Source organism: Mesocricetus auratus, unplaced genomic scaffold (genome assembly GCF_017639785.1).
Source record: "Mesocricetus auratus isolate SY011 unplaced genomic scaffold, BCM_Maur_2.0 Super-Scaffold_4256, whole genome shotgun sequence".
Taxonomy (NCBI): domain Eukaryota; kingdom Metazoa; phylum Chordata; class Mammalia; order Rodentia; family Cricetidae; genus Mesocricetus; species Mesocricetus auratus.
This window is the reverse complement of record NW_024429182.1, coordinates 51306537-51359993: the sequence shown is the minus strand read 5'-3', so window position 1 is coordinate 51359993 and position 53457 is coordinate 51306537. Positions and strand designations below refer to the sequence as shown.

The window sequence follows — 53457 nt, the reverse complement described above, 5'->3', positions numbered from 1 at the left end:
TGTTCCTAGAATACAGGCCCTCATGGTCACAGGTAGGGTGTCTACAGGAAAAAGGATTCAAATATGCACCAGCCACTCATACTTCCCAGCAGCCCTCCCCAAGGGGTCAGCTGGGAAGTCCTAGAGGAGCTGGGTGGACAGGAAAGGAAAACTGGGAGTTTTTGAGAAAATGCCCTGAGTTCTGTTCCTGCAGTACAAATAACAACTAAAGGAAGACAGAAAAGACACTATAGGTACAAGAAAGAAGTGGGCTAGGAAATAGCTGGGTAAGCAGAAACCACAGGCCAACACCAGCTGATGTCTTTGTTCCCTTTAAATGGTCTAATCACCCTTTCTTCCCACAGCCATGGTGGTGTCAGACTTTAAAGACCCAGGACCTTCCACCAGACCCATCCTGGATGCCCTGGGTGAGGGTCTGACCCCCGGCCCGCCACGTGGCCTTGCCTATGATCTCAGCACCCAGGAAGTTGGAGCAGGACATGGAAAGTCTGAGGCCAACCCGAACTGTGCATAGAAAGATCTTGCCCTCACCACAGCCCAAAAAAAAACAGAGAGAGAGGAAGAAAAGAAGGAGGAAGGGAAGAGGAAGGAGAAAGGGGAAGGGGATGCAGGATGAAAAGAGGCATAATTGTAGCAAACACCTGTAACCCTGCACTTGGAAAGGAGAGCCAGGCCAGTCTGTTCTGCATGAGGCTCTATTTCAGAAAGAAACAAAGAAAGAAGACAGAGTAGAAAGAGAGAGAATAGCAAAAGGATGTTTGTGTCTTTAACTCTACTTACATATTCAATCATGGAATACACTAGGAGCTGCAGCACCTCAGGGACACACACACACACACACACACACACACACCTGTGTCAAACCCATCTTTGTTGTTGACTGGAGATAGGGGGAAATGTGTCAGCTGCTCCCAAAACAGTGAGTGCCCCCTAAAAACTGCCCCTGCCTACAAACTAGACAGCCAAAAGTAACGGTGGCAGGCTAGAGGTCAACTTCTTTTCTGTTACATAAGAAGTCCAGGGGATGCAGATTTGGCTCAGTTCCTAAGAGCACCCGCTGCTCTTGGCAAGGACCTGAGTTCTGTTCCCAGCACCCATCTTGGGAGGCCCACAACCATCTCAGCAGAGGAGACGCCCTCTTGTGGCCTCCACAGGAATATGCACAATGAACACACTTATTTTTTAATTTTTAAAAAAGGTCTCAAAGTCCTGGTGTGGGGTTGAGGCCGAAACACAGTGATCAGCAGTGTATCTGGTCCTCTCTCTTCCATCATTATCAACACAGGGTTCCCATCAATCAGGTCACCTCCTGACTCCAAGCTCCAGATACCACATCCATACACCAGGCAGTGGAGGGCAAGAAAGAAAAAGACAACACCCACAACCCCACCCACCCACCCCGCTCCGGCAGCAAAGCCTACCAGCTGAGTCAGCAGAGTTCTCCAGCCCCACCCAAGCCCTTCTGCTTAAATCTCATTGACCTCTTCCCAGAGGGTACTGATCAGTTCAGCTCTCTGTTGTTAAAACCAAGGGTGTGGCTACTGGGTATGCCAAGAGCAACGCCCCCGCCCACCCCCAGCCCCCTTCCCCTTCCCATCCCCTCCCCCCTCCCCATGATCCTGATTGCTGAATGAAAGACTGGCAAGAAAGCTTCTGAAGCTTCTCGATGATCCTGTGGGGCCTCAGCAGAAGGATGCACCTGGAAACTGACTCGAAAACCTCCTTCCTGGGACTTGCTGCCACAGGCCCACTGCCATCCTGCACCACTGAGCAAGTGTAAATAAAAACAACAGAGTTGTGTTAGACCGATCCCCTGTGCTGGGGCCCAAGAGAGCAGGCTAACAACAATGTGCCTCACTTGTTCCTGTCTTTCTCAAGCAAAGTATGCTGGGAAATCAGGGCAGAGACAACAGTTTTTCTTCTCTTTTCTGGTTTGTTTTTTGTTTTTGTTTTTGTTTTTGAGACAGGGTTTCTCGGTGTAGCCCTGGCTGTCCTGAAACTCACTTTGTAGACCAGGCTGGCCTTGAACTCACAGAGATCCACGGGCCTCTGCCTCCCGAGTGCTGGGATTAAATAAGTGTGTCATCACCACCCGGCTTTTTCTTTTCTTTCTTTCTTTCTTTTTTCCCCCTAGGCTTTTTTGAGACAGAGCTCCTCTGTGTATCCCTGACTGTAAGCATTTCGACAGATCGAATGGGATGGACAGGGATGGATTATGGTACTAGGGAGTCACAGAATACTGAGTGTTACAGCTTGGATGGAAAGGTATTCTAGAAATCTGGAGTCAAGGAATACCACAGGTCACAGTAAGCAAAGCAACTTACAGCCCTGCTTCAGGGAAAGGCTTCCCCAGTGTATCAACTCTGTTCTGACAGGAAAGGGTTTCCTCCAGTGAAGTCGTTACAGTTTCGGGAGAGCAGAGTGTAACAACTTCAAATTTGCCAGGGGAAGGTTTCTCCAACCAAGTGTTACAGCTCTGTTACAGTCCTGCTCTGCTCTGCTTCACCCAGGGTCATCTCTTCTCTGGCAAAAGAAAGTCTCACCCAAACCTCATTGAAGAGATTTATTGGGAGGGAAGAATCCAAGACAGTGGCTGCCTCTGACAGGGTGGCAGAGGACAGCCAGGCAGCTCAAACAGCCAGAAGCTAGCTCAACAGGCACAGGGTTTATATAGGGCTTCTTAATGGCCAGAGTTTTCCAGGGCGTGGATTGGTCAGATTTCAATCGCCGAGCTCAGAATGGCTCAGGGATTGGTTAGTTTTCTGCACAGGCTCAGATTTGGCTCTGGTTTCATGGCCAAAGTGTGTTTCTTCCACTGGTCCTTTTTAGTTTTTGGCCCTAATTTTAGGGGAAGGGACAAAGTGTGTTTCTTTGGCACTGGTTTCAGGGTCAGGGTACATTTCTTTGGTTCTAGTTGCAGAGCCAAAGTGTTTTTTTGGCTGGCCCTTTTTCCTTACACTGGCTCTCCTGGACCTCACTCTGTAGACCAGGCTGGCCTTAAACTCCCAGAGATCTGCCTGCCACAGGAAGGCAGAGGTAGGCAGATCTCTGTGAGTGCTGAGATTGAAGGTGTTTTCCACCACTGCCTGGCAACACAGACTGCTTTCAACCAAGACAGTAAAGAAATCCTCTCTACCTTGGTTTACCAAAAATAGCACTGTAAAGCTGGGCTCTGTGACACCAACCTGTGTGGCCCTGGTTACCTGAGGCTGAGACAGAAGGACGGTCTGAGCCCAGAAGTTCAAGACTCACTTGGGCCATACAGTGAGACCCTAGATCAATCAAGTTTCTTTCAAAATGACTTCATATAACCAAAGTTGATGGATCTGTATTTCCATGCTTTGTCCCTGTGTGATACCATCTAGGCATGCAGGAATGGGTTTGTTTTCTCTGCCAATTAAAAAATTAAAAGGCAGGAAAAGTTTGAAAGTCAAACAAAACCAAAGTTTCTTCAAAGGGAACAATTTTAAAAGAAAAACCCTAGAGCAGGCATAATGTAAATCTCAGCTGCTTCCTGGAGAAGGGGAATGGAGAAGAGAAAGAGAGAGAAAAAATCTACGCTGGTAGAGTTAAGCTGGAATGGAGGTTGCTTTGGGGCAGACAAGAGACTGTGGGGCAGGAAGAGAATTTAAAGGAATAGGGAGGATCCCAAATACTGGAGAAAGCACAATTACATTCTGGTGGCATGCGAAAGAGACAGGAAAGGGAAGGATTGCACCTTTCTGAATCAGGACAGAGGCAGACCCAGCTGAACCTCAGAGCCCTCATAGGGAGTGTAAAAAAGGCAGGAATTCTAGAGGGAAAGTACACTATCTCACTAAAGGGATAATTATTCCACCCATCTCTTAGTGTGCTTAAAGCGGGCCTGCCTCCTTGGAGTAGGCACTGGGCCAAGTGATTGACTGGCTGAACTGGATTAACTGTTTTTTTAGGTATCTTGGGATGCTCAGTCTCCACCCAGGTCAGAAATGTCAGGAGCATTTGCTGTGTCTGCCCCTCTCTGAAGAGGCAACCTAAAATCTCAAGGAGGTAGGCTGAAACAGGGGACTAGCTCTAAGCCATTTTCACCATGAAAATCTTGGGATTTATTCCACAGCTGTTTGCCAAAAGAGATCATTGTTGTCTGGGCTGGAATTCTAGTCCGCACCCTGCAGCACAGCTCTAGGCAGGAGCGGCAAGGAACTGGAACTCCCTGCTAGCATTCCTGGCCTGAAAACTAAGGAGAGTTCTAGAAGATGCCTCTGCCCGAGCTGCCTATCCAGTTTCTACTCTTGGTTTGCATTGCCTGCTCCTGCCTTGGAAAGAAAGTTTTAAATTACATGTTCATTTGGTGTGTATGTGTGCCTACACTAGAGGTTAGAGTTTCCAACCCAGGCCATCAGGCCTGGTGGCCTTTTTAAACCCATCACTGTGGCCTCGGTTTCTTCTTCCCTCAGCCCTTTAGCTCACTGGGACTCTTACTCTGCTGTGGGATGAAGGGCCTGACATTCAAGCCAGGATGGTGAATGTCTGAGTTTAGGGCCAGTCTGGTCCACATAGCAAGATCCAGGACAGCCAGGGCTACATAATGAGATCTTGTCTCAAAAAGAAAAGAAGGAAAAGAAAAAAGAAAAGCTGATTAAGGACTTTAACGGATTTGTTACACTTTTGTCCTGTGACAGGCTTGCTCAGCAGGCAGTCCACTGGGGCCCTGGTCTTCCTCCGAGTTTTCACTCTTTGTCCATCTGTCTTTGTGGTGTTTGCTTTCCCTCTCTGAAGCAATTTATTCCACCACCCGGTTCATGGCTGCTCCAGGACGCAATCTTCACATTGTGATCTCGTGCTGTTGATCAGAATGGAAAGCTGAGCTAAGATGAGGGGCATGGCAATGTCACATGCTGACTGATGATGGCAATGTCACATGCTGACTGATGGGATGCACTTCAGCTAGACAGCAAGCCAAGCCAGCATGCCTGCACTGCTTCAGGCTGCACAGAGCCAGAGCGGTAACTAGACCCATGGTGCGAACAAGCTGAGGTAAAATAGCCACAGAATCTTCTGGAGAGAGGCAGGGTTGGGCTGCGGTGTGGAGAGGCCCATATCCTCAGTTGCTGCTGTGTGACTGTACACAGCGTGTGCGGCCTCTCTGACCTTGTTTCCCTCTTCCCTGCAGACAGCAACAGCTCCGTTTCTGAACTGGAGTCACCTTGGGTAGCCATTTGTAAGCAATGGTGACAGGAGCTCAAATCTTTGCAACACCCAGGCTGGCACACTGCCATTCAACAGTTGGGCCTGATGGCCCTGTTCTGCTGGTGTCACAGTAGGAAATTCCCTGAGAGCGTTTCTTCTTTCTCCCTACAACCTAGAAGCTTCCCCTGACTTGGCTTTACAGAGACAAGAATGTCCTGCCTCCACCCAGGGGAGAGGTGAGGAGCCTGAAGCTAGGCTCAGCATCTGCAACACCTGTCCAGGATGGCCTGTGGCCATTGCTGCCTCAGGGAAGCTGGGAGGGGAGGCGCCCCCTCACTCTGTAGATAGCTTGCTCTACTGTGACCGGGGCAGGAAGGCGGGTGTCTGAGATCCTGGCACAAGGCTGAATCCTGCCATGTGTAAAATTCTGGGAGCTGGGAGTTTTAGCTCATGCATCTAATTCTAGCACTCAAAGGACTGAAGCAAGAGAAATGCCTGAGTTCCAGGACAGCTTGGGCCACATAGTGAGTGCTAGGCAAGCCTGTGCTACAAAGTAAAACTCTGTCTCAAAAACTTTAAAAAAAAAAGGGGGGGGGCTGGAGAGATGGCTCAGAGGTTAAGAGCACTGACTGCTCTTCCAGGGGTCCTGAGTTCCGTTCCCAACAACCACATGGTGGCTCACAACCATCTATAATTCAATCTGGTTCTGTCTTCTGGCATGTAGGCAGAACTCCGAATATGTAATAAATAAATCTTTAAAAAATAAATAAAAACTTAAAAAAAAAAGTAGAAGCCACAACCCTGTATTTAAGTGCTGGCCTATGGAGAACTGGCCTATGGTGCTCTGGTCTATGGAGCACTATCCTATAGAGCACTGGCCCTATGAAGGGCTGGCCTATGAGCACTATCCTATGGAGCACCAGCCTATGGAGCAATGTGCTGTGGAACTCTGGCCTATGGCGCTCTAACCTTTGGAGCACTGGCCTATGGAGCACTGGCCTATGGAGCACTGGCCTAAGGAGCACTGGTCTATGGAGCACTGGCCTATGGAGCACTGGCCTATGGAGCACTGGCCTATGGAGGGCTGACCTATGGAGCACTGGCCTATGGAGCACTGGCCTATGGAGGGCTGACCTATGAGCACTATCCTATGGAGCACTGGCCTATGGAGCACTGGCCTATGGAGGGCTGACCTATGAGCACTATCCTATGGAGCACTGACCTATGGAGCACTGGCCTATGGAGCACTGGTCTATGGAGCACTGGCCTATGGAGCACTGGCATATGGAGCACTGGCCTATGGAGGGCTGACCTATGAGCACTATCCTATGGAGCACTGGTCTATGGAGCACTGGTCTATGGAGCACTGGCCTATGGAGCACTGGCCTATGGAGCACTGGCCTATGGAGGGCTGACCTATGAGCACTATCCTATGGAGCACTGGTCTATGGAGCACTGGTCTATGGAGCACTATCCTATGGAGCACTGGTCTATGGAGCACTGGTCTATGGAGCACTGGTCTATGGAGCACTGGTCTATGGAGCACTATCCTATGGAGCACTGGTCTATGGAGCACTGGTCTAGCATGCACAAAGCTCTGTGATCAATCCTCAACATTGCACAAACCAGGCATGGTAGTGCACGCCTATAGCCTCAGTGATGGAAAGTAGAGACAGGATCTGAAGCCCAAAGTCCTCAACTATACAGCCATTTCAGCACCAATCTGAGCTACGTGAGATCCTGAGGGAAAGAGGGAAGACAATAGTGGGGGAGGCAAAGAAAAGGAACTTCCGTCACAGACAGCATGGCTGAGGAGGCCGCCCTAGTGAGTCCCTTCCTCTGTGTACCTCGGTCCCCTTGGGGATGATGGGATCTTCTCTGCCCTGACAGATGCCAGGAATGTTAAGGGCAGAGTCACAGCCTATATTCCAGGGGTCCAGGAACCACAGGCCTCTACCAGAGAACTCAACTCTCTGATGACCTCTTGATTAGTGGTCAGTGGCCCTAGGCATCTAGGTCTCCCCACAGCCAGTGGGGCCCCAGGAGAAGTAAGAGGGCAAAGAGGGTCCACGGGTGAAAAGAAGGGCACCCACAGGTCCAGCCAACACCACAGCAAGCCAGTAAGCTGGTCCCTCCATTGTCTCTGCCTCAGTTCCTGCCCTGGCTTCCCTCAGAGATGGACCTAAGGTGTAAGGTGAAATTCTCTTTCCACCCCAAATTGCTTTTGGTCATGGTGTTTCTCACAGGGTCCCATGGGACACTGTCATACCAGGCTGTATGAGATCAGAGATCAGCCTGCTGGCCACTCTCCCTGCTGTCCTGTGTCCTGTAGCTGTTACCTCATCTCGCCTTCACAGAAGCTTCTGCTGTAACCAGCTCCATTGTTTGAATTTGTCAGTTAAGGTCCTGAGACACAGAGGGGTTCAGGAATTAGCCCCAGGTCAAACAGTTGAAAACCAGAGAGCTTGTTGATACCCAGGTGGAAGGCTCCCCCTTGGCTGCCCTGTGAAGACTAGATAAGGGTTTCCTTAGCCATCAGCAGAGGGACCCTGACATCCTGCCTCTGCTCAGGAAGACACACAAGCAGGCAAAACACTCATATATGCAAAATAACGTTTTAATTTGGGGGTGGGGGCTTGAGACCTGGTGTTGTAGTGACTGTCCGACTGCTATGAAGAGGCACCATGACCAAAGTCACCAGAAGTCTTCAGACAAGGAAGATGAACACCTCTGCTACCCTTCCTCACCCACAGCAGACTTGACTAATCAATGCCAGAACTCCGTTCAGCTTGCATTAAAACTCACATTTAATTGAGGCTTACAGTCTCAGAGGGTGGGTTAGTTCATCGCCATCATGGCAGGGAGTGCGACAGCGGGCAGGAGTTATGGAACTGGAGCAGGAGCTGAGAGCTTACAGAAGGAAGACAAGAGAGAGACTGGGCCTGGAGTGGGCGTTTTGAAAACTCAAAGTCCTTCCTAGGGACATACCTGCCCCAACAAGGCCAAACCTTCTAATCCTTCCCAAAGGTGACACCAACTGTCAACCAAATATGTGAGGCGTTGGGGCTGCTGTGCTTCAAAGCGCCCAGGGTTTCTCTGTACAGCCCTGGCTGTCCTGAATTTGCCATGTTCAACAGGCTGGCCTTGAACTCAGAGATCTTCCTGTCTCTGCTCCTGAGTACAGAGATTAAAGGTCTGTTCGACCATGCTTAACTATTTTTTTTAATTTACGCAAGCAAACAAAACAAAAGAAAAAAGCTGGGTGGATGGTTTTCTGTCAGCTTAGCGCCTACATATGAATCTACTAATACTTTTAACTACTGTCTTCAGTGCCAACAGAGACTCAGAAGTCAGATGTGGGGGTGAAAACCTGCCAGATCAGAGAGGCTGAGAAGCAGCCAGCTGACTTCCCTTTTGTCTGGCTCATACCAAGCCAGAAGAAGCATGAAATTCCAACTCCCTCCCTACTGCTTCCTGTGTCTCTGTCCGTATCCCTGATTCATCCAGACTGTGGCTGATTCCAGTCAAGTAGTTGCTGACTTCTACCCCTGAACCAAGGCTGATTAATTAACACAAATGCAAACTCAGGGTTCACAGTGTGATTGACTATCCTCCAACATTTCCCTATTTTTGTCTAAATAAAAAGGAATGATTTTAATGCTAACACAGGAAAACTATATACAATAAGAACAATTGTCAGGTAAAAATTACATTCACAATGTTCAATCTATATGTATTTGGCAAATTCAGAGAAAATACGCCATATCTATCCTGTCTCTGTGAGTTCAAGTTTTATACCTAAGCTGCTTTCTATCATAACTTGTGTTACCAGCCTAAAAAATCCTTTTAGACCTTAAGACATTTTCTTAGATAAATAACTTAGGCTTTTATGTCTCACAATCTTTATAAACTTTTATGTGGTTTTGTTTGTTTGTTTGTTTGATTTGGTAACAAAAAAAAAACAGTAAAACTATAACCATCTAGTTTTCTTTTTTTTTAAGATTTATTTATTATGCACACAGTGTTCTGCCTGCATGTACTCTTGCATGACAGAAGAGGGCACCAGATTACATTACAGATGGTTGTGAGCCACCATGTGATTGCTGGGAATTGAACTTAGGACCCTGGAAGAGGAGCCAGTGCTCTTAACCACTGAGCCATCTCTCCAGGCCCACTATCTAGTTTTCAATCCCCATCAGAGACCTGAGAAGGATATAACATCACCTGAGTAAACAGGAAGTGTAGTGCAAACAACTTCCAAAACTATAGAAATGACAGAGACAGCTGGCTGCCTATACAGTCACCCATGGTTCCTCTGCAACACTGGGGCATCCACCTTCAGCTTACAGGCTCAGAATATCTGACAGACATTTCTGTGAAGCAGAAAATTTGAAGGACTGTCCTACCTCATCTTGGCAAAGTTTGGCAGTTAAATGTCTTTGTGTCCTGCTTGTCCAATTTGGACAGCATACTGTCAGCAGTCAAGGCAAAGGCAGTTTCTTATCCAGTGGCTAACTTTGCCACAAAGAAAGCAAACACCATACGGAGGTTCTTTGATGCCCATCATCCTTTTTTGAAGTATATTGGTACTACCAGGAGCACATGTGTCTCACTGTCATGAAAAGCCTTATGTTATTAAAACATCTTTTTTTTAAAGAATTATTTATTTATTATGAATACAACATCCTGCCTCCATGTACGTCTGCATGCCAGAAGAGGGCACCAGATCTCATTATGGATGGTTGTGAGCCACCAGGTGGTTGCTGGGAATTGAACTCAGGACCTCTGGAAGAGCAGTTGGTGCTCTTAACCTCTGAGCCATCTCTCCAGCCCCTAAAACATCTTTTTTAAAAGACTTATTTTTATTATACATATGTGTGTTTTGTCTTCACATGTGCCTATGTACCATGGGTATAGTTGGTGTTCAATGAAGGCAGAACAGGCTATCAGATCCCCTGGAACAGGAGTCACAGACAGTTGTAAGCTACCATGTGGGTGCTGAGAATTGAACCCAGGTCCTCTGCAAGAACAACCAGTGCTCTTAATCACTGAGCCATCTCTCCAGCCCCTATTAAAACATCTTAAATGTGATGTTCTGTAGATCTTTTATGTGTTTGAAGACCACCGATCTAAAATACATGATTAACCTTGAAAATATATCTAACTACCAGTTTGATTATTACAGATGACTATTAACCTACATTTCTTTCTTTCTTTCTTTTTGTTTTTGGGGTTTTTGGTTTTTTGAGACAAGGTTTCTCAGTAGCTTTGGAACCTGTCCTGGAATCTTGCTCTATAGACCAGGCTGACTTCAAAATCACAGAGATCTGCCTGCCTCTGCCTCCCAAATGCTGGAAATAAAGGCTTGCTCCACCTCTATCTGGTTAAAAATCCTTTTTATTTTATAAGAAAACTCTAAAACTGATGTCCAAGATAGTGTGGGTTACATGACAATCTACAGTTTTAATATTCTAATATGGAATTAAGGCGTATTATTTAAGTAATCCCATTTTTCCTTTCATGCCAGTAAGGTAATTTATGCCTTTGGTAAATTATTTAAAAATATTATTATTATTATTATTATTTCATACCTGATCAAATAAAAGGCATTTGTTAGTCTTATAACTTAGTTTGGATTGAATGACCAAGCTATTTGATAAACTATCACCTCTCCTTAATCAAGAGGCCTCTCTTGTTCAAATCTAATCTTTATTAATTTATAGGAATCCATAGCATTTCGTTTCCTGTGGAAACAAGGCATAATCTCTTGCCCAGTGCAACACACTTCCTGACTTCCATTCTGAAGTCAAGACATCCTTAAAATCCATATGCTGGTTTAATTCGGCAGTTTTTTCCACAATCCAGTGCTTCTCAGAAGCTGTTGTTCTTTTGCTCACTAGCACTTAAAAAATAGATTAATAAAGCACTGTGTCATCTATCTCTGGGAGTCTTTAGTACCCTTTCTGTTTATTAAGCATCTCCTTTAAAGTGCAATTAGATCTTTCTGTAACTGCTTGTCCCGTAGGATTGTGTAGTACACCTGTAATATTCTCTAAGCTGTAATGTGCAAAAAACTGTTTCATTTTCCCTTGCTCATTTACATTCATTAGATCAACGTCAGCCTTTGCCACACCTTAAACTTACTCCAGAAGGCTGTGCCTTCTTTCTAAATTATCTCTAGGAAACACATTGCTTCTAGGAACACCTTGCCTACAATCCCTTTTGAAATGATCCGTTCACCACAGCCAAGACACTTGACAGTTTGGCTTTTCTCAAAGCCTTTATAGATTACTTTTCCTATTAAAAGTTGCATCCTAAATATGAGATCCAACATCAGTCATATTTCTTATCCATTAATCTATTGGTACTAATCTTGCCTTTAGAGGCCTGATTACCTTTTTTCATCCAGAATTAGCATTTTTAAAAGCCAAAGATTCAATTAACATTTGTCTGATTTCTGGACCTAATATTATCCTATATCCAGTTGAGGTCAATCTTTGCAAAAGAAAAAAATCAGTAAGGGTTTAGAGCACTGAGGCACCTGGAAAGAATGGGCTCCAGCGTGCTGGGCTGCCTGCAGGCTATGCGGTGAGCTCTGGACCCCCAGCTTTGCCAGCTGTCACCCAAGCTGGGATGGCCTTTGGTGATGCAGCTGTCTGAGTCATTTCTGCTCCGTTACTCCTCACCCATATTCCTATAAGTCACCCCAATAAAACCCCTTGGGTCACCAAGTTGGACTTTGCTGTTATCTGTACTTTAGTCTGCCATGGGTTCCCTATCTGGGTTGAATAGATGAGTGTTTTTGTCTACACGGGAAAAGTTTTGTCACACAACAATTGTACACACATTTAACCCCAGCACTTCAGAGGCAGAGGCAGGTGGATCTCTGTGAGTTCGAGGTCAGCCTGGTCTACAAAGAAAGTTCCAGGAACCCAGGGCTATTACACAGAAAAACCCTGTCTCAAAATAATAATAATAATATAGTAATAATAATAATAATGAAGATCTACAGCTTTGGGGACCTGGACCTGATCTTGTCCCTTGATTTCCTGAACTCAGGATTTTTTTTCTTCCTTCTTGGGAGGAAGTATCCACCAGAATCACCTTTTAGAACCCAGCCCTGCACCTGCAGTGGGTCTGTCTCCACTTCCATTGAGGCTTTCAGAACCAAGGGAGCAGTAAGGGCTGAGCTGGAGTTTAAGCATCTCTGCAGGACCAGGTGAGGCCCACCTATAGCACTCAGCCTGAACACCTGATGTTGCCCCGGGGCTCCCCCCAGCCCATCCAGCAGGGGAGGGAGTCACCTGTAGGGCCTCCTGCCTGCTTCATGGCCCCCACATACTCCACCTGCCACACTCTAGAAGCCTCTCCCAGGACTTGACAATTAACCCAAAATTTTCTTTTCAGGATCCCCTAAAGATGCTATTGCCCCCAGACAGCAGGAAGTAACTTTAAGAGCATGATGCTCATATTCCCAAGAGGTGGGGTGGGTGGCTTTTGGTCATTCAATGGGTTATGGATATTTGTCGTTGTTCAGGGGATTGGTTACAAGCTGATATTGGTTATGGTCAAGAAAAAAAATTGAACAAAGGAATTATACTTTGAGTTCTCATTTTGAAAAAAAAGGTGGATATAGTTATGACAAGAAATAAGGGTAGACTATTGAATCTACTTTTAAACAAAAAAAGCAACTACTAGTTTTAAATATTTTACAGTGACTTGGAATTTTGTATATTGATACAAAGTTGAGGTTATTTTTGTTAAAACATACTGTACATACATTTCTTTCTTTCTTTTTGTTTTTTCCAAGACAGAGTTTCTCTGTGTAACTTTGGAGCCTGTCCTGGAACTCACTCTGTAGACCAGGCTGGCCTCAAACTCACAAAGATCCTCCTGCCTCTGCCTCCTGAGTGATGGGATTAAAGGCGTGCACCATCACCACCTGACTGTACGTACATTTCTAATTTTTTCAAGGTATGGTACCTATGCAACTCATTTAACAATGTAATGCAGCCGGGCGTTGGTGGTGCACGCCTTTAATCCCAGCACTTGGGAGGCAGAGGCAGGCGGATGTCTGTGAGTTCGAGGCCAGCCTGGTCTACAAGAGCTAGTTCCAGGACAGCCTCCAAAGCCACAGAGAAGCCCTGTCTCGAAAAACCAAAAAAAAAATGTAATGCGAACTTTTATCTCTTGAAAGTTATTATTACCAACTATTTAGGATAATAAGAAAATGCAGGTTAGCAATTAGTCACCTATTACAACTGAACTGGTAGTCATATTAGGTGTGTTTTCAAGGTCAAATAGATATATATTTTAGATAGACAGGCTGTCTTCATACACCAGAGATCTGCAGAATATGGCACTTAGCATGTTTTAATAACATAGGTTCTTTTCTTTTTTATGACAATGAGACTTGTCTGCTCCTGGCAGCACCAATCTACTTCAGAGAAAATGATGGGCCTTGAAGAAACTCCACATGGAGTTTTCGTTCTTTTTGGCAAGTAAAGTGCTCATGCCTCAACTGTTGGACAGTATGCTGTCCAAACTGGACAAGCAAGACACAAAAGAAAGAGACCGCTGAACTTTGCCATGACAAGGTAGGACAGTCCTTCAGGATATCCTGTTTCACAGAAAAGTCTGAAAGATATGCTAGGCCTGTAAGCCAAAGATGGATGCCCCAACATTGCAGAGGTAACTGTATCATTTGTTGTCTGGTCTCCGCATAATGGGAAAGTGCAAGGCTTGTCTCAGGTCCTGGCTGCAGTAGTCTGTGAGGCTGGACCATCTCAGCTAGCCACCTGGAAATAGTTCTGAGCTATTAGGTGCTGTTTTTCAGTTTAGTGGTGTTATCATAGTCCTGGTAGGATTGTCATTATTGGGCCCCATCATTCTTTTGGAAACTTCATAGTTCACTGCAGAAAATGTAAACATTTAAAATGTCATATGGAGGAGATTTCAAAGAGGTTAAAGGATCAATATTTGTTTATGTACATCCAGAGTACAAAAACTTAATTCCTAGTTATCTGAGAGACTCAAACCCAAAATCATGTACAGGAAGCTAGATGAAGCCTAGAAGGGAAGAGACACATTTATCTTTTTGAGGATGCACTCCTGAGTACCCATTGCTCCCAGGAGATCACACGGTGAGAGATCTCCTCACTACAATTCCCAGAATCCTCCTAGACTCCTAGTCCCACCTATCTTGTTTCCCTATTGACCAACAGTGCTTTATTCAAACCAATCAGACACATAGTTACAGAATGACGTCTCCCAGCAAATAGCTCTTGGATCTGTTACCGTTTTCTAGATTTCTTTTTAATAACAAATACAAGACAATTCCAAGGACTGGTTGATTCTTCAATATGCTGAGTATTTAACTGTTTCTGTACTAGTTTTTCTAAGGCCTGCAGTTTCTCTGTTGTTAAAGGCCATTATGCAACCCACACAGGTTTGTCTGTCAACCATTTTAAAGGTAGGGTTGGTGGTGTCTTTGAAAGGTCAGGAGCTGTTGTGCCCTGTTCTTGTACAACCTGAATGGTTGGTGACTGTTCTGTATAATACCTTCTAATATTTTTCCCAGAAACACATGTTAATTTATGGTTTGTTTCTGAGATTGGAAAAATGGGTGTTTTTATTTATTTATTTTTATTTTATGTGCATTGGTGTTTTGCCTGCATCTGTGTGAGGGTGTCAGAAACCCTGGAGCTGGAGTTACAGACAGTCTTGAGCTACCATGTGGGTGTTGGGAATTGAAGCTAGGTTCTCTGGAAAAGCAGCAAGTACTCTTAACCACTGAGCCATCTCTTCAGCCTCCAAGATTGGAGGAATGTTATTCTTTTATTATTTATTTAAATTAGAAATAAGCTTGCTTCACATGTCAATCCCAGCTCCCTTTCCCTCCCTTCCTCCCCGGCCCCCCACCCGCCCCCAATCCCCCACCCAATCCCCACTCCACTCCCCAGAGAGGGTGAGGCCCTCCATGGGGGATCTCCAGAGTCTGTCATATCATCCAGGGCAGGGCCTAGGCCCTCCCCATGTGGGAAGAATGTTATTCTGAGCATTCCATTGCTGTAACAAATCACATTTCCATAAGTTCATTGCTGTGTTAGCCACATATGGCCTTAATTTTCCTCTCTGTCCTTCTGTCCTACACATTTCACCCATCTCACACTCCATTTTATTGAGATAAATTTCTAATTCCTAAAAGCTGAACGTTTGCCTCCTGAAGAGACCAAATTGGATACCAAGACTGTGGTGCAATCATTGTGACATCTGTACCTGTGTCTACAAGGCCTTCAATGACAACATCATTTATTTGTTTTTTGTTTTGTTTTGGTTTGATTTGATTTTTCGAGACAGGGTTTCTCTGTAGCTTTGGAGCCTGTCCTGGAACTCATTCTGTAGACCAGGTTGGCCTCAAACTCACAGAGATCTGCCCATCTTTGCTTCCCTAGTGCTGGGATTAAAGTTGTGCACCACCACCACCAGGCCATTTATTCATATTTTGAATTTTGGTCTTTGTTCATTTATGGATGATTGCCAAAATATTTGCTTTATAGTTTTACCTGAATTTTTTGTTCTCTCTTCAATAGCTGTTCTATCATCCAGAGCAGTATGGTTTCTTTTTTATGGTTTTTCAAGACAGGGTTTTTCTGTGTAGCTTTGGAACCTGTCCTGGACATTTCTCTATAGACCAGGCTGGCCTCAAACTCACAGAGATCTGCCTGACTCTCCCTCTCAAGTCCTGGGATTAAAGGTGTGTGCCACCACCACCTGGCAGCAGTATGGTTTCTTACAACAGAAATGACTGAACCAAATTAGGCATGGCGGCCTTTGAGAGGCCCCTCAAGGCATTGCCCCACGGCAAGGGATTGCCTTGACTGTCTCTTGTTGATCTACAGTCATTTGTCCAATGCCTGCCTTTGCCACACCTTCTCCATAATCTAGAAGGGAGGGGCATTCCTTTTGACTTATACTTAGAAAAAACATTGTTTCTAGGAATGCCCTGCCTACAATCATTTTTAAGTGACCTTGTTTGCCACTATTGGAACACCTCTGGAAATCACCTCTCCTATGCATGCATCATCATGATCATGAGATCCAATATTGGTTGTATCTCAAACCCATGCCTCTAAGGATACCTTTAACAGCCTAATTAGCCTTTTGCATTGTGCATTAGCACTTTCAAAAGCCAGAGATTCAATTATTATTTGTCTAGTTTCTGAATCTGTTATCATTCTAGTTACTGTTGAAGTCAGTCTTTGTAAGAAATATGTAAAGACTTCCTTTGGGCCCTGTATAACTTTAGTAAATGACTCAGTTTTCTTTCCTACTTCTCCAGTTCTGTCCCAAGAATTCAAAGCTACTGTGCAGCATAAATCCAAGGTGTAGTCATCATATAGAGATTTCCTTTGTACATCAGCATAGTCTCCCTCTCCAAGAAGCTAGTCTTGGGAGATTTTCATACTTCTAGCCCTACTTGTTGTTCAATGGTCTTAGCCTCATCTTTCTACCAGGTCTTCCATTGTAATCGAGGACCAAGCTCTAAAACTGCTTTAACCAAGTCTCTCTAGTCTCTAGGTATAATTCTATTACAAGTTGACCATGAGTTGAACATCTGCTTCACAAAAGGTGAATGTGTGCCATATGAGACTATCACTTCTTTGAATCTTCTTAAATCTAACATTTCTAAAAGAGTCCATTTAACTCTTGCACATTCTTGGGGATATCTGCCACTTGACAGTTGTTCCTGTAAAATAACTGATTAAATTAAAGATGGTTGTTTGAAAACCTTAGGCTGTTCCTCTCTAACCTTATAATGCAATGTTGAAATTGTTTCTCCATTAAATTACTCTGTCTGGATCTGACTATCTCTATGATCTGTTTTATTGTTTTTCTAAAACTTGTATCTTAATATTCATATTAACCAACTTTTTAATAATAATATAAAAATGATAAAACTGATAATGTTTATAATTGACATTACATTAATTACATTTAATTAGTTATCCTCTCATTTAATTGTTCCATTTTCAAACTGCCCATCATACAGAGACCTGATTCCCTCCATTGTAATAGTGTATCCTATTTTTTAATGTGGAGGAAAAAAACAGTCTTTAATTTTTAACTAATTCTCCCCTTTAAGGGTTCCCAATTGTCTCACCAAATCTGCTGATGGTGCAGCATGAGGCTGCCACGGTATAGCAAGTCTAATCAGAGGACATCAGTGGTGTACAGCCTGACTGAGGACAGGTACAGCTGCTCAAATGTAACTGCGAGCTCTTGAGCTGAGTCACAACCCAAGGAGAGGGGGTCTGGGGAATGCCCTCGACCCACAGTGGGGAGGCGGGGAGAGAGAGAGGGGGGGAGAGAGGGAGAGGGGGAGGGGGGAGAGAGAGAGGGCTGAAAAATACACACAGGACTGTGTATAAGAAACATGTGTGGCAGGAGCTGCCCGAAAGCAGAGTAAGCCCATCTAGGGCAGATAACTCCTGTGGCATTTGGAGCCCAGGTGCTTCTGTGGTTTGGGTGGCAGCTGGAGACTGCTTTAGAGAGACTACAACAGAAAATCCCAAACTCGCTCAGAGACTTGGGGTGGGGGGAGAAATTTACAGTTCTAGCATGTATCAGTGGCTGCAAAGCCATATGCAAGCAGCTTTTTTTGTGAATTTGTGCTTTTAAGTTGGGCGCCAATATGTATGTGTTCTAATAGGTCTTAATAACAAAATCCTGGAGTCAGATATTATGGGGTTGAAAGTTGAAAGATCAGAGAAGCTGAGCAGCCAGCCACTAGAACTCTTAACTCTACAAAATCCTCACACTGAAAACAGACCGAGTTCCTGTCTCCTCCTGCCTATATTCCTCTCTTCACCCAGCCATCTCACTTCCTGTCTCTCTGTGCAGACCTCCAGACCTCTATGGTAGCTAGTGGATAGCTCTGCCCTCTGATCTTCAAGCAAACTTTGTTAGAATATAAACAAGATATCACCACACCATTTTCCATCCCTGGCACCTCACATACCTGTATGCGCAGTACCCAAGAAGTAGAAGCAGGAGAATCACAGTTATCCTTAGCTACATATGAAGTTATAGGCCAACCTGGGCTACACAGGGCCTTTTCTCAAAAGCAAAAGCAAAAGGAAAATGTGGCAGCATCTGCTTCAAAATATTGAGGAAAAAAACTAATAAAAAAAGAGAGAAAAGAAAGAGAGAAAAGTCAGGATAGTGGTGCTTTCTTTTAATCCTAGCACTCTGGAGGCAAAAGAAGACCTTTGTGAGTTCAAGGCTAGCCTGCTCTACATAGTCAAATCCAGGACAGCAAGGGCTGTATGGAAAGGCCCTGTCTCAAAAACACAGTGTGTGTGTGTGTGTGTGTGTGAGTGTGTGTGAGTGTGTGTGAGTGTGTGTGAGTGTGTGAGTGTGAGTGTGTGAGTGTGTGAGTGTGTTGTGTGTGAGTGTGTGAGTGAGTGTGTGTGAGTGTGTGTGGTTGTGTGTGAGTGTGTGTGAGTGTGTGTGAGTGAGTTGTGTGAGTGAGTTGTGTGAGAGTGTGTGTGAGTGTGTGTGTGAGTGAGTGTGAGTGAGTGTGAGTGTGTGTGTGTTTATCTGTGGTGCATCATGTCAAGTGACTCTTCACTTTCTTCTCCCTTGTATTTTCTGATTTTTCCTTCAAGCAATATTCAGTTAATTTGGGCCAGGCGGTGGTGGCGCACACCTTTAATCCCAGCACTCGGGAGGCAGAGGCAGGCGGATCTCTGTGAGTTCGAGGCCGGGCTGGACCGATAGCCTCCAAAACAATACAGAGAAACCCTGTCTCGTAAAAAAAAAAAAAAAAAAATTCAATTAATTTGAAGTTTTACTATCTGGTTTTTTTTTTTTTTTGAGTGACCCGGAACTACTCAAGAATTCATGTGTATGCACAAGCATACCATGACACATATGTGAGCCCAGAGGACAATTTGAGTGAGTTGGTTCTTTTCCTCCAACACGTGGGTCCTAGTGATGGAACCCACGTTGTTGGGCCTGGCAACCGCCCTTGCCAACTAAACCATCTCCCCAGCCTCCAGGACATTTTTAGACTTACTTATTTTTATTTTTTAAGTGGGTGGGTATTTTGCCTGCATAAATGTCTGTACACCATGCGCATGCCTTGGGCCCATAGAGGCCAGAAAAGTGTGTCAGATACCCCTGGACCTACTGGAGTTACAAACAACGATAGCCATCATGTAGGAATGAAACCCAGGTCTTCTGGTAGAGCAGTCATCACTATTACTCTTAGCCACTGAGCCTTCTCTCCCTTCCTCCTTCAGAAGTTGTTTTCCCTTTAATTCAATACTCTATGCTAGTGAGTGTCTAATGAAATGAGTCAGTTTCCTAACTTTTGTTTGTCAGTTTTTAAAGCCCAGGATCACCCTTGAACTTGTAAAGGATGGCCAAGGATGACTTTGAACTCCTGATCCTACCTGCCTTCACTCCTGACTATTGGATTACAGATGTGTGCCACCCTATCTGTTTTATGTAGTACTGGGCATGGAACCTAGGTCTTCATACATGCTATAAAGGCCTACATGCTACATCCCCAGTCCCCATTTTCAAATATTTTTTCTTGAGACAGGGTTTGTCCACATAGCCCTGACTGTCCTAGAACTCTCTATGAAGACTAAGCTGATCTTGAACTCAAAGAGATCTGTCTGCCTTTGTTTGCTTCTGCCTCCTTGCCTCTCCAGTGCTAGAACTAAAGGTGTGTGCTACCAATGCCCAGCTCCATTTTCCTATCTCAAATGAGGTTCCCACTTGCAGAGCTCAGGAAGAGCCCTGCACACCAGAAGAATTCAATGAACACTTAGTGGCTAAGGGTTCACACCCCAACTGATGGACAGAGAAGCCTGAGCTACACAGAAAAACTCTGTCATCATTTCCCCCTTCCACCCCACAAAAATAAATGAATAAATAAATAAAATTAAAAACCTATCACCTGATTATTTTTAACCTGTAACCAGAACCCAGAGCTTGCTAGACCCCATCTTGCCTTAGAGAAGCCTCAAGCCCAAATACCAGCAGGTGGTGAATAAGCAGGGAACATTGGGAAATGTGACCAAAAGGGTTGCTTTTTCCCATAGCAGGCCTGGCCAGAAGCTGTGTCGAGTTTCAGGTAGTTTCAAGACCCTAAAATGGACTTGTATTTTGCTTAAGTGAGCTAAAGTTATCTACTAGTCATAAACCTGGCCAGAGCTGCCCAGACGTATGCCCAAAATGAGTTTGTCGTATGTCAAAAACACAGGAGCAGGGCTGGAGAGATGTCTCTGAGGTTAAGAGCATCAATTGTTCTTCCAAAGGGCCTGGGTTTGATTCCCAGCACCGAATGGTGGCTCACAACTAATTCTAGTTCCAGGGGGATCTGGCCCCCTCTGCTGGCTTCAGATGGCATTGTTCACTCGTGGTGCACAGACATACACCAAGGCAAAATGCGGCAAAGACAAGATCTCCTGAGTAAACTGGGAGGGGGGGCAGGGGGAAGAGTGGAGGGGAGAGGGGAGGAGGGAAGGAGAGTGGGGAAAACGCATAACTCAATTAAAAATGGCAAATTGATTGATTAAATGAGAAATAAATAAAAGATTTTTTTAAGCTCAGGAACTGGTTGAGTGTTTTCCTAGGATTCACACCAGATTTGGAGCCTGGTAGTGCACATACTCAGGAGGTAGCAGTGGGGTGCCAGGTCCAGGTAATTACTCCCTCAACTGCATAGTGAGTTCCAGAACAGCCTGAGCTACTAGGTCTCAAAAAGCAAATGATGAAGGTAGAGGGCAGGAGTGGAGGAGGGGGAGGGAGGTTGGCTGAGTAAATAATAATCCCCAGGATCCCCACAAATGTGGGATGGGCTTGGTGGCCAAAAGGCTAAGTAGGGGTCTCTGGAGCTAGCTAGTTGGCCAAACCAGCCTATCTGCAATCCATCTGCAATCCAATGAGTAAGATGGAGGGTAATAGAGGAAGACTCTCAGCATCAGTCTCGGATCTCTGCACAAATGCACCTGAACACATGCGCACCCACGTTAACGTAAACAGGCATACACACACAAAGGAAACAAAATGATGGGCCTGGGGAGGTAAGTCAGTCAGTAAGGCACATTCAGTACTGGGGGAGGATATGGCCGCATCCAGCCTTACAGTGGAAGAGACAGATGGAATCCTGAAGCTGATGGGTAACCCTGTTTCACCCACCCAGTAGTTCAACCTCAGGTTCTGTGAGAAACACTATCCCAAAAAATAAAGATGGAGGCCAGTTAAGGCAGTGCATGCTTTTCATGCCAGCATTTGGGAAACAGAGGCAGATGGATATGTGTAAGTTTGAGGCCAACCTGGTCTACTTACTGAGTTCCAGGACAGCCAAAACTATGTGGAAACCCTGACATAAAAATCAATTGATTAATATTAAAGATGGAGCGCAATGAAGAAAAGGTGACCTATGTGGACCTCAGGGCTCCACACACAAATATACATGTATGTATGCATACACAGTGCTATGTTTAAAAAATCCCAGTTAGTGGATAGATTGTTGGAAACCCACCACTGGTGATGCAATAAGTGGATCAGAATGAATCAATCCAGGTTTAATTTGAGCAAAGCATCCCTGGGTGGTCCCAGGGGAACAGAACACCAGGAACCATGAGGTGAATCCAGAGGTGTGGGGCTTTTAATGCCCCCATGGAACTGCCAATGGTGGCCTTTTTTATGGACAGAGTCTGGACTGAAATGACTCCAGGGGAGGGCCTGCTCTTGGCACCTTGAGGGCAGAGTTTAGAACCCAGCTACCAAACACACAGGTGCGCACCACACACACACACACACACACACACACACACACACACACACACACACCACTAAATGACAAATGATGAGGGTGACCTTGACACCCTCTCAAAGGTCTACCTGTCCCTCCAGCCCCAGCTCCAGACACCCCCACCGTGAACACAAACCACAGATACATGTGCAGCACTGGATGGAGTTTTATTTAAAGTCAAAGGCACAGCCTAAGGTGGCTGAGGCAGTGACTGTGGATGCCCAGCCCAGACCCCCAAGGCTCCACCAGCAACCAGAAGCAGCTGTGCCCATGGGGAATGGGTGAGTGAGAAAGGGGCTCCCCTGTAGGGAGCACCTACCTTCTTCCTTAGCCCCACTAGGGGAGAAGCCGGTGACATAAAAGTGATGTATCTCAGAAATGCTCTAGAGGTTCCCCAGGGTCTCTCTCTCATTCCCAACACAGGTCTTTGGTGGACATAATTGCACACGGTCCATAAAGTGACATCATATTGACGGTATCCCTTCCCAGGGGCAAGGCTCCAGGGGGCTCCTGCTTTCTTCCCCATGGCAACTGCGTGTGGAGTGGGAGAGGCCATCTCTCCTGATGCGGCAGCGTGGTGGGGAGAGGGGTGGGCAAACCCCTCTCTGCTCACAACACTTGCTTCCCTGTGTCCCTAACTCTTATCTGGTAAGACATTTTTTTAAAAATCTTTGCTTATAAAAATACTTCTGCTCTGTCTGGGACTGGGTGGGGAGGGCAGGGCAATTCCTGGGGATCAGAGTGGGAGCCGCTGGCAGAAGTCTGGTGGCAGCACCGGGCTCGCAGGTCACAGCTCCTAAGGAGAAAGGGGTCACAGTGGTGGGAGCTAGGAGGGGGACAAGGGGCCGTTGGCTCGGCGGGGTGTCCCCTTGGTGGCAGAGGCTGGTAGGCGACCCGAGGAGGCAGGCACTGGGGAGCCGCGGCAGGAGGCGGCTGCGCTCCTGAGCTTCTGCTTGCGCCTCTTGGCCAGAGGCGCATTCTCCACACTTTTCAGGAAAAAGCCCTCGCGCTTGCCTCGGTTGAACGCCTGGGAAAGAGAAGGATGAATGTCCCCACCTGGCCTGGTTTGGCTGCCTGATTCTCCCTTGGAGCCTCGGAGCGCATCCCATCGTGCCCAGGCCTCCACCCTCCAGAGGTCAGGACCCCTCCCTACCTATCAAAGGCCAGGAGCCGCCCACCAACGGTCCTCCCCTTACCATGAAAGTGGCGTTGAGCCCCGAGCGCACAGCTGGCCCAGAGGACTCCAGCACATCGGGCGTCCGAAGCGGAGGAGAAGAGCGCGCGCTGCCATCCTGAAGCCACGAGCTGCTTCTCAGCCCCTCCAGCTTCAGCCGCTTGGCGGGGTCCACTGTCAGTAGCCCTGGTGGCAAGACAGGAACATGCTGGAAAGGGAGACTCGCTCTGCTCCCGCACCTGTTCCTTAACCAGGACATCTGATGGAGGACTCGCTTACCTCACACAAATACCCTCCACACACACACACACACACACACACACACACACACACACACACACACACACACACAAACATGTCCAAGCCTTCCAGCTCCGCACCTCGGACCAGCTCCTTGGCTTCCTCCGACACACCCTGCCAGGCTTCCCCGTCCAGTGAGAAGCGCCCTTCACGGATCTTGCACATGATCTCAGCTGCCTGGCTTTGCCCGCCCTGGCCTGAAGACCCTTGGAAGGGAACCTGCCCCGACAGCATCATGTACTAGGAGGAGATGAAGAAGTGAGACGGGTCCAGGATGCACGATGGAGGCTGCATCCTCAACCCACCCACAGCACCACTGTCCTCTCCACTACAGGTACCCAAGAGTGATGGGCCCTCAGGCCCACTAACACACCTGGTAACCCCAGGTTCCTCCGAGAGCCTTACCAAAATGACACCCAGGCTCCAAAGATCACAGGACTCATCGTAGCCCTGCTGTGCCAGCAGCTCCGGGGCTGCGTACTGCAGCGTGAAGCAAGGCGTCTGCATGGGCCCCGCCGGACTCTGCGGCCGCAGTCTCGCGAACCCGAAGTCGATGATCTTCACTGGAGCTCCGGGTGTGTCGTCTGCGTACAAGATGTTCTACAGGAGGGAGGCGGGCGACAGTCAGTGGCAGCCCAGTGCAGGTGCCAGGCAGTCCTGCCCCACCACCTGGGCCCAGCGCGCCCACCTCCGGCTTGAGGTCGCGGTGCACCACGCCCGCCTCCTCGTGCATAAAGCTCACAGCCGAAACCAGGCTGCGCAGGATCTGGCTGGCCTCCGACTCGCTGAAGAGCCGCTTCTTGCGGATGCGCTCCAGCAGCTCCCCTCCTCGCAGCAACTCCAGGACTAGGTAAGTGTGCAGCTGTGGAAGGCGCGGCGGGTCACCACCACCACCTGCCGGCCTTGGTGTCTCGGGAGCCCTCAAATTCCAGTCCTAGACACGCACACCCACTAACTGCTTTCCAGGACCTCTTTATCCAATTTTACTCCCGCCCCTCTAAGCCCTGCTTCCTGAGCGTCCTCATTCCGTTCCATCTTCAGCAGTGTCCCACAGTCCTCGGGTCCTACGCCCCTCAGATCCCGCTTCTAGGGTCTCCTCTCCCGTCCCCCACTCCATAGGCCTCCCCTAACAAGCGTCGGTCACCTGGTCATGAAACACCTCATGCAAATTCACCACGTTGGGGTGTGACTGGCACAGGCGAAGGGCAGCCACCTCTCGCTGTGTGTTCTCCTCCAGCCTGGGGACAAAGCAGGAGGGGTTTCAGTGACCTACCAGGCCCTCATCCCCAGGTCTCTCTGTGGGTTGTGCCCAAAGCCGGCTCCCACCTGCGGCTGAGGATCTTGACAGCGAATTCCTGGCCGCTCTGGCGCTGGCGACATCTGCGACACACGGAGAAGCTGCCCTGACCCAGAGCGGGCTCCCGAAGGTCCAGCTCATACTGCTGGAAGAAGGGTGAGTCCTGGAGGCAAGGGGATGGGGGTCAAATTCTCACCCTGGAGCTGGGAGTCACGGTACAGCCGAGGGCCTACACCGGAGTCATACCACCAGCAACCCAGCAACCCTGACGACTCCAAAGAGCCAATACCATTGCCATGCCAGGCCAGCCCACCTGCATCATGGCACTCCTGGCAACTGCTGCCCTGCCAGGCCTGTGTCCGGCGCCAGGTGCCTCCAGTACGTCTGTCATCACTGCATTGTTGTGGTCAAAGAGGATGGACGGTGCCACGAAGGAGTATCCCTGCAACAGTGAATGTCAGGGCCAGATGTGCATGGTGGCTGCTGTGCAAGTTAGTAGAGGGCTGAGTTCATCAGTTGGGAGCACTCCTACATCCGGGTGCACACAGCCTGTGTGGACACACTTTATTCATCCTTGTTTTATAATCCTCCTAGTGTGTGACATCCCATTTTTCTCGTCACAGTGACAGTCCTCTACCCCAAAGTGCCTGCACAGACCAGTGTTCCAGGTTGCACGGAAGGGCTGCGCTTGTCACACACACTTAGTTCAGCAGTATCTACTAAGGGGGAAACAACTCGTCCTTCACAGACTTCGGCTTCCTCTGCAAGGTGGGGCTGCCAAGGAAGGGTGAAGAGACTAGAAAGCAGATCTCTGCCTTTCCTATGCGCACGAGTCATGGCGATCCCAGAGTTCTGTTGTTACTGCTGTTTTGTTTATGCTTCACTTCTGTTGCTACTGTCTTGGGTTTGTCCATTTGTTTTGAGACAGGGTCTCTATGTAGACCAGGCTGACCTGAACTCACAGAGATCCCACCTGGCTCTGCCTCCTGAGTGCTGGGATTTGAAGACCTGTGGCACCATGCCCAGTCTTTGCTTTGTTTTGAGACAGGGTCATGTTGTGTAGCCTTGGTTGGCTTGGGACTCACTATGTAGCCCAGGCTATCCTCAAACTCACAACAGTCCTCCTGCCTCCATCTCCCAATGCTGGGGTTACAGGTGTACATTACCATGAGGCACTATTGTTTTTTTTAAAACTGACTCCAAGTGGATGGTATTTTCCCCTATTAAGGTCATTGGTACATCCCCAGTGGCCAGATCACATTGTTGGAGCTCAACAGGGTCTCACTATGCTAACCTCAAATTCTCAATCCTCTTACCTCAGCCCTCTGAGTGCTGAGATGGCCAGTGTAATACCACCATAACGGGCTGAATCCATCATCCTCACTATTGTTCTGTTTTTGTTTAATATGTTTGAACTATGTTCTACAGGCTGGACTTGAGTCCTAGGCCTGGGGGGGACACAGGAATTAATCCCAGTCCTTAGTGATTTCCAAACCAGTCATGTCAAACTGATCAACAGTGAGTGCTGGCCTCAAGTGTACAGGAATGGAAACCCCAGGGAGGCAGGTGGTTTAACCAATGGGGAGTTTGCTAGGGGCAAGCAAAGCAACAGAGGTGTGGCCTGAGTGCCTCCGGGAAGCAGTGGTTCTGCTGGGGCACTGGAGAGTGGTAAGCACTGAGAGCTGACAAAGGACCACACCATCCCAGGCCCTGGATGCAGAGCTAAGGCAAGTCTTGTCATTCAGCCCCAAATTCTAAACAAATGTGCCATGCCAGGGCCATGTCTAGCTGTGGTATAAGCATAGCATCTCTCCCTTGAGTGCCCACCTAGAAATTCTGAAAATCATTAATAATTTTTTTTAGCCAGGCGGAGGTGGCACAAGCCTTTAACCCCAGCACTGGGGAGGCAGAGGCAGACGGATCTCTGTGAGTTCAAGGCCAGTGTGGTCTACAGAGCTACACAGAGAAACCCTGTCTCGAAAAATAAAAAAAATAATAATAGTAGTAATAATTTTTGAGACTAAATCTCATGTACCCCAGACTGACCTTAAACTCCATGTGTAGCAAAAAATGACCTTGAACTCCTGATCCTTCTGCCTATACTTCCCCAGTGCTGGGATCACAGGTGGTAGCACCAACACAGTTTATACAGTGCTGGGACTAAAGCCAAGCATCACACAAGCAAAGCAAGTTCTCTGCCAACTGAGCTACAACCTCAGCCTTTCATAATTTTTGTTTCTTTTTTGAGACAGGGTTTCTCTGTGTAGCCTTGGCTATCCTGGAACTTGCTCTGTACATCCACCGGCCTCTGCCTCCCAAGTGCTGGGATTAAAGGCGTGTGCCACCCCCACCTGGCAAAAGCAATATTTTTTAATTTATTTATTCTATACATGTGGGTGTTTTGCCTACATGCATGCCTGTGCACCACATGTGTGCAATTCCCTCAGAGGCCAGAAGAGGGCATCAGATCCCTTGGAATTTGTGTTGTAGATGGTTGTAAACCACCATGTGAGTGCTGAGAATTGAATTCCTATCATTTGGAAAAACAGCAAGTACCCTTAAGCACTGAGCAATCTCTCTAGACCCTAAAGCAGTGACCCCTTTGAGGTAGAATGGCCCATTCACAAGGGGTCACCTAAGACCATCAGGAATATCAGATAATTAATTACATTACAATTCATAACAGTAACAAGATTACAGCTATGAAGTAGCAACAAAAATAATGTTATCATTGGGGGGTCATCACAATATGAGGAACTATATTAAAGGATTGCAGCATTAGGAAAGTTGAGAACCACTAGCCTAAAGCAATTTTTTTTAATATGACAAGGAGTGGTGGAATTGAAAGGAAATTAAAAGCAAGGCCTGGAGGTAGAGGCCTGCGTTTCAGCTACTTAGGAGACTGAAGATAGACAGTTCAAGGCCAGTGTGGGCAACTCATCAGTGTCATGTCTCAAAATAAAAAGTAAAAGGGGTCAGTGGCATGGCTCAGTGGCAGAGCACCCCTTAGCACAAGTAAGGCCCTACATTTAATTCCCAGTATATAAAGGGGGAACAGGGGCTGGAGAGATGGCTCAGCAGCTAAGAGCACTGGCTGCTCTTCCAAAGGACCCGTGTTTGATTCCCAGCACTGACATGATAGCTCACAACTGTCTGTAATCCAGTCCCAAGGGGTCTGACACCCTATTCTGGTCTCCTTAGGCACCAGGCATGCTCATGGTGTATAAACATTCAAACAGCCAAAAAAAACCTATACACATAAAAAATAGACATATAAATAAATAAAAATGTTAAGAGGGAGAGCAGATGTGACACAGCTGTGGTGGCTTCTGTCGCTGACAACCTCAGGCAACCCCTAGGAAGTGGAAAGATCAGGGAGATGAATGTGTCCTCAGCATGACCCAGGGACTGTGCTGTGACTTTGACAGCAGGACTGAAGCAGGCAATAGTGTCCTGCATCTCCTCCACTGGGGTCTGGAGGGTTCCCACTGACCTGAAAGATCCTAGAGTCCCCAGGTGCAGGACTGCCAGCGGGAGAGTAGACAGGCTCCAGCCGAGTGAATTCCTCCGCAAAATTACCCACATCCAGCTCGGAGCGAATCTGCGGCTGGAACGGGGCTGGGATCTTCCTGGCAGCCAGAGCAGCCCAATCCAGACCCTGGGGAGGAAGGGTCAGGGGTGAGAGGTGAGAAGAGGCTGAGTCACTCTGGTTCCTCTGCTGGGTGGGATAGCACCTGTCTGGCTGTGCCTAATTTTGAGTGACTGGTCGGTCTGAGTTACTCCATTTTGAGTATAACCGCAGAGGAAGAATGACTTTACATCTTGTTAACAAGTAAACAACCACCATCTGCAGCACAGCCAGAGGCACAAGCTGATAAATATTTGTATCTAATAAATAAGGACACCTGGAAATATACCCATCCGTGCACCGAGGCATAGCTCGGGATAGAGTGATTCCCTAGATGTGCTCAAAGCCCTCGGTCTGATCCTCAGAATGCATAAACTGGCCATGCCTGTAATCCTAGGACTGAGAAGATGGAGGCAGGAGGATCAAAAATACAAGGTCCCCCAGCACTGGGGAGGCAGAGGCAGGCGGATCTCTGTGAGTTCGAGGCCAGGCCGACAGCCTCCAAAACAATACAGAGAAACCCTGTCTTGTAAAAAAAAAAAAAATACAAGGTCATTCTCAGCTCCACAGGGAGTTTGAGACCCTGGTGGGATATCAGAAAACACAGTGACATGAACACATCACATGTAAAGAAAGTCCCTCACCTGATACTATGAAAAGAAGGATCCCAAGACCAAAACGTGGCTGGCCTGCTACCTAGTCACAGGCAACAACCACATCCAGGAAAATTGTTACCGCAGAGGACTCCTGCCTCTGACCCACAGTGACATTCAGCCTACTTCAGACTGGGCCCAGAAACAGCCTGTTACCTGACTCTGCATCTGCTCTATGCCTTCAGGACAACCTCAGCAGTAAGCCTCTTTAACCCTTTCTTAGCCATTCTGCGTATTTGTATATTGTGTGGCATGTAGACCAGTAATTAAAGAGCTGATATTCATAATTAAGATGGGAATAAAAGGGAGGTGAGATGGCTTCATAAATAAAGGCCCTTGTGTCAGGCATGGTGGCGCACGCCTTTAATCCCAGCACTCGGGAGGCAGAGGCAGGCGGATTTCTGTGAGTTCAAAGCCAGTCTGGTCTACAGAGTGAGTTCCAGGACAGCCAGGGTTACACAGAGAAACCCTGTATCCAAAAAGAAAGAAAGAAAGAGCCAGAAAAGGGCACTTGCCACCAAGTCTGCCAACATGGGCTCACTTCATGGGACACACACAGTGGAAGGAGAAAACAGACAAGTTGTCCTCAGGCCTCCACGTGCATGTCCTAGCTTTTGGTTTATTGAGACAGGGTCTCTCTGGAACTCACTGTGTAGACCAGGTTGGCCTTGTACGCACCACTACACCTGGTACAAATTAAGTTTTTTTTTAAAGATTAGAATAAAAGAATCTGTGGATGTAGGGGGGTGGTAGCACACACCTTTAATGCCAGCACTCAGGAGGCAGAGGCAGACAGATCTCTTAGTTCAAGGCCAGCCTGGTCTACAGATCGAGTTCCAGGATAGCCAGGACTACACAGAGAAACCCTGTCTCGAAAAACCAAAAAAGGAGAAGGAGAAGAAGAAGGAGGAGGAGGAGGAGGAGGAGGAGGAGGAGGAGGAGGAGGAGGAGGAGGAGGAGGAGGAGGAGGAGGAGGAGGAGGGGAAGAGGACGAAGAGGAAGAGGAAGGAGGAGAAGAAGAAGAAGAAGAAGAAGAAGAAGAAGAAGAAGAAGAAGAAGAAGAAGAAGAAGAAGAAGAAGAAGAAGAAGAAGTTGAGACTGCCAACAGCCAGCTGTCAAGTGAAAGTGTACTACCTGGCAAGCAGACACCAGGACGTGGAGACCCCACTTTCCTGCATCTACCCTCCCTGGGCAGCTCCCCAAGAGCAAAGGCTCTGACCCTGAAGTAGGCAGCCTCCCTGCCTACCTCCTACCCTTCCCCCTTACAGGGGTCCACTTGCCACAACTGTCAGATCCTGAACATGAAACGGCCATGACACCAAAACACAAGCAAGCTGGGCTTGGAGAGATGGCTCAGTGGGCAAGAGCCCTGGCTGCTGCTCTTCCAGAGGACCCAGGTTCAACTCCCAGCATTCACATAGCAGCTCACAACGGTTCGTAATTCCAGCCGGATGCCTTCTTCTGTCCTCCACAGACACTGCACACACACGGTGCACAGACAAATAAAGATAAATAAACAAGTATTCCTGAATGAAGAAACACTTCCTTCGGATTTTTCACTTCTGGGAGAGAGCACATGCCCTTTTATATATGTTTAGACTAATGTAATAGAGCTAACTAATCTCTTCCCGGCATCCATTTTTCCTGTCTTTTTTTAGAACCACCATCTTACAAGCATTTCCTTATAGCTGGTTGTGCCCAGTTGCCTTGCAAGCAAATGGTGCCAGGTGGAGCCTAAGGAAGCATCCAGAAGGGAAGATAGGAGTAGCTGACAGATGCCCTCCCTGCCCTTCCTCCTCCTGCTTCTTGCCTGGGAAGAAGTCTAGATAGTAAGAGCTTCAGAAGCCCCTTGGGGCCACAAAGCAACCCTGGGAATGGATGTCACATGCTAAGAATGGAGGAACAAACCAGAAAAAAAAAAGCTTGGATTCCCAAAGACAACCCAGTCTGGACTTTTTTCACAAGAGAAGTTTCTCCCCATTATACACCCATCCACTGTATGTGCACATATATATGTATGTGTGTGGCATCAGGTGTGTGTGTATGCGTGCGTGCGTGTGTGTGTGTGTGCAGTAGCCTCTAAGGAGCTTCCCAAAGAAAGGGCGGAATGAAGTGTCATGCCTCAAAGACCTTGGGGCTTCTGCAGGGTGACAAGTGAGTACTCTCCCTGCACCCATTCTCTAAGCTTGGACTGTTCCAGAAACTCCCTGAAGGAAGTGGACCCTGCTCATCTTCATCTTGGACTCTACTCTTGCCCACACCTCTGCCTAGGGTCATGGTGGCCTGGGAGAGGAAGACTCTGGTCTGGGATTCCAATATGGAGGCAGAGTGCCTGCCATAAATGGATGCTCTTGTCTCCACATCAGACAGGTGCCAAGTCAGATGCCTACGTGTAAACAGGTTAGGAAAAGCCATGCAGTGAGGTCTAAAGTGAAGGCTCCGTGCCAGTTCCTGTATTCTCAGGGAGCCACCTGGTGAGAGCAGCCTGAGGACAGGGGTCTCCACGCTCTGCTCTTTGACCCCTTATTGTGTGTAACATCAGAGAAACATGGATACATTTGTGCTGCTGCCCATGCTGCAGCCCAGCCTACAGAGGTGTAGAATATGAGAGGAGTCACAGGTTAGAAGCCTCACCTGGAAAAAGGGGTGATTCTTGACTTCCTGCGCACCCTGGGGACCCGCGCCCAACCTCTTCTTAGGGTCTTTGCACAGCAGCCGCTGCAGCAGGTCCTGTGCCACAGGCCCGATCCGGAGGGGGAAGGGAGGGGAGCACTTCAAGATCCGTCTGGGAGGATGGGTGGGGGTGTCAGGGGCAGCAAGCCCCCTCCCAGCCCAGCCCAGCCCAGGCAGGCCGTACAGCCCTCAGCTGCCCTCCATGACCTGAACAACGTACCGAGACACCTCGGCCTGAGTGTTCCTCTCTCCCTCCAGTGTGAAGGGCGAGGCCCCTGTCAGCAGCTCGAAGAGCAGGATGCCCAGGCTCCACCAGTCCACAGCCTGTGGGGCAAGGTCAGAGTGAAGGCCTTGTGTGCTCGGCCCAACCCCTGCCGCCCTCACCCAGATAACCCACCTTGCCGTGTCCAGCCTTGCTCCGGATGATTTCAGGGGCCATGTACTCAATTGTGCCACAGAAGGAGAAGGTCCGCTCTTTCTGAGAAGCCAAGAGGACCCATTTGGATACCTTAACCTCTCCCATGCCCCAAAGTCCCTAAAGGCTTAGAGCAGAACTTTCTCAGCTTTAGATGATCCTGGGAAACCCATCCACTCTGCAGCCCCAGGTGCTGATACAGAGGAAACAGGACAAATGCCTGGCAGGGAGCACCATGGGTCAAGCTCTCCACCCACTCACCTCCTCTGTCAGAAACTCCTTGCTAAGCCCAAAGTCTGTGAGGACAATGTGGCCTTCTGAGTCAAGCAAGACATTCTCTAGCTTCAGGTCTCGGTAGATGATGCCCAGCTGGCAGAAGGAAAAAGGACATTGAGTGTTGCCCTGACAGACACCCTACACAGGCTCAGCCCTGCAGGTCCCCCACTTGGGATAAAGAGGCATCTTGAAGATCTTTAGCCTGCAGGGTGATCTCCAGGGCAGGACTAAGCACCTGCAAACCAGCTATTAGAAAAGTCACTGGTCCCAGGCATGGAAGTAAGCTCACGCCTGTCATCCTAGTACATGCCAGCTATGGCAGGAGGCCAGCCTAGGCTAGCCAGCAGTTACCAGGAGAGTTGGGCTACAGAGTGATACCCTGTCTAAAACAATACAAAACCAACCAAAAAAGAAGGAAGAAGAAAGGGCTGTGGCTGGCAGTGATCTGTTAGTGGAGTGCTTGCCTAGCATGAGGCCCTGGGTTGGATCCCCAGCACCGCACTAAACTGAACCTTGTGACACATGCCTGTAACCTCAGTACTAAAGAGACAGAGGCAGCAGGATCAGAAGTCCAAGGTCATTCTTCAGTACATAAGGAGTTCAAGGCCAGCTTGAGCTACATAAGATGCTGAGGGGTGGGGGAGTTAAAAAAGATTGCTCAGCAGGCAAAGTGCTTGCCGGGAAAGCCTTTGAGTTTGATCCCCAGAACCCATGTAAAGGTGGAAGGAGAGAATTAATGTTACAGAATCTGGCCCACATACACACTGTAACACATATGCACCTACATGCATTGTACAAACACACAATAAAAATATAAGAAAGGAATAGAAAAGGACCACTGACTTTATAAAGCAAAATGGCCCTGTAGCCAAGGTCTCCAGGAGGAGTGGTGTGAACAGAAAGCCCCATTTCAAAGGCCTTAGGGACTGAGGTCTGAGGTCACCACTGGAGGAAGTCCGGTGAAGGTAAGCCTGAGTTCCTGTTAGAGGAAAGCCCCTTCCAGAAGGCTCTGGGGCAGGAGACCCTACCAGGTAGTAGTGTTTCATGCTCGGAGGCCAACGCAAGCAATTCTTTCAAGGTTCCCACCCAAGCCATTCCTGAAACAGGAAGCCCCCTCATCAGGCTCAGGGCAGGTCCCCAGAGACCAGCCAAGAGCCAGGCCCTCTCTTACCTTGTGCAGGTGTTCCAGGGCCAGCACAATCTCACCCCCGTACACTCGAACCTCGGCCTCCTTGAAGTACTGGCGCTGGTAGAGGTGAGTGAACATCTCGCCACCGCTCACATAGTCTAGGGGTGCAGGAGAGGTTGAGATGTTCCCCCGTAAGTTAGCCTACCTTAACTCCCGTCCCTCTCCAAAGCTGGGATGTGACAGGCCCTCACCCAGGATGAGGTGCAGCTTGGCATCCGTCTGGAAGGCGTAGTGCAGGGTAACCAGGAAGGGCGCCTGGCGCACCAGCTCCAGCACCGAGCGTTCAGTGCGGGTATGCTCCTGCGTCTTGGCGCGCTGCACCAACGCTGCCTTGCGTAGCACCTTCATGGCATAGAGCTTGCCCGCATCGTGCCCACCCGCCTTCCGAACCAGGAACACCTTCCCGTAGGCTGTGGGAGCAGCAAGCAAGCGGATGGAAGGTGGGCTGTAAATGCGAGGGCGGTGCAGACTGGTGGGAAGAGGTGTGCAGGGGTGCAAAAGGCTGACAGAGCCTTCTAAGGAAAAGGTGTGCAACTCCCTGGAGGGTGCTCAGCTAAGCCTGAAAAGCAATGTGCAGTGCAAACTAGCCTGGGGAGCCTGCAACTCCAGAAGGCCTGCGGGGCGGGGAGGGGGCGGGGCACGTGCGAACCTGGGATGATCAGAGAGCTGAGAAAGGATGAGAACGCTGGCTGGCACCGGAGGCAGAGACGCGCTCCCAGACAGGGAAGGGATGTGCAAACCCGGACTGGGGATTTGCAAAATACAAGAATGGGGCTCGCAAGGGGAAATGGGGAGAACCTATGCAAAGCTCTTGGGAGGGAGTCAAAGCCCCAAAGAGACTAGGAAATAGCGGCAGTGGGGACATGCACGCACAGGACTTTGCAGAGAGGAGTGATGTCAACGTGGACGCCCTGCAAGTGGGCATGGAACCCTGGTACGGTAGGGCGGAGCGGGAAAGGGGAGCTATGCCGGGAAAGGGTGGGGGGACCTCCCCAGCAGCCAGGCCCAGGCCCAGGCCCAGGAGGGTGAGCGGGCAGAAGGCCCAAAGCACCATGCCAAGGGCACTGGCCCAGTGAACGCAGTTCCTCACCTCCCGTGCCCAGCACCTTGAGCAGCGCGAAGTTCTCCACGCTCACCTTCTCCTCATGCCCAGTCAGGTTGGCTGCGGGCACAGGGGGGCGAATGAGCCCAGCGGGTCGCTGACTCTTGCCACCCGTCCGGGGTAGCCGCCTCAGGATCCCGCACCCACCTTCGGTGATCTGCAGCTCCACGGCGCAGCCCTCGTCCTCATCCTCGTCTCCCATGGCGGGCGGGTCTCTGGGGCCAGCGCGGCTGGGGCTCCGGGCGGCGCCGGTTACATGGCGGCTCCGGCCGGGGCGGGTGCTTCCTGGTGCCGCCTCCAGGGCCGAGCGGGCGCCGGCACCGCCTCCCGGCTCCCCGCCCCGCGCGGCCTGAGTCAGGCGGCTGGAACGTGACGAAGCCGGGCTGCAGATGGGCAGCCGGAGGGGGTGGCAGGGTCTCCCCAGACCCGGGGTCGGGAAGAGCCCTGCAGAGCCTTTGGATGACACCTGGCCTCTGCTGGAGTAAGTAAGCCTCCAAGCCAGGTGTCTGCCCAGCAGGATATGGAGGGCACCAGAGGTTTATTTCTCAGGCTTCAGGAAGGGCTGCCCACCCAGTCTCACAGAGCCCTCCCTCCCACGTGGCAGCCATGCCTCTTCTGCTCCTCTTAGCCACTTGACACAAATCATAGCCCACCTCCTTCTTTAGAACCACACCTTAACCTCAGCAAATACATCGGAGATCTTTATATTCCCGGGCCACAGAAGTCCGGCGGGCAATGGGGGCTCTTTAGAAGCCACTTTTCATGGGTAAAGATGCTTTTGCCCCAAAGGAGACCTTCTGAGTTGGATTCCTTCTACCACGAGGTAGAAGGAAAGAACTGACTTCTACATGTAGTCCTTAGGTCTACATGTCTGCACCAACATATACATGTCTGCACCAACATACAATACAAACATATGACATAATATAAAATAAATATAATTTCAAAAAATTTAAAGAGGGAGCCTGCAGGGCTGATTGCTCAAGGACCCCGCCCCACCTTCCCAAAGGAACCCCACCCTCCCTTGGGCGGCCTCAGGTGCCCTGACTCACATCCTGCCACAGCCTAATTGTCCCTGAATTCGTTTGCTTCTCTGTTGCTGAGATAAAACACTCTGACCAAAAGCAGCTTGTGGAAAGGTGAGTTATTTACACGTTACAGTTCATACTCAGAACCCAAGGCTGGAGCCTGGAGACAGGAACTGAAGCAGAGATCGTGGCAGAACACTGTTTACTGGCTTGCATCCCTTCCCTCAATCAGCTAGCTTTATTATACAACCCAAGCCCACCTACCTAGGGATGTACCACCCACAGTGGATTGGGCCCAACTACATCAATTGGCAACCAAGAAAATGCCTCTGAAGACATGCCCACAGGCCCATCTGATGGAGGCAGATCCTCAGCTGTGAGGGTCCCTCTTCATAAATGTCAAGTTTGATGGGTGAATACCGCATCCACCCCTCGTCAGCTTTGGCACACAAGCACACCTCCGATAAAGTATAACCTCTCCTTTCTGGTTTGTTCCCAAGATCTCATGTTCATATCACAATACAAAAGGCAGTCCAGTCGGACAATGGTGGTACACGCCTTTAATTCCAATAGTCAGGAGGCACAGGCAGGCAGATCTCTGAGTTCCAGTCCAGCCTGATCTACAAAGTAAGACAGAGCAGCCCTGTCTCAAAAAACAAAGCAAACAGAAAATTACAATGACTTGATAGTTGAGGTTATCTTAAAATATCCAGTCTCTTAAATGTGGGCTCTTATAAAATAAAAAATCAGTTACATATTTTCTTATTTCAAAAGGGAAGAACCAGGCCACAGATACAATCAGATCAAGAAAAACCCAACATCCAGTAGTGGCATCAAAGCCTGTATCTCAGGGTCCGGCATCTGGGACTCACCCCTGGTCTTCTGGCTCCAAAGCACTCCTCCTGGCCTTCCAGCCACAGCACGCACGGCTTGTCTCGTAGGCTTAAGTCATCTCCTTCCCACAACTGTTGCTGTCCTTGCCATTCATCTCACAGCCCTGGCATCTCCAGGGTCCTGAGGTTTCCATTGCAACTGAGACCACACCTTCACCACCGACCTCCTGGCCTCCTCCCTTCAGGGACTCTGAGCCTGCCACCTGGTACCAAAGCCTCAGCTGTTCCCATGACTGTTTTGTGCCTTCAAAACCAATACCATGTGGAAGACTCTTATACACTGTTTGCCAAGTTCTGCTGACAGCTTGACATGCAGCCTTGGTCCCTAGTAGGCCTCAGCTTCTGTGTGGTGACCCTGAGAAACACTTCACAGAAGACTTTACCTCAGGGATGTTGGTTTCTTACTCATCACTGCTGATTTTTCAGCCCTAGCTAACTAACATCCATTGTCCCACTAAAGCAAAGGTTTCCACTGATTCCTTTTTTTTTTTTTTTTTTTTTTTTTTTTTTTAAACGAGACAGGGTTTCTCTGTATTGTTTTGGAGGCTGTCGGTCCAGCCCGGCCTCGAACTCACAGAGATCCGCCTGCCTCTGTCTCCTGAGTGCTGGGATTAAAGGCATGCGCCACCACCGCCCGGCTCCTTCCACTGATTCTTAATTGAAATATATCGCATGGGCAACCCAGATCAACTCTGAAGGGCTGTCAGACTTCCCTCTGAAAGTTCGCAAGCCAGGCCTCCATTGTCTGCATTGCTTTCAACATGGCCTTCTGAGTTCCCACAACAGTCCTTTTAGGTTCTCAGCACTCAATGACTCTTTCAGCCCAAAGTTCCAAAATCATCTGCCGTCTTCCCACAAAACAGTCCAAGGCATAAACCCTACATGGTCAGGTTCATCGCAGCAACACCCCACATTCCAGGTGCCAAATTCTACATTAGTTTTCCTTCTCTGTTTCTGTGACAAAAAGCAACTTGGGGAAGAAAAGATTTATCTGGCTTACAGGTTACAGTCCCCCTGGGAGGGAGACCAGGGCAGGAGCATGGAGATACAATCTGAAATAGCGACTACAGAGGAACATTGCTTGTTGGCTTGTTTCCTTTGGCTTGCTCAGCTACCTTTTATTTTCTCTAAGATTTATTTTTAATTGTGTGTAGATATGTATGTATGTCTACACATGGGTATGTGCGCATGAATATAGGTACCCATAGAGGCCAGAGGGATTCCCTAGAGCTGGGGTTATAGACAGCTATGAGCTGCCCAATGCGGGGGCTGGGAACTGAACTTGGGGCTTCCAGAAGAGCAACAAGTGCTTTTAGCTGTTGAGCCATGGACTGGGCCCTCCTATATCAATTAGCAATCAAAAAAATGCCTCCATGGACATGCCATAGACATAAACCAATCTAATGGTAGCAATTCCTCAGTTGAGTTTCTTCTTCCCAGGTGTCAAATTGACAACTGAAACTAAGAATGACAGTTTCCCTTCCCAGTCATCATCCTAGGGACTTGAGGCAGAGACATGACATACCACCTCTTATAGCACCTCCTTGCCAGACTGTGAGTTCCTTGAGGCAGAGCTCAACCCAAAGGGGTGTGAAAGAAGATAAGGAGGTTGGAAGATAGGAAGAAAGAAAAGAGGTGCCCTGAGACACAGGGTCAGGACCAACAAAGTCACCACCACATCCCACTTCCCAGACCTCAGGTCCCATTCACTGTTGAGTGTCCACCCAGGCCCTGCCCACCACTGGCTGCCCACCTGACCAACACACTCAGGTTTTGGCAAGTCCAAGTGACCACACTATAATTCCTTTTGCTACCTGCTCCAGACATGGGTCCCTAGCTACAGAAGCCCACAAATAGTAATCCCCAACACCTCCAGGCTCCCAGAGTCAGTCAACAGACACAGAGCCCAGATTCAAGGGTTACAGCTTTATTCTCCTCTCCCTCCTGTCCTGGACGAGGCTTAGATATCAGCCCAGGCCTGACCCCAGAGAATGGGCCTTGGCTTCCCATCTAGACCGGGCAGAGGGCTCTCTTGCCCACTCTTGCCAGCCTCCTTCAGCTGGGGGATCCCCCAGAGATCGCCTCCTCAATGATGTTTGTGTGGCAGAGCAAGAGCCCTGGCCGGGAGCTACCTGTCGGGACCAGTCACATCCCCTGTCCACACATTTGTCCCAGCTCCTTTGTAGGGCCACAGTACAAGTCGTGGAGGGCCTGGGAGTCCAGGCCTCTGTGTTCAAGGACTCTTCTTGGGGTCCCTGGGTCCCCCGGCTCTTGGGTTGCCTGGAAGACTCACTGACCCTATAATGAAGAGAAGGCTTCCTGCCTAAGCCTCCTGTGGCCACAGTGTCACTGGCTGAGGGAAGAGGTAAGGGGATGTTTCTCTGGTTTCTGATCCTGGAGGGCTGGAGAGAAAAGCTGGGCTCAGGCTTCCTCCCCAGGAAGATATCCAGCAGTCAAGGCAGCCCACAGGACCCTGAGCCTTCTGAAGCCTGTCCCCAGCCAGGGCCCTCATTCAAATCCCAGCCTGCACACACACACACACACACACACACACACACACACTGCTTCCCCAGTACTGTAACCTCCTGTCATGCTGTGGCTGAGCCTCTGCTAGCCCAAACTGTTGTATGCCTGCATGTAAAATGCTTGAGAGACTTTAAAAACTTAATATGAAAAAATAATGGATGTGACGACACACAATTATTATCCCAGGACTAAGAAAGCTGAGGCCAGCCTGGGCTACACAGTGAGTTCTGGGCTATCTTGGGCTATATAGCAAGACTTGTCTCAAGAAAACAGTAAGTCATACCTACAATCCCAGCACAGGGAAGGTAGAGGCAGTAGGATTAGCTCAAGGCTAGCCTAGACTATGTGAGAGCATTCTCAAAAAGAGAAAGGAAGGAAGGAAGGAAGGAAGGAAGGAAGGAAGGGAGGGAGGGAGGGAGGGAGGGAGGGAGGGAGGGAGGGAGGGAGGAAGGAAGAAACGAAGAAAGAAGAGAATCTTAGTGGACATGGTGAATCACACCTTTAATCCCAGCACTCTCATCAGAAGAGAGAATTGGTGAATGAGACTTGCCAGGGACCCCAGACAAGGCACAGACCCTCACTCACCCTCTCGACTGGCATCTGTTTCATGTTCCGGGAGGGTCTTAATGGAACCGTCCCATTCCACACCAGATCCTGGGGATCAAAAGGCAGACACTGGGCCATGGTGCCAGGCAGTGGTGAGCAAGGCACACAGATGCAGAGACTAGCAGGAATGAACCTCCTCCCCAAAGGTGGGGGGTCCACTGGATGATGGGGGCTCATATTCAGCAGGTCTGTTCTCACCTTTGCTATGGGCGCTGGGTGCCCCCAGGGGGCCTGGCCTGCGCTGTCGGAACCTCTGCCTTGGGGTGTCCCCTGGACTGAATGACTCAGAGCTTCGCCCTCCAGGGAGCCGGGAGCTGAGTCTTCGCCGCTGCCCACCTGCCAGGGTCTCCTCTCCCAAGCAGAGAGAGCTCTGGGCACGGCGCATGGGTGCCGGTGACGAGGACCCTGTGAGAGGCACATGCAGAGGGATTGGGTGTCATCAAAGCACGGAGAGAGGCCAGCCAAGCAGAGAGCCAGTGGGTGGAGCCGCATAGGGCGGAAAGATGAGCAGGGTGTAGGAGAGAGGGACCTGGCGGATGAGCGCGGCCAATGTGCTGCTGGCTCACACAGTAGCTCACTGTGCGGTCTTGGGCAAGGCACCTCATCCTCTCTGGTCCTCAGTTTCCTTCTGTACCATCAAGGATGAATGACCTTTCCCTAATGTTCCCTGCAGCTGTGAGGTCGTAGGCATGGTGTGTGTTGTATAGAAATGGGGAGGTGGCAATATAGACAGAAAGGAGGAGCCAGGCAGGGGTCTCCGCAGGCCCAGGGAGAAAGCAACCAACATCATCGAGGCAGGTTGGAGGCAGGTAGCAGGAAAGGTCTGGGAGGCGCATGTGCAGGCCAGATAGTATGGCAGATGCCAAGGGTGGGAGACACGGGGTAGGGACCTCCTGGTCGCCAGACCCTCAGACCCACCTGTCCCATCTGCCTCCCTGCCCTCAGGGAGCTCCGTCTCCAGGGGGCCCCCCAGGCTCTCCGTGCTGCCAGCCCCATCGGCCCCCAGGCGTGGCCCCCCATGGAGGGCCCCCTCCCGCCGGGGCCGAATCAGCCTCTTCACCTTGTCTGCCAGCCAGCTGCCCTTCCTGGGGGCAAGAGTGCATAAGAAGGGATAAGGAAACAGAAGGGAGGGAGGGGAGAGTCGTGTGAGGGGACGAAAAGGGTCAGGAAAACCCTCATTAAGACCTGCACCCCAGCCTGGCTCTTGGGGAACTGGAGGTTAGAGGGTAGGGACAGGGCAAAGGTTATCAGTATCCCATTCCAGAAGGTGGGGCCTCACTTGGTGCGGGGCAGGGGCCCAGGTTCCAGCACACGGTACTGGTCCATGATTTTCTCCACCAGCTTCTGCTTCTCACGACGTAAGGCGTTAAGCTGGTCCCTGGTAGGAAGGAGAGAATGGGTTCACAGAAATCCTGGCAAAGCCCTGGCAGAAGCAGGTGCAACCCAGGGCAGCCACACTGCAGGTAAAACTACCCTATTCCTGGGATCTTTTCTAGGACCTCGGGGTGGGGAGTGGGGGAGAGTTCCCTGAAGCATCAAGGGGCGTGGTCCTTGCCCTGCGCATGCTCACAGGTACTCTCGCTGCTCTCGATGCAGGTGGTCTCGACTCTCCAGACTGCGCTCCAGCAGCTCTCGGTTCTCCCGGCTCAGAGCCTGTACCTCAGCTAGCAGCTGCCTGTTCTCTTCCTCCTGGGCGCTGCGAAGCTGGGTCAGCAGCTGCGGGCAGCAGCAAAGCCAAAATGAATACCAGGCCCGAGACTGTCCCAGTTTGGCTTGCCTGCCTTGGCCGCCCTAGGCTGCCCTGACACTGTGCCACACCTCGCACTGTGTGGTCAGTCGACAGGCGCTCAGGTCCAGCTGCTGGTTGGACTCACGCAGCTGCTGGCTTTGCATCTCCAGCTGTGCCCGCTCCAGCTCCAGCCTCGCCAGCCGGCCCCGCAGTTCCCCGCGTTCACCCTGGAGCTCCCCTCGTTCCCGAGACACCTCAGCCAGTAGCTTCTGAGCTCTTTGGAGGCAAAGACAACTGCTCTCCAGGAGCCGGGAAGGCCACACCCACAGAGAGGAGGTGAAGCAGAACACACAGGGGGCAATGACTAACCCACCCCAACCCACTCCGCATGGAGGAATGCTGATCTGGGGAAGAGGGGACAGGCCTGCACCAGGTCTGGTACCTGTCGTGTTCATTCTGAAGTCTCCGCAGCTCCTCCTCCAGGCCCCGCTGCCGACGCCCATCCTGCATCAGGCGCTCACGCTCTGCCAGTAAGGCCACCTCTTGTGCTTCCACACTGGCCCTCTGGGCCTGCAACTGCTCATGCCTGTAGGGACAAGGACCAAAGCGCTGCAGAGCCTGAACCCTTAGTACCTGGCACTGCATTGTGGGGATCTGGAAGTCTGACACCTCCTACGCATAAGCACCACACCCCCAAAAGCAGAACACCATGCTAGGTGCCACCGTTCCTAGCCTCAAAGTTGGGAAGCCCAGACCCCCAAGCGATCAACAGTAGGATAGATATGTGGAGTATGGAACCCCCGCTTGGGTCAGACCTAATGAGGGAGACAGGCTATTGGGCATGCCAGGGAGAGAAGTGGGGAACTGGGAGTCTCACCGGCCTTGCAGCTCACGGTGGGCCAGCTCCAGTGCACGCATATTGGCCTTGAGATCTCGGTGCCGCACCAGAAGGCCCTCCAGCTCTGACTCTTGTCTCCGCTGCAGCTGGGCCAGGGCCTCATGGTCTCGAAGCAGAGCCTGCTGCTGCCCACGAGTCTCCTCCTGAGCCAGTCTTGCTGCCCGCACCTCCTCTTCCAGCATCCCCAGCTTCCTGTGCAACTCCTGGCCCTGCTTCTCCATCATAGACTTTTCAGCCTACGGTGAAGCAAACAGGCAGGACCACTGCTGTGGGGTGCCCAGCGAGAAGGAATAAGAAGCATGGCCTGAGACCAGAGGCAGGGGACAGGAACAAGCTATGGAGGACGCAGGGGGACAGCTGAAGAACAGGAAGAGGTTAAAAGCAGCAGAGAGGCATCACAGTGGCATGGGAAAGCTGGGCCATGCAAGAGGCCCAGAACAGGGATGGGACAGATGGGTAGAGAATAGGGAATAGGTGGCGAGTAGCGGCTAATATGGAGGACACGGCCTACACGGTAAGGTGGTGGGGATGGGGTGGTTCAGGCGTGAATTCTGAACGCAAGGACAGAGAGAAGGTACAAACCGGGATGGCTAAGGGCAGAGGGCAAGTACCGTGGAAACAGGTGGGGCAGCTGGCTGGAGTATGCGCAAAGGCACAAAACGCCCCAAATGGCCAGGGGACAATGGCCCCAGGCTGCCACCCACCTGCAGGCGGCTGCTGTGCTCCTGTGCCCGCTGACTCTGTAGCAGGAGCTCCTGTGCCCGGCCCTGTAGGCTCCCCAGCTGACCCTCCAGGTGCTGCAGCTGCCCCTGCAGCGCTGCCTTCTCAGCCACCAGTGTGGCATTCTGCCAGAAAAGGCTGTCAGTGGCCAGGTGGCTAGTCCTCCCAACCCTGGGCAATCCCCGGTCACTCACACTGCGCTCCACCTCGATGAGCCGACCATTCTGGGTCTCCACAGTCCGAGGCTCAGCTCCTGCCTCCGTCGTCAGTCCCACAGGGTACTGTCGAAGCTGCAGGCACAAGGTCCGGGGATACAAATAACAGGTGCCTCACATGGATAGGAAAGCGTTGGACCCCAAGGAAAAAACAGAGTAGTCACCCCAAGAGGCCCCATCCACCTAAGGAATGGAGGAAGCAGCCCCGCCAGGGTGTGAGGTGAGCAGCTGCCACCAATCCCGCCCTGGCAGCCCTGGTTGTCCAGGTTGCGGCGGGGGCTGGCACTTCTGTTCCCAGGACAGCTTTACCTGAATCAGCTCTTCCTCCAGCTTCAGGGCCCGGGCCTTGAGCTCCATCAGTGCTTCCTCCTTACTGGTGGCCGCTGCCTGCAGCTCAGCTTCCAGCCGCAGCTCCAGGCCCTGGTACCTAACAGGAGACACCTTTAACACACAGCCCTTGCTTGCCTGCCCCTCCCTGTCCCCAGCCACTGTGCCCACCTCTGGTGCTGGCTCTCCTGTTCTCGAAGGAACTCCTGGCGCTCCAAGGCTGCCTGTCCCAGCTCTTGCTGCAAGTGCTCCAGCCGGGCCCCCAGTTCCTGGCCGCGTACCACAGCCTTCTCTAGTTCCTGAGGGCAGGCAGGGTAGGCTCAGAAAGTGAGGGTGGAAATGGGGAACACAGCTCTCCCCCAGAAACAGAGGAGAGCTAGAGACAGGCCTGAGAAGGGATTTTCTTGCTCTCTGCCTTGCTCTGTGCCTGGCAAGTGTCTTTAATCCTGTGGGTCTCTATGTTCCTATCTGGAGGGCGTGGTGGCTCACATATGGAATACCAGCGCTCAAGAAGCTGGGGCAGGAGGACGGCTGCAAAGTCAAGGGCAGCCTGGGCTACATAATGAGATCTAGGCTCAATGTGAGACCTTGTGTGTAAAAGGCCTGGAAGTGGGGTGTGGTGGCCTTGCAGGATGGATATGAAAGGAGTGAGGCCCTAACCCTGGTAAGGCGTGGAAGCGGCCCCTGAGTAAGGGATCAGAGATGCACACTAAGCAAGCGGCTTCACCTCTTTGAGCCCATAGTTTCGAATGTACCCAGGAGGGTGATAAGCCCTGCGAGCTGCCACACGAGCCATACGCAGGGGCTCAGTGGAGGCGGGCCTGTACAGCATCCTCCACCACAAAGGGGTGGCTACTGAGAGCAGTCGGAACAGGAGCTCAGGATCTTGGGCCTAACCACAGTGCAGGGCTGCAGAAGTTGGGTCAGAGACCGTGGCAGTTGGCCCGCAACATTCCAGGGTAGGGGTGGAAGGCCAACTCTGACCTGTGAGCTCCCAGGGGAGGGACGCCAAACCATTCTGATTCCTGGGGACCCTGGAAAGATAAAGCTACACAAAGGTGACCCTACCAGCCACTGGTCACACCCTGCCTCCGAAGACTAAGACTGCTGTTGAGCCATCATCCTAGGTAACAGCCATCCGCACCCTGCCCTGGGCACTGTAGTTCCCAACACATGTGGGCATGGCCTCTGGATAAAAAACTACAATTCATCGAGGCAGTGGTGGCACAAGCCTTTAACCAGCACTCAGGAGACAGAGCCAGGCAAATCTCTGAGTTCAAGGCCAGCCTGGTCTACAGAGTGAGTTCCAGAATAACCAGGGGCTATACAAAGAAACCATATCTCAAAATAAATAAATATTTTTTAAAAATGAAAAGGGAGTGAAGAGGAGGAAGAGGAGGAGGAGGAGGAAATATCAATTCCCTGCCTGGCTGACCATTAGGGCCCTGGCACTGCTAGACATAAGAAAACTGTAGTGCAGATGAAAATAGAGGCCTGGGCACTGCCCACTCCCTATTCTAGCTATAGCCCTACCAAGTGCCCCTGCGCCCAGCCTGGGGGGCCTCCATGCCCACCGGAAGCCTCGAATCCTTCTGTCTGTCCTGCGAGCCTGCTCAGTCAGTGCTACACCCAGGTAGTGCCTAGAATGTTCCAGTCAGGAAGTCATCCCAACTCTCTCTGTCCCCAGCCTCTCCCACACCCTAAGTCTTCCAGGCCCACCCTTACCTTCACTGCCAGCTACCACCAGTCCCTCTCCCCCAAAAAGCAAAAGCATACTGGGAGCCAGGCATACCCTAAGCTCTTGCCACACACTGTTTTGTGAGATTCTATCAGACAGAACAGTTTTTGGTTTTCCTCTCGTCTCTCTATCTCTCTCTGCCCCCCTCCGCCCCTGGTTCTTTTTTATTCTCCCTCTTTGGTTGTGTATTTATTTATTTCTGAGATGGGATCTCACTATGTATTCCAGTCACTACGAACCAGGCTGACCTCAGACTCACAGAAATCTGGTTGCCTGCCTCTACCGCCCCCCCGCCACAGGTACTTGGATTAAAGGTATCACTACCCCACCCAGCCCCCTCTTTAGTCTTAAAGGCGTGGCGATACAGCTCAGGCTGGCCTCAAATCTCAGTCCTCCTGCCTCAGCCTCCCAAGGGCAGGACTGCAGGCACACACCACCACAGGAGGGGCAGGCCGCTTTCTTTCCACTTTACAGATGAGGAACACGACACTCAGAAGTAATCTGCTCCAAGCTACACAGGTGACAATCAGGGGGGTCGGACACATCATACAGTTCTTTACTGGCAGATCTCGGGGTCCCATCCTACAGTATATACCCCAGGGAAACCTTCTGTCTTCATTGGCTCCCACACACCAGTCCTTACATTCCCTGCATATCTTCTCCCATACCTCCCTGTGCAGGGCACAACCTGTGTCAACCCATCCCGTTCCCCACGCTCACAGTGGGCCTATATACCAGGTGCTCTCCCTGCTGAGCCTCGGGTCTTGTCTGGGGCACCCCGTTCCCAGCCCACAGATCTAATACCTTAGCACTGCTTCGTGCTGCCCTTGGCTTTGCCTCCCAGTGTGGACTGACCGTTTTGCTTGTCTCCAGCCTCCAGAGGTACCATTCACTCACAAAGACCCCAGACTCTCCCTCAGCACAGAAGGAAGCTTTCACCATGCCCAACAAGAGCCCTGCTTAATTGCTCCTCAGCATCTCCTCTCCTGACTTCACCAACTCACACCTGAATCTGCTCTCCCCCACCCACCTCCTTCACGAAGCCTTCTCTGATGTCCTCAGTCTGGGCCCGTGGCTCCCCTCACTGTCCTTTCTCCTCCACACCCGTACATACGGACATCCCCCATCTGGTCATCACTGTGCGCACAGCCTGGTACAGAGCCTTGGCTGGCCTCACAGAGTATGTGAATGAACAAGTGAATGGATGCATCTCCAGACATTCTCTCCCCTCCATCACTGAGTGCTCCTCCAGCCTTACCTGTCATAGTTACCACTGCCGCTGACTCTTGAGGGGCCCGGGTTCCCATTCACCAGGGTGACCCTCGTCAGACTCAGCCCCACATGGGTCTGCCCACACCATGAGGCTTTCCATGCCAGAAGACAGAGAGGCAACCCCTTCAAAGTTGGCCACTGCTGTGACTTTTTCCGAGTCCCCCAGCGTCTCCAATGCCTTCAAGTCCTTGTCCCTGCTCATCTGTGCTCTTACTCTTTCAGCATTGAGTGAAATCTAATGATCTTCCCTGGGGGCCTCTCACACCCAGGCAGGCATCCCCACCCCCTCCCGGGTACTTTGCTGCCACCTCATCTTTAGTAAATGTTTTCATCTTCTCTCTAGACAGTCTCGTGTAGCTCAGGCTAGCCTCCAATTCATTATATAGTCAAGGATGTCTGTGCTGTCAGCTTGACACAAGCCATTCATCTGGGATCAGGAGCCTCAACTGAGAAAATGCCTCAGTCAAATGGTCCATAGGCAAGTCTGTGTGCGGGGCATTGTCTCAGTTAATGATTAATGTGGGAGAACCCAGCCCACTGTGAGTGGCACCATCCCTGGACAGGCTGTCCTGAGCTATATAAAACAGCAAAGTGAGTAAGCTATGAAGAGAAGCCAGCAAGCAGAGCCTTCCTCTGCTTCACTCAGTTCCTGCCTCCAGGTTCCTGCTTTGGGTTCTTGCCTGGCTTCCTTCGTAATGGACTGTAATCTGTAAGATTAAATGAACCCTTTCCTACCCAACTTGCTTTTTTTTTTGTCATGATGTTTAACACAGCAATAGAAAAGCAAACTAGAACAGTGGCCTTGAACATCTAACCCTCCTGCCTCCATATCCTCAGTGCTAGGATGACAAGTACATGCCACCATGCCTAGTTTACAGGGAGTTGGGTATGGACCCGGGACTTTGTGCATGCCAGGCAAGCTCTCAAATACTTGGACTCCATCCCCAGCTCGTGAAGAATCATTGTTTGGTCCCTTACAGCAGGGCCTGGCCACCTATCACAACCTGTCACAACCGGAGCCAAGGGAAAGGGCTATCACAACCTATCACAACCGGAGCCAAGGGAAATGGCTATCACAACCTGTCACAACCACACACGGGATAGACCACAGCATTGGCGGTGGGAGTCCCTCCTGTAGCCTGCCCCCCTGAGGACTGGCCATCAGCTGCATCCTGCAGCAACAAGGGTGGCCTGGACTTTCTACCATCTGTCCCATCTCAGCGCAGGGAAGGAGCCCACGTTGTACATGCCAGCAACTGGCCCAGGTCTTTGTTTCCCTGACACACTGCCATACCCCACATACCTCCCTGAGGGCTCGTTTCTCCAGGTGCTCCCTCTCAGCCTCCTCCAGGTGACGACGGACCTGGCTCTCCAGAGTCTGCACTTGCTGCTCGGCAGCCTCAACTTGAGCGCGCAGCCTAGGCCCCTCACGTTCCCACTGCCTTCGCTCACGGCCTGCTGCTGCCAGAGCCTCTGCCAGCGCCTCCCGCTCTCGAGAAGCAGCCTCCAGCTCCAGGCTAGCTGTATCCACTGCTTCCCGCAGACGGGCCTGCTCCTGGGCCCAGGTCTCTGCCTCCTGGTGGGCCTCAGCCTCTGCCCTGCGTGCTTGGGCCAGCTCTTCGGAGAGGCAGATAGCCTCTGCACTTCGGGCCTCTAGTCTTTGGGCCTGGGCTTGCAGTTTAGCCTCAAGGCCCACAACCTCTCTCTTTAGCTGTGCCACCTCGTCTCTGAGGGCCTGCTCCTCTGGGACAGCACTGGCCAGGGTCTCCTCCAGGATTGGCTCCTCCCTGGACCAGGCATCAGGAGCCCCTTCTGATGTCTGCTGTGGTTTCCTAGGGGCCGGGCTACTGACCAACGTCTCAGGCTTCAGTTCATGCCCTCCTGCCTCTGTCTGCTGCTTGGACAGCTCTAGCTCCTGATCCAGGCTCTCCTGATCGAGTTTGAAGTCTGAAGATCTGGGCCTGCGCTCAGGGCTCTCCTGTTTCAGGACCTGAGCCTCAGGCACCAACTCCTCTTGGAGAACCTCTCTGCTTCTAGGCTCTCCCAGCAACTCCTGCACCTCAATTCTGATCTCTGGACCCTGTGTTTGGGCCCAGACAATGGGGCCCTGGAGAGAGACTCCCTGGCTGGACTTCTCCAGAGATCCATGTTTCTCCTCCACAGTAGGGTCTGATTCTTGGAAAGTTAGGGCCGAGGTCTGGGGATCCCGAGAAGCCCTCTGGAAAGAACTCTCCATCACCTCTGGGTGTGAATCAGGTGCCTGGGGACACTCGGATGACCTTGTGATGTCAGAGTCTGATGCTGAGGAAGCCAGGTCCAAGGATTCAGGGCCTTCACCTCCCCTCTGACAAGCCCAGCTTTGGAGGCTGTGATCTGGACCCAGAGGAGTTGGGGGACCCAAGTTGGGCACAGGCAGCATGGAGTCCTTGCTCTGCTCCTCCAGCAGAGGGTGCTGAGGACATACGAGAGGGATGGGGAGTTAGGGTAGAGGTGGGGTGGTAACCAGTAAGGATAGGGATGCTGGGTGGGCCTACCTGGCTGCCAAGCTGCTGTTGCATCATCTGCAGCAGGCCTAGGAGCTCCTGGTTCTCCCGCTCCACCGTCCTTAGCCGCCCAGCCTCTGCTTCTCTCACCTCATCTTGCAGGGAGGGTGCTGCTCCCAGGAGGGGGGCTGGAGGTGTGGCCAAGTCAGGACTCCATTTACCCCCCCCCCCGACTCCCATCAGCAACTCTAAGAGTCAAGCCCTCCCCACTCAGAGTCTGCCTCCACCCCAGATCCTCACCCTCCCCAGGGGAGCCTGGGGGTGGCTCCAGGCTCCTCTGAAGCTCCAGCTCCAACTCCACGTTTTCCTCCACCAGCTGCTCCCACTGATGCCGCAGAGAGTCCAGCTCCTGGGGTGTGGAGGAGTGGGTCAGCACAGCCTTCTTCCTCCGGCCCAGGCCAAATGTGCAAGTCTGAGCGTCCAACAGGCTCCACAAACCACTTAGAGAAGCCTTGGGCATCACTGGCGTCGTGGGAGACCAGGGACAATGGACAGATGGTCAGGTCAGCCTAGCTCACCGCATGGGCCTCGCCCAGCCTCGTGCGCAGCAGCAGGTTTTCCCGCTGCGTCTCATGCAGTCTGGTTGAGCGCTCTCGGGCAACCTCCAGCTGTTCTTCCAGCATCGCCTTTGAGGCCTCCAGGGCCCCAGAAAGCAGCCGCTCCTCCTGGTGGGAAAGCAGGGAAGGTTCGTGGCAAGATGCAAACCCCTATGCACTTCAGTGCCTGGCAGCTCCAGATTCCTTCCCTTGAGATGCCTCAGACCCTGCTCCTTTTTCTACCTCTTCCCTCCATCTGCAGCTCTCTCCAGGGTCTCCCCAGGCACCCTTCTCAAGATCCTGCCCCCCCCCCAGGAACCGCCTTCCAAGGCCACATCCCTCCAGACCACACTTACCAGTAATCCCTACTTGTTAGCGTCTCACTGTAGATCCCCCAATTCCACCCATGGCCCCAGCCTTCTCTTCAAAACCTGCCCTTCCATAGTCGTCTCTCTTCTCCCTCCCATCTGCCCAGACTCCTTTTCCCTGCTATCACAGTCTTCCCAACAAAGTTTGACCCACTCACTTCTCTTGACCAGCCTCCTCCTACACGCCCCGCCTCCAGACCACGCCCCACCGTGCTCCGCCCACAGCTCCGCCCCCCCTCACCTCCAGCTGGCCCTTGAAGACCTCCGCTGCCTGCAGCCTCTCGCGACAGCGCCGCAGCTCCTCCTGCAGTCGTGGCAGGCGGCCGGCCCGTTCGCGCAGTGCCTCTGCCTCCTCGCGGTAGAGCTCGGCGCGTTTGGCTTGTCCGGACAGTGCCTGAGCCTGGGCCAGATAGTGTGGAACTAGGATCAGCCAGCCACGGGACAGAGGGGTGAAGGAGCAATGGGACCGCGATGACAGTGGTGGGGGACATTGGAGCGCACCTCCTGACGGAGCCTTCGAATTTCAGCCTCCAAGCCCTGCACCTCGGCCTGGGAGTCCAGCAGCAACTCGGCCTTCTCCTCCCTGGAGGGATGGGGTGACGGAGGAAGTCTGCCAGCCGCAAACCCACACCTGAGCCCTGTCATGTCCCCAGGGCTGGAGACGCATCCAGGTTCCACTGGCCCTTCCCCAGCCTGCAGACACTCACACCTCCTGCCGCAGCCGTCTCAGCTGGGCCTTGGCGTTGGTCAGCTGCAGAGCCAGATGGTGCGAGGGACCCTCCGCAGGAGCATTAGCAGGAGCCTCGGGCAAGCGGGCCGGCTCCCGCTCCAATAGCATCTCAGCCAACCGCTAGTGGGAAGGCAAAGGTCAAGAGGCACCGTCCAAAACCTCTGCACGTAAGGCTTCCAATCGCCACAGAATCATTCCGGGTTATGACAACCGACAGTCCCCACACTGGCCGGGAACCCCATCTCCCTGCCCAGCTCCATGTGCCTGTTCCCTGTCCGCTACCTGTGCCCCCAGATCTCGCTCTCGCACCAGTCTGGACATGGTCCCCATCAGGTTCCGTATCTGTATCTCCAGCTCCACGGCCTCTATTTCTCCAGACTCTGGTCCAGCTAGAGCCATTACCACACCAGCACCAGGCTGGGTCACCTGAGGGCATGGAGAACAGTACATCAGAAGAAGGAGGGTGATGGGTGGTGAGGCTGGCTTCCATGGTGGTGACAGTCCCACTTGCTGTCCACCACAGTACTGAGAGACCAGGAGTCAGACTCCCTGGTAGGCAGACATACTGGAAAGGGGCCGTGACTAGGTAACAAAGGCAGTGGCAAATGTCCAAGCTAGCCATCTTCCTCACGACTTGAGACAAAAACCTGGAAGCTTTTCCTCCCAGCAGGCCCCTGCTGGACTGACTCAACATCAACAAGTTCAAGGCCCGATGAGGACTTGTCCCAAAACAGTTCCCATTGGTCTTCAAATGACCAGCCCTAAAGAAGGGGAGGAAGGCTCCTCAGAGGCTTTAGAAACACCAGGCCTTTTCCCTGTGTGCGAGCTGCACGTGTTTGCTCACCCCAATAAACACCTTTCTTAACTGCAGAGACTTCTCTGCTGCCACCTGGTGTGCTGCAGACTTTTCCTGCCTTTCACTCTTTAACTGACAGAGAAAAGAAACCCAATCAAGACCCTAGACTGTCCCTGCTGGAGTGCATCCGTACCTCTTGGATTACGATGGCCAGCTCGCTCTGGACATCAAGACTGAGGCCCCGGATGTGACGGATGAAGAGCTCCCGATGTTCACACTGTGATGGACAGGAGGACCAAAGCTGGCACTCAGGAGGCTCCGTCCTCCTGTCAAGACTCCATTCTCTTCCCCCTCCCCCTCCTCACCTGCACCGAGGCCCCCAACAGCAGCCGGAGGATGCCTTCCAGCTCGCCCACCGCCTCTTCTGCCGGGCACAAGTCACAAGGGTTAAGAAGGGACACGGGGCAGGGACAGAGGTCAGAGAGCAGGTGGTAAACAGACCTGAAAGGGGGTCAAACCCCAATGTCTGGAGGTCTGGGGGTGGTGACAGGATCAGCAGCTGCAGTTCCTCCTAGAACAGGCCAACACTAAGACAGCCACCTTCACAAGAGGTTGCCAGGCCCCTTGCCAGGTCTTCCCAATGCCTTACCTGGTAGAAATCCCTCAGTCGCCCCCACAGATGATGGAGATTCCACATCCTACAGGCTGCAGGACCGTCCTGGTCCCTGATCATTCGAAGCCCTCTTCCTCGGGAACTAGGAGCACTGTGATCACCCAGGGAACATGGTTTAAGGACCCACCTACCCCCAAACCTTGCCCTGCACCCTCAGGCTCCTCCCACCATTCACAGCTGCTCCCCCTCATACCTGCCTCCCCCCACCCCCACCCCAAGTCATTTACATGATGCCCAGCACCCGAAGGAGTAAGGCCCCATCACTCAGCTGCAGGAATCTCTTCTCTGCACAAAGAGGCCCCTTATCCTCCTCCTCTGTCCCTGCTGACTCTTCTGCTTCCCCGACCAGCCCAGCCAATCCCAGTGCCTGTGGGGACAAACAGAAGTCAGATGAACTGGTGGAAACTCCCCGCAACCAGTAAATCAATCCTGAAGCCCTGATCTGTCCCAGTACTCCCGAGGATCCCTCTCCTGACCAGTGCCCTTGAGTGCCTCTCATCCCAGATCCTAGCCCTCCCCACCTCACTCTCCTCTTCCTGCTACTGTCTACGCCCCAGCTACCCATCCCCCAGCCCTCAGTCTGCCCTGTCACTCACTTCCCCGACCCAGCCCTCCCACCTGATCCTCACCCAGGTGGCCAGACTCCCACTCAGGAAGTCTTTGAGCCTGGGCCCCTTGGCCCCCTCCATGTTGCAGGTCAGGGTGTAGTCCCTGTCACGCTGTGGCAGCTACACCTGCTCTGAGAGGAAGAGGAAGTCCCCGGCTGGGGGATCCCAGGGGCCCAGCCACAGACCCTGTACAGCTTCCTTCTTCCGGGGTTCTGCCTCAGCAGCGTGCACACACACACACACACACACACACACACACACACACACACACACACATCCCTGGGTCTCAGATAAGACTAGATACAAACTGTAAGTTAGCTGAGGGGAGGTCTACAGGGTTCCTGACTCGATGGCAATGATCGGGAATCCTTGCCTCTCTAGGCAAGAGAGGGTGACCTCAGCCTGGCACTCTATGGTCACTAAAGAGGCTCTGACTTTGCCATGGAGTCTGAACATCATATCTCCTCCTTCTCTTCAGCCTCATGGCAGTCCATCTCAAACCCTGGAACCTGCTGCAGATGCTACCTGTCCCAGCCAGCTC

The 53457-nt window shown here is 51.0% G+C and overlaps 2 protein-coding genes across 9 annotated transcripts; both read right to left on the bottom strand.

Moving 5' to 3' along the window:
- Window positions 1-22151: 22151 nt before the first annotated feature.
- On the bottom strand, window positions 22152-35014 carry Rps6ka4 (ribosomal protein S6 kinase A4). 3 transcript variants are annotated; one of them, XM_005063919.4, is made up of 17 exons: window positions 34858-35014; window positions 34699-34770; window positions 33800-34018; window positions 33591-33706; window positions 32405-32512; window positions 32126-32206; window positions 31949-32052; window positions 31690-31840; window positions 28268-28432; window positions 25088-25216; window positions 24804-24937; window positions 24622-24715; window positions 24166-24339; window positions 23883-24077; window positions 23558-23717; window positions 23200-23363; window positions 22152-23030 (listed from the first exon to the last, which is right to left on the bottom strand). In XM_005063919.4, exons 1-17 carry the CDS (start codon window positions 34910-34912, stop codon window positions 22830-22832), a joined length of 2322 nt encoding a protein of 773 aa, XP_005063976.1. In that variant the 5' UTR covers window positions 34913-35014; the 3' UTR covers window positions 22152-22829. The 3 variants fall into 3 exon arrangements, with proteins under 3 accessions (XP_005063976.1, XP_005063979.1, XP_021082041.1); XM_005063922.3 differs by having other exon boundaries at window positions 34745-34770; window positions 34858-34961; XM_021226382.2 differs by lacking the exon at window positions 33800-34018.
- Window positions 35015-38542: 3528 nt separating this feature from the next.
- On the bottom strand, window positions 38543-53061 carry Ccdc88b (coiled-coil domain containing 88B). Of its 6 annotated transcripts, none has more exons than XM_040748732.1 (27): window positions 52938-53061; window positions 52536-52675; window positions 52285-52399; window positions 52137-52206; window positions 52001-52059; window positions 51829-51912; window positions 51122-51265; window positions 50817-50959; window positions 50611-50692; window positions 50351-50509; window positions 49724-49870; window positions 49446-49554; window positions 49197-49333; window positions 47966-49114; window positions 43824-43951; window positions 43635-43752; window positions 43305-43400; window positions 43095-43235; window positions 42370-42626; window positions 41935-42078; window positions 41582-41768; window positions 41334-41479; window positions 41043-41141; window positions 40824-40848; window positions 39962-40168; window positions 39743-39811; window positions 38543-39033 (listed from the first exon to the last, which is right to left on the bottom strand). In XM_040748732.1, the coding sequence occupies exons 1-27, from the start codon at window positions 52995-52997 to the stop codon at window positions 38599-38601; spliced, it is 4650 nt and encodes a 1549-aa protein (XP_040604666.1). In that variant the 5' UTR covers window positions 52998-53061; the 3' UTR covers window positions 38543-38598. The 6 variants fall into 6 exon arrangements, 5 of the variants coding, with proteins under 5 accessions (XP_040604666.1, XP_040604662.1, XP_040604665.1 ...); XM_040748743.1 differs by having other exon boundaries at window positions 38829-39033; window positions 40682-40848; XM_040748728.1 differs by lacking the exon at window positions 52938-53061 and having other exon boundaries at window positions 52536-52822.
- Between the last annotated feature and the right edge of the window lie 396 nt (window positions 53062-53457).

Excerpts from the sequence above, each read along its gene's own strand:
- Rps6ka4 (XM_005063919.4), bottom strand. The coding sequence starts at position 34,912 with ATGGGAGACGAGGATGAGGACGAGGGCTGCGCCGTGGAGCTGCAGATC. Across the intron at positions 25,217-28,267 it reads GGGACTCTAGGATCTTTCAG|GGATACTCCTTCGTGGCACC; the intron begins GTCAGTGGGAAC and ends TCACTGTTGCAG. Across the intron at positions 24,078-24,165 it reads ACCGCGACCTCAAGCCGGAG|AACATCTTGTACGCAGACGA; the intron begins GTGGGCGCGCTG and ends TCCCTCCTGTAG.
- Ccdc88b (XM_040748728.1), bottom strand. The coding sequence starts at position 52,807 with ATGAGAGGCACTCAAGGGCACTGGTCAGGAGAGGGATCCTCGGGAGTA. Across the intron at positions 50,960-51,121 it reads AGCGAGATCTGGGGGCACAG|CGGTTGGCTGAGATGCTATT; the intron begins GTAGCGGACAGG and ends CCTTCCCACTAG. Across the intron at positions 43,753-43,823 it reads CAGGAGAGCCAGCACCAGAG|GTACCAGGGCCTGGAGCTGC; the intron begins GTGGGCACAGTG and ends GTCTCCTGTTAG.